The sequence below is a fragment of the Delphinapterus leucas genome, chromosome 15 (assembly GCF_059928025.1).
Source record: "Delphinapterus leucas isolate spDelLeu-1000000601 "Yukka" chromosome 15, BTC_Dleu_Yukka2, whole genome shotgun sequence".
NCBI classification, from domain to species: domain Eukaryota; kingdom Metazoa; phylum Chordata; class Mammalia; order Artiodactyla; family Monodontidae; genus Delphinapterus; species Delphinapterus leucas.
The window spans coordinates 34,022,718-34,093,073 of NC_143143.1; the positions used below are offsets into that span (position 1 = coordinate 34,022,718).

At 45.9% G+C, this 70,356-nt stretch overlaps 1 protein-coding gene and 1 pseudogene across 2 annotated transcripts in view; both read left to right on the forward strand.

The window, feature by feature from the left end:
• Nucleotides 1-26,636: 26,636 nt before the first annotated feature.
• LOC111184989 (ectonucleotide pyrophosphatase/phosphodiesterase family member 7-like) lies at nucleotides 26,637-59,068 on the forward strand (annotated as a pseudogene).
• Nucleotides 59,069-61,516: 2,448 nt separating this feature from the next.
• EEF2KMT (eukaryotic elongation factor 2 lysine methyltransferase) overlaps nucleotides 61,517-70,356 on the forward strand; it is a 15,270-nt gene continuing 6,430 nt past the window's right edge. The window contains exons 1-4 of one of the 2 annotated variants that reach the window (XM_022594813.2): nucleotides 61,517-61,690; nucleotides 63,544-63,606; nucleotides 65,503-65,583; nucleotides 66,413-66,514. In XM_022594813.2, coding sequence (XP_022450521.1) covers nucleotides 61,595-61,690; nucleotides 63,544-63,606; nucleotides 65,503-65,583; nucleotides 66,413-66,514 — 342 coding nt within the window. In that variant the 5' untranslated portion in view covers nucleotides 61,517-61,594. The remainder of the gene's footprint in view (nucleotides 61,691-63,543; nucleotides 63,607-65,502; nucleotides 65,584-66,412; nucleotides 66,515-70,356) is intronic. The other variant, XM_022594815.3, reaches the window with a different exon arrangement.

Below are 70,356 nucleotides of genomic sequence, written 5' to 3' on the forward strand. Positions count from 1 at the left end.
GCCTTGGTAAATTTAAGACAATTGAAATTGTATCAAATATCTTTTCTGACCACAACGCTATGAGACTAGATATCAATTACAGGAAAAGATCTGTAAAAAAATACAAACACATGGAGGCTAAACAATACACTACTTAATAACCAAGTGATCACCGAAGAAATCAAAGAGGAAATTAAAAAATACCTAGAAACAAATGACAATGGAGACACGACGACCCAAAACCTATGGGATACAGCAAAAGCAGTTCTAAGAGGGACGTTTATAGCAATACAAGCCCACCTTAAGAAACAGGAAACATCTCGAATAAACAACCTAACCTTGCACCTAAAGCAATTAGAGAAAGAAGAACAAAAAAACCCCCAAAGTTAGCAGAAGGAAAGAAATCATGAAAATCAGATCAGAAATAAATGAAAAAGAAATGAAGGAAACGATAGCAAAGATCAATAAAACTAAAAGCTGGTTCTTTGAGAAGATAAACAAAATAGATAAACCATTATCCAAACTCATCAAGAAAAAAAGGGAAAAGACTCAAATCAATAGAATTAAAAATGAAAAAGGAGAAGTAACAACTGACACTGCAGAAATACAAAAGATCATGAGACATTACTACAAGCAACTCTATGCCAATAAAATGGACAACCTGGAAGAAATGGACAAATTCTTAGAAATGCACAACCTGCCAAGACTGAATCAGGAAGAAATAGAAAACATGAACAGACCAATCACAAGCACTGAAATTGAAACTGTGATTAAACATCTTCCAACAAACAAAAGCCCAGGACCAGATGGCTTCACAGGCGAATTCTATCAAACATTTAGAGAAGACTAACACCTATCCTTCTCAAACTCTTCCAAAATATAGCAGAGGGAGGAACGCTCCCAAATTCATTCTACGAGGCCAGCATCACCCTGATACCAAAACCAGACAAGGATGTCACAAAGAAAGAAAACTACAGGCCAATATCACTGATGAACATAGATGCAAAAATCCTCAACAAAATACTAGTAAACAGAATCCAACAGCACATTAAAAGGATCATACACCATGATCAAGTGGGGTTTATTCCAGGAATGCAAGGATTCTGCAATATACGCAAATCAATCAACGTGATACACCATATTAACAAACTGAAGGAGAAAAACCATATTATCATCTTAATAAATGAAGAGAAAGCTTTCGACAAAATGCAACACCCATTTATGATAAAAGCCATGCAGAAAGTAGGCATAGAGGGAACTTTCCTCAACATAATAAAGGCCATATATGACAAACCCACAGCCAACATCATCCTCAATGGTGAAAAACTGAAAGCATTTCCACTAATATCAGGAACAAGACAAGGTTGCCCACTCTCACCACTCTTATTCAACATAGTTTTGGAAGTTGTAGCCACAGCAATCAGAGAAGAAAAAGAAATAAAAGGAATCCAGATCGGAAAAGAAGTAAAGCTGTCACTGTTTGCAGATGACATGATACTATACATAGAGAATCCTAAAGATGCTACCAGAAAACTACTAGAGCTAATCCATGAATTTGGTAAAGTAGCAGGATACAAAATTAATGCACAGAAATCTCTGGCAATCCTATACACTAATGATGAAAAATCTGAAAGTGAAATCAAGAAAACACTCCCATTTACCATTGCAACAAAAAGAATAAAATATCTAGGAATAAACCTACCTAAGGAGACAAAAGACCTGCATGCAGAAAATTATAAGACACTGATGAAAGAAATTAAAGACAATACAAATAGATGGAGAGATATACCATGTTCTTGGATTGAAAGAATCAACACTGTGAAAATGACTATACTACTCAAAGCAATTTACAGATTCAATGCAATCCCTATCAAACTACCACTGGCATTTTTCACAGAACTAGAACAAAAAATTTCACAGTTTGTATGGAAACACAGATGACCCTGAATAGCCAAAGCAATCTTGAGAACGAAAAATGCAGCTGGAGGAATCAGGCTCCCTGACTTCAGACTACACTACAAGCTACAGTAATCAAGATAGTACGGTACTGGCACAAAAACAGAAATATAGATCAATGGAAGAGGATAGAAAGCCCAGAGATAAACCCACGCACATATGGTCACCTTATCTTTGATAACGGAGGCAGGAATGTACAGTGGAGAAAGGACAGCCTCTTCAATAAGTGGTGCTGGGAAAACTAGACAGGTACATGTAAAAGAAAGAGATTAGAACACTCCCTAACACCATACACAAAAATAAGCTCAAAATGGATTGAAAACCTAAATGTAAGGCCAGAAACTATCAAACTCTTAGAGGAAAACATAGGCAGAACACTCTATGACATAAATCACAGCAAGATCCTTTTTGACCCACCTCCTAGAGAAATGGAAGTGGGGGCAAAAATGAACAAATGGTACCTAATGAAACTTCAAAGCTTTTGCACAGCAAAGGAAACCATAAACAAGACCAAAAGACAACCCTCAGAATGGGAGAAAATATTTGCAACTGAAGCAACTGACAAAGGATTAATCTCCAGAATATGCAAGTAGCTCATGCAGCTTAATATCAAAAAAACAAACAACCCAATCCAAAAATGGGCAGAAGACCTAAATAGACATTTCTCCAAAGAAGATATACAGGTTGTCAACAAACTCATAAAAGGATGCTCAATAGCACTAATCATTAGAGAAATGCAAATCAAAACTACAATGAGATATCATCTCACACCAGTCAGAATGGCCATCACCAAAACATCTACAAACAATAAATGCTGGAGAGGGTGTGGAGAAAAGGGAACACTCTTGCACTGCTGGTGGGAATGTGAATTGGTTCAGCCACTATGGAGAACAGTATGGAGGTTCCTTAAAAAAACACAAATAGGGCTTCCCTGATGGCGCAGTGGTTGAGAGTCCGCCTGCCGATGCAGGGGACATGGGTTCATGACCCAGTCCAGGAAGATCCCACATGCCGCAGTGTGGCTAGGCCCGTGAGCCATGGCTGCTGGGCCTGCACGTCCGGAGCCTGTGCTCCGCAATGGCTGTGACCACAACAGTGAGAGGCCCGCGTACGGCAAAAAAAAAAAAAATCTACAAATAAAACTACCATATGACCCAGCAATCCCACTACTGGGCATATACCCTGAGAAAATCATAATTCAAAAAGAGTCATGTACTAAAATGTTCATTGGCACTCTATTTACAATAGCCCGGAGATGGAAACAACCTAAGTGTACATCATCGGATGAACAGATAAAGAAGATGTGGCACACATATACAATGGAATATTACTCAGCCATAAAAAGAAACGAAATCGAGTTATTTGTAGTGAGGTGGATGGACCTAGAGTCTGTCATACAGAGCGAAATAAGTCAGAAAGAGAAAGACAAATACCATATGCTAACACATATATATGGAATCTAAGAAAAAAAAATGTCATGAAGAACCTAGGGGTAAGACGGGAATAAAGACACAAACCTACTAGAGAATGGACTTGAGGATATGGGGAAGGGAAAGGGTAAGCTGTAACAAAGTGAGAGAGTGGCATGGACATATATACACTACCAAACGTAAAATAGATAGCTAGTGGGAAGCAGCCGCATACCACAGGGAGATAAGCTCGGTGCTTTGTGACCACCTGGATGGGTGGGATAGGGAGGGCGGGAGGGAGGGAGACGCAAGAGGGAAGGGATATGGGAACATATGTATATGTATAACTGATTCACTTTGTTATAAAGCAGAAACTAACACACCATTGTAAAGCAATTATACTCCAATAAAGATGTAAAAAAAAAAAAAAGAATCCGCCTGCCAATGCAGGGGACAGGCGTTCAAGCCCTGGTCCAGGAAGATCTCACATGCCACGGAGCAACTAAGCCTGTGTGCCACAACTACTGAACCTGCACTCTACAGCCCACGAGCCACAACTACTAAGCCCGCATGCCACAACTACTGCAGCCCGTGTGCCTAGAGCCTGTGTTCCACAGCAAAGAGAAGCCACCATAATGAGAAGCCCGCACACCACAACAAAGAGTAGCCCCCACTCACCGCAACTAGAGAAAGCCCGTACACAGCAAGGAAGACCCAACGCAGCCAAAAATAAATAAATAAATTTATTTTTTAAAAAAAAGAATGCACAAGGTATGTATTCCAGCATAGCAATCCCACATCCGGAAATGCAACCCACCAAAATACAATCATGAATGTACAAATATTTATGGACAAGGACGTTCATTTCAGCACAGTCTGAGTTGTGGGAGGAAAGAAACTAAAGCTACTGATATAATAAGGTTTCTCCAGAAAGTCCCCCTCTTGGGGCAGGAGCCCTCCAAACAGAAGCTGCCTCGTAATGAGACAATCCCTGACATGTGTTGATGCATGTAGATCTTTTTTTTTTTAATATCTTTATTGGAGTATAATTGCTTTACAATGTTGAATTAGTTTCTGCTGTACAACAAAGTGAATCAGCTATATGTATACATATATCCCCATATCCACTCCCTCTTGAGCCTCCCTCCTGAGCCTCCCTCCACTCTCCGTATCCCACCCCTCTAGGTCATCACAAAGCATCGAGCTGATCTCCCTGTGCTATGCAGCAGCTTCCCACTAGCCATCCATTTTACTTTTGGTAGTGTATATATGTCAAGGCAACTCTCTCACTTTGTCCCAGCTTCCCCTTCCTACTGTGTGTCCTCAAGTCTGTTCTCTACGTCTGCATCTTTATTCCTGCCCTGCCACTAGGTTCATCAGAACCTTTTTTTAGATTCCATATATGTGCATTAGCAAAGAGCATTTGTTTTTATCTTTCTGACTTACTTCACTCGGTATGACACACTCTAGGTCCATCCACCTCATTACAAATAACTCGATTTCGTTCCTTTTTATGGCTGAGTAATATTCCATTGTGTATATATGCCACATCTTCTTTATCCATTCATCTGTCGATGGACATTTAGGTTGTTTCCATCTCCTGGCTATTGTAAATAGTGCAGCAATGAACATTGTGGTACATGACTCTTTTTGAATTATGGTTTTCTCAGGGTATATGCCCAGTAGTGGGATTGCTGGGTCGTATGGTAGCTCTATTTTTAGTTTTTTAAGGAACTGCCATACTGTTCCCCATAGTGGCTGTATCAATTTACACTCCCACCAACAGTCCAGGAGGGTTCCCTTTTCTCCACACCCTCTCCAGCATTTATTGTTTGTAGATTATTTGATGATGGCCATTCTGACCGGTGTGAGGTGATACCTCATTGTGTTTTGATTTGCATTTCTCTAATGATTAGTGATGTTGAGCAACTTTTCATGTGTTTGCTGCAATCTGTATGTCTACTTTGGAGAAATGTCTATTTAGGTCTTCTGCCCTTTTTTGGATTGGGTTGTTGTTGTTTTTTTTTTTCTTTGATATTGAGCTGCATGAGCTACTTTTATATTTTGGAGATTAATCCTTTGTCAGTTGCTTCATTTGCAAATATTTTCTCCCATTCTGAGCACTGTCTTTTCATTCTGCTTATGGTTTCTTTTGCTGTGCGAAACTTTTAAATTTCATTAGTTTTCGTTGTTTCATTTGTTTATTTTTGTTTTTATTTCCGTTTCTCTAGGAGATGGGTCAAAAAAGAACTTGCTGTTATTTATGTCATAGAGTGTTCTGCCTATGTTTTCCTCTAAGAGTTTGCTAGTGTCTCGCCTTACATTTAGGTCTTTAATCCATTTTGAATTTATTTTTGTGCATGGTGTTAGGAAGTATTCTAATTTCATTCTTTTACATGTAGCTGTCCAGTTTTCCCAGCACAGCTTATTGAAGAGGCTGTCTTTTCTCCATTGTATATTCCTGCCTCCTTTGTCAAAGATAAGGTGACCATGTGTGCATGGGTTTATCTCTGGGCTTTCTATCCTGTTCCATTGATCTATATTTCTGTTTTTGTGCCAGTACCATACTGTCTTGATTACTGTATCTTTGTAGTATAATCTGAAGTCAGGGAACCTGATTCCTCCAGCTGCATTTTTCGTTCTCAAGATTGCTTTGGCTATTCAGGGTCTTTTGTGTTTCCACACAAACTGTGAAATTTTTTGTTCTAGTTCTGTGAAAAAATGCCATTGGTGATTTGATAGGAATTGAATTGAATCTGTAGATTGCTTTGGGTAGTAGAGTCATTTTCACAAAGTTGATTCTTTCAATCCAAGAACATAGTATATCTTTCCATCTGTTTGTATCATCTTCGATTTCTTTCATCAGTGTCTTACAGCTTTCCGCATACAGGTCTTTTGTCTCCTTAGGTAGGTTTATTCCTACGTATTTTATTCTTTTTGTTGCAGTGGTAATTGGGAGTGTTTCCTTAATTTCTCTTTCAGATTTTTCATCATTAGTGTATAGGAATGCAAGAGATTTCTGTGCATTAATTTTGTATCCTGCTACTCTACCAAATTCATGGATTAGCTCTAGTAGTTTTCTGGTGGCATCTTTAGGATTTTCTATGTATAGTATCATGTCATATGCAAACAGTGACAATTTTACTTCTTCTTTTCCGATTTGGATTCCTTTTTTTTTCTTCTCTGATTGCTGTGGCTAAAACTTCCAAAACTATGTTGAATAATAGAGGTGAGAGTGGACACCCTTGTCTTGCTCCTGATCTTAGAGGAAATGCTTTCAGTTTTTCACCATTGGGAATGACGTTGGCTGTGGGTTTGTCATATATGGTTTTTAATATGTTGAGATAGGTTCCCTCTATGCCCACTTTCTGGAGAGTTTTTATCATAAATGTGTGTTGAATTTTGTCAAAAGCTTTTTCTGCATCTATTGAGATTATCATATGTTTTTTATCCTTCAATTTGTTAATATGGTGTATCACAGCGATTGATTTCATGCACATAGATCTTGAGAGATAACAAGATGATAGGACTTTCTTGCAGTGGGGAGACTGAATGTAGTGAAATAGAAGAGCACAATGCATTAGTTGGAAATTTATTTGGAAGAGTTGGGGGGGTGCTGTCCATCCATGGGTAGAGGTCCCTCCTCTGCTCTTTCTTTCTCGCTTAGCTCCATCTACAGAGGTTGAACAAAAGAGATGCTTGCCTTCCCAGCCTCCCTTGCAGCTAGGGGCAGCCATGTGACCCAGTCTTGACCAATGGGATGCAAAGGGATGTCTCCTGGGAAGATGTCTACTCCTTCATAGAAAGACTAATCTCATTTCTTCTTCTTCTCTCCTCCTCCCCCTCCTCCTCCTCTTTCCCCTCCTCCTCCTCCTTCCCTCCCTTCCTCCCTCCCTCTCTCTCTCTCCAGACCTTTGCATGGAGCTCTATAAAGATTTCCTGCTTGAGCCACAGCAGCCATCTTATAAACATGGGGAAAAAGCCAAGATAGTGGCAGAATCCCCATCCCAGAGCCCTGACATCATGAAGTTTCTGAACCATCCCCAGAAACACCAACCTCTAGGCTTCTTGTGGATCTTCCCAATCACATGCCAAGAGGTGGGTTCTTGGTTGCTTGCAGGTGAATGCGCCCTAACTGCTCTGTGGCCTGGCCTGTAGCACCCATTCAGCCTCAGAAAAGTCTTGGCCTTTTGCCTGGGCACTTGGAAATACCAGGACAATTCCTGTAGTAGGTTGAAGAGTATCCCCCCAAAATAATCACATTTACCCCCAACCTCAGAATATGACCTTATTTGGAAATAGGGTCTTTACAGATATAATTAAGGTAAGAATTGAGATGAGATTATTAGGGTGGGCCCTAAGTCCAATGACAGTGTCCTTATAAGAAAAGGACATAGAGATATGTAGGGAAGAAGGCCATATGAAGACAGAGGCAGGAATTGAGGTGATGCAACCACAAGCCACGGATTGCCAGGAGCCATCAGAATCTGGAAGAGGCAAGAAAGGATTCCCCCCAGAGCCTTCCAAGGGAGCATGACCATGCCAACACCTTAATTCCATACTTCTGAACTTCAGAACTGTGAGAGAATAGATTTCTGTTGTTTTAAGCCACCCATTTATGGTGATTTGTTGCAGCAGCCCCAGGAATCTACAACACTCAAGTCTATTCCATGGCCCTAACACTTGCTGGGACCCACTGGTGAAACTGCTGTGCTTCCCTGACCAGGCTGTGGGGATGACCACCTCACCCCAGCACCATGGCCAGCACACCTCCTCCCTTCCTTCCTGGCTCAGAGACCTGTTCCTTCCTCTACACTGGGCCTGGAATGGCAAGATGCAACAACGAAGTGAACTGTCATTTTACAAGTCTAGACAGTCTGCATCCTCAATGTAAGGTCCCCTTCAGAGGAGGAAAAAATACTTTCATTTAATTCACTTTGCAACTAGAAAATGTGTCTTTATCTAGATTAAACACAGATGAAATGCCCATCGATAGGAGACAGGATAAATAAGTTATGGTATGTTTATCAGTGAATATTAAATAATAGTTAAAAAGGAATAAGGTATACTGAGATATTTATAAATTCAGTGATACAACGTTTGGGATTTTCTTTAAAATAATATGGGAAGTGGGGAAACGGATGGAGGGGGCATCTAGATGAAACATGTTTGGTCAAGAGTTGATCATTGTTGAGTTGGGTAAAGGGGGATTCATCTTACTATTCTACTTTTGTTAATGTTTGAAAGTTTCTGTCACAAGGAGTTTTTTTTAATGAGGCAGTCTTTCTGCACTGTCTTGGAAAGATGTTCATGATATATTCTACATTAAAAGAAGCAGCAAATTGAAGAATAATATATACAGTACAATCCCACTTATTTGTATGTGTATGTGTGCTTTATATTACTAAGCATGGAGAATCATCTATACTTATTATTATGCATAATAATTACAAGATCTATAATGATTTAATTATGAAATCTATAAATTCTGTAATAATCTATACAACAAACCCAGTAACGGTGATAAAATTTGGCCTACTCTTATTCTCTCTCTAATCACCATTTATTTTCCACAATAGCACTTCTCGCCAATGTGATTACACATTCACAGGCCCGCAAATATTAATACTCCATAGATATTTGCCCGGTGATTGTGTGACTTCACTGCCTCATACCTCTGGTTCCCGAGAACTTGCTGAATTCACCAAATGAGCAAGTGAGAGATTGGACCCCAGGAGACTCTGGAAGTTTATTACCATTCCAGAGAGGTTTATTATTTACTTCTTTTAAAATAGAAATTCTGCTCTTGGCAGAATAGCCTGTGGGCTCAAGTGCAAAATTATAACATGAAGGCAGACCTTGGGAACCACCCAGGCAGCCACAAACAAGATCACAGACTTGAAATCGATCAACACAAAAACCCTGCAAGCCTTCCAACCAGGAAAAGTCAGTTTTGACAGAAGGATTTCGCTGGGACCCAAAGGTCTGCTCACAGGGGTTGGGGGTTGGCGGCAGTGGTTAGGCCAAGGGCAGTGGGGTGCGGGGGGCTCCACCAGAAAGAGTCTATCTTGCCTGGGGTTCGCTCTGCCAAGTTCAGCCCACATAGTTATCAAAAGGCTTGGACACAAGTAAGCTGGGCCCAAGGTAGGCACACTGGCTCAACACGGGGCGTGGTGCCTGATGTCAGGATTCTTGCCTTCTCTACCCATACTGTAAATTTAAAGAGGTGCACCATGAATGCCCTCTCGGCTCGGAGGGAGGCGGGTGTGGCAAGAGAAGATCAGAACTCACCCAACCCAACACACCCCACATACCACCCACCGCTTACCTAAAAACACCGTACAAAGTACAGGCTGAGAGTTTGGGCATTGGTGCCAACAGACCTGGGTTCCAGTCCTGGCTTGGCCAAGTGGCTTCAATTCACTAAGCCCCCATTTCTTCATCTATAAAGTGGGGCATGATGGTTCCTACTGGGCAAGGTTGATGTGAAGATTAAATGAGATGATATGCTTAAGGCAGTTTAAAGCAGACGATGTCCCGGCAGACCCCTTGAGATAAGGGTTTGGGTACAAGTAGTTGATCTGGGAGGTGATCCTAAGAAGCATGACTGGGGAGTAGGAATGTGAGACAGTGAGGAAGCCAATACAGGAGGTGTGATGAGCAGGTCTCTACTATGGGCAACTGGGGCTCAGTCACACTGGGAAACTCAGGGAAACGACCTGGAGCGAGTCTCAGAACCTTGTCTCCTGAAGTGGAAGGAAGATGGGTTCTGGAAGGAAGCTGCCTGTGGTTGGCTGAGGGTGTTTCCGGTGTGGTAACTTCCTGGTACATCTGGTCTACCCCCATACAGCTAAGCAAGCAGGTGGTCATGGGTGCAAGAAGAAGCTCTGTGTACAAAGGAGTGTCTGCAACAGCCACATGCTATAGTGGACAAGAGAGCAGACTTCAAAGCCAGGCTGCCGGGGGTGGAATCCTGACTCCACCACCTACAAGCTGTGGGGTCTTGAGGGAGTACCCAGCTGATAACCAGGGCTTTCGACAGAACATGAGGACATGAATGTGAGCAGCAAAGGTCACTCCACTGGGCCACAGTGTTCATTTAGAACGTCAACCCAGTGATCTGGGAGAAACACAAGTGCTTTGTAATATACAATACAAGTATAATCAAGACAACCACCCAAAGGTAGGTGGGATGGCCCAGCAGACATGCAGAAAGAACTCTGTGAATCTCACCTATAGCAGTAATTCTCCAGATTCTGTACATCAGAGTCACCAGGGAGGGTTGGGAAAATGCAGATTCCTGGGCTCCAGCACCAGAGATTCTAATATAGCAGGTCCCTCGTGGTGCCCAGGAATCTGCACCTTAGCACACTCTCCAGGTGATTTGATGCAGGTGGAAAAAGGACCCTGTTTTGAGAAACACAATGCTAATAGAACCCAAGGCATTAGTTTTCATATCTCCTGGCAACACCAGGTGGGTAAGAGATGCCTCCAGGGAGAGGTCACTAGTCAGCTTTTAAAACAAATGTGTACATATGACCTCACATGATACACATACATGCACACATCAACAACACCAACAAACAGGTCTTGGAACACCAGCTGTGTTGACTCAACAAAATTAATGACCCTGCTCCCGACATACTCCAGAAATTATCAAAGAATAATTCATAAGTTCCACCACCACCACAACTACCACCAACTCTCCCCCCCAATAAAAAAAAAAAAACCCTCTTGAGAATGAGCCAAGGTTAATGAGGCTGGTGATTATCTGCTGAGTAAGTGCTGGTCACGCAAGTTAAACTGCCCCAAGGTGGATTCAGTCTGTGGGTCCAATTTTTCCAGGAATGCAAAGAAAAATGTTTGCACGAGAAGAGAGGCCAGACGCCACAGGCCTGGGTGAGAAAGAGAGAGAGCAGTGTTCCATCAGGACGAACTCAAAAGTTGGTCCAGGGAGGGCAGCTGGTTCCCCAGATGCCTTTGCTTCCTCTCTATCAGACTCACTCTTTTCCCGCTCCATCTCCTGAGCCAAAGGCAGCAAGAAGAACCTCTCCCAAACCTTTCTGTCACCTTGAGCGACTCTCCCTACCCCCTGCATCTGAAAGTGAAGGTAGATCCCACCTTTTCTGCTTATCCCCCCATCTGTCTCCAGACAGTAGGCAGACAGGCTACATTCAATGCATGCCAGAGCTGAGGAATTTCTCCTCTGATGTGCACAGTGCCTTGAAAACTTTATTGCTCAAAGCGAGGTCCTCTGGCCAGCAGCATCGTCATCAGCACCTACTCAGGATCTCTTCAGAAATGCAGAACCTCAGCCCCCTCTCCCACCCCCGCAGACCCACTGAATTGGAATCTGCATTTTAGTAAGATCCTTATGCGATTTGTATGTACACATTAAAGTCTGAGGTCCCACTGTCCTCAGAATAGGGCCTGAAATTCTCTTCATATGGAGGGACGCTGCCTCAGAAAGTTTGGGGGTGGGGGGATAATAGACCTCTGCTGTCTCTGTGAGGCTCATTTCAGGTCTCCCTGGAGAAAGCACCCAGCTCTTCTCCAGTATATGTTTTTTTCCATATTAATGGGAAATTGGTCAATTTTATACTGTCCCAAAACAAACAGAATTGTGTTTGGCAACTTACATAGAAAATATCACTTACTTTTAAACTTCTCTCATGAGGTCTCAGATGGTTAGACCACAGTCCAAATCAGAGCTGCACACCTGTTTGGTTTTGCCTGCACAGTTTTTACATTTTTGTTAACTAGCTGCCAATATTTTTAAAAGAGGATTTCCACGTATTTTTAAAAATCTGATTTCTAACTCCTACTAAAAAATCATACCATACGGCACAGTCAACCGAAGCAGAGGGGTGGCTGTACCTCCTGGTGGGGCCTCTGTTTGCCCCCAGCCCCATCCAGCCCTGTGGGCAATGGAGTCGGCAACTCCCGATATCACATTTCTGGTGTTTACACGGCTTTCCTCCTCGTAGAAACTGGAGGAACAGGTATGTTCCCCACACACGTTCCACCCCTCTGTTGGTTTCCCGTGGCTGCTATAGAAAACAAGTTGGCTTAAGACAACAGAAATTAATTCTATCACAGTTCTGGATGCAGAAGTCCAAAATCAAGGTGCCAACAGGGCTGTGCTCCCTCTGAAGACTCTAGGAAAGACTCCTTCCTCCCTCTTCCAGCTGCTGGTGGCTCCTGGCGAGCCTTGACATCCTTGGCTTGTAGCTGCATCACTCCAGTCTCTGGCTTTATCGCACATTCCCTTCTCCCTGTATCTTTCTGTCTCTAGATCTACATCTCCCTCTTCTTTGTCTTGTGAAGACTCTAGTCATTGGATTAGAACTCCCTGCTCCCAATCCAGTATGATCTCACCTTAACTTGATTGCATCTGCAAAGACCCCATTTCCAAATAAGGCCACATTCAGGGGTGCCGGGTGTTAGGACTCGGACATATCTTTTCAGGGGACACAATTTAACCCACTGTGTACACCACTAACCACACTTCCCTCTGCCTCATTTCTTACCCTTCTCCCTGCCCATCCCAGGTGCCCACCATAACCTTGGGAAGCTCTGTCCCCTGACCCTTTGCAGGGATGCTTTTCAGCATTCCTCCTCCAGGCCCCCATCTCAGTCTCAGTCCAGCCATCACTTCCCCTGGGAAGCCTTCTCACCCCAAGTCCCCCATTAAGGGGTCCTTGTCTTTTCCCAAGCTATATGCCATGCCTTGAAGTTGCCTTTTAGAGTATCTCTCCTACCACTGTCCATAAACTCCCAGAGGGAGTTTGTCCACTATTTTAACTCTAGTATGTAGCACTATGTGTATATGTGGATATGTATGTAGGAACTCAGATATTTGTTAAATGAATGAATGAATGAGCAACAGAATGAATGGAAGGCAGAGAGCAGGGAAGAAGAGGGGGAGACAATAACATGTATCACAGCAAAGGTTTACGAGGATTGTATGCTGTGGCAAGAGACACTTTAAACAAAATGTCAGGAACTGCTCGGCACTTTTTATTTCTTTTCTTAATCAATACTGCCCCATCTCAGTGCTTGCTCCTGTCTCATTAACATTTATCAACAAGCTCGATGATACGTGGGCTTTTGCAATTGTTTCCCCACTCTGAATATTAGTTCATCACACAGGCAGCCCATTTAGCATCGGGTGAGGACAAAGGCTTCTTCTAATCTGTATCCCATGGGTGACGCCGGATTTATCAATGTCATTCCCAACCCAGGCCGGCTGGGGCCCTCCCTCCTCCTTTGGAGCTGCATCAATTCTAAGAATACCTCATAATCCAAACTGACCTTCCACCTTACTCTATCACGCCACCCTTTTTGTTGAGAGAGGAGGGTCCTTCCCCATCCTGCCTGGCAGTGATGTACAAGCAAGTAATTTCCGTCCCTTCCGTGGGGCAGCTATTGACAAGTACTGAGTGTGTTTCAAAGCCCAGAAGGAGCTGCATTTGCAGAGTGAGGGAAGGGGGCTCTGGGGCTGATCAAGACGTCACCAGGTATTTCCTTCCCTGCAGTTCCATTAGTAGAGCTGTGGGCATCTGTCACAGGCCAGTCCAAAGCGGTCTCGAAGTGACCCTCTCAGCTTGCTCCCTGGCAATGACCTCGTTACACTCAAGCTTTGGCTGAGAAGAACCTAGAGACCTCAGGGTTAGTGGCTTTTTATGTCTAGCCGACCTTGACTATTATATCACTTGTTATCAAGTGTACCCCACGGTCCCGTGAGCACGAAGAGACTGTTTTTCTGCACAGGTGGTTGGTAATTTGGTTCTCAGAAACTCACACCGCTTCTCTGGGCCTCCTTCCGCGGAACTGAGACAGAATTTGTGTTGTTTCAAAGAGCCTCTGACATCTGGTAGATTCCAAAAAAAATCACCACTTAAAATTCGTCTTCTCTCTGGATTTTATTTCATCCGAGACTTGTTTTCCTTTGCTGGCAGTCTGCGGAACCATTGGGAAGAAGCACCAAGGGTGTTGCTCTGTTCCTGTGGTCCCACCTGTTGCTCACCTGCATCTCTGATCATGGCACCTCATGATTCCAGCTCATGGCTCGTGGGTCTTAGGTTGGGAGGGGGAGGGCTAGGGGACTGCAGACACTGCCTCGGGAGGAAGAGAGAAAAGGAATCTAAACAACCGGGTCTTACCTTGGTTGTGGCTGGTTAGGAAAGCACGGCCCCAACAAAGCACAAATTGGACAAAGTTTTTCACACTTACCTCTCAGCCTCCTCCATCCTAGGCCAACACCAGGCTCTCTCAACCTCTGGGACGTGCTCATCTGTGAAAACCCCTCCTCCCCCACCAACATCTGCTCATCTGGAAGGAAGGAAGTTTCAGTAGGCAGAATCCTAAGATGGCCCCCAAGATTCCCACCCTCTGTTTTCCATGTCCTGTATAATCTCTCCTTGAGTGTGGTCAGAATCTGTGATTAGGTTACGTGGCAAAGGGGAAGGGATTTTCTGATGTAATTAAAGTCCCTAATCAGTCTACCAGGAGTTAAAAGACAGATCACCTTGGGTGGGCCTGACCTAATCAGGGGAGTCCTTTAAAGAAAGTGAAGTTTCAGAGAGATTCACCCCTTGGCCTCCAAGGAGAAACAGAGGGTGATGCTGTGAGCTGCCTGTGGAGAGGGGCAGCCTCTAGGAGTTGAGAGCCTCAGCCCCACAACCGCAGAAACTGAATTTGGCCAACAAACTGAATAAGCTTGGAGGAATACCCCAAGCCTCATATGAGACCCCAGCCCTGACTGACACCTTGATTACAGCCTGTGAGACACAGCTAAGCTCTGCCCAGACTCTTGACCCATGGAAACAATGAGATAATAAACGGGTGCTATTTTAAGCAGCTAAGTTTGTGGTAATTTGTTACCCAGTAATAGAAATTTAATATGGAAGTAAACTAACACTTTTGATCATCGATGGAAGTTACTTCCATTCCCTCTGACTTAATCATCTTTATTTCCACTCTGAAAAATGGATGCTCTTAACTCCATTTGTTATAGATGAGGCTGAAGCCCAGGAAAGCAATGGAATTTAGCAAAGGCTGCCTCACTATCTGGCACTTGAGATAGAACTCAGCCCCAAGTCTGTACAAATAAAATCCACAATCTTTAAAACACCAACTAAGTTTTGCCCCTCTCCCTAATCCTTACTCTTCAGAAACCTGTTCCTTTGATAAATCCCAACCAAATGTTCAAAGTTGCTGAACTCCTAATTTTGACAAAATTTAGTAACTAACCCCCCAAACCAATAATAATAATAAATAGTACTTTGAGCCCATATGTTTCAATCACTGGGATATCCCCATAGGGATAGATGATAATATTATTGTTGTTGTTGTTGTCTCCATTTTACTGATGAAGCATAAAAAGGTAAAGATCACACAACCAACAAGCAGTAGAAATTGCACTTGAACCCAAGCAAACTAACATCAGAGCCCTGCTTTTAACCATTACACCATACTGTCCTCCAAGAACAGTCTTAAGTCTGACATTCTGAAACAAAACAGTGCCCAATAAGAGCTTGGAAATGAACATATCTTCTGAAGGCTAACGGATTAGAATTCGCTTCAGAACTTGGGAGGAATCACAAATAAGTAACTGTATTTAAGTGAGTTCTTCTGTGTAACTGATGGGAGCAGCCAATGAGGCTGTTCACAAATATTTTGGCTCTCCTTCCAGGCACATGGAAGTTAGGCATGACCATGTGATCTATTTTGTCCAATGAAACATGAGCAGAGGTAACTCACGTCATTTCCAGGTAGAACACTTAAGAGACTGTAGGATTCCCCTGTGCTGGTTATCAAGGAGACACATGCAGATGGAACTTTCAAAAGCCTGGACTCCTGAGTGACTAACAATGGACACACTATCCCCAAAATGCCCAGATATACACTAGACACATAACATGACCAAGAATAAACCTTGCTGTATTGAGCCACTACGATTTGGGGATTGTTGTTACAACAGCATAACCCAAACCATCCTAATACACTGTCCTAACTAGGGCTTCTTACCCAAAGCAAAGGCATTTTTAAAGTTAATGACATTGTAAATAATAGAGCAAATACCAACACAATCTGCCACTTTGTTAGGCTAACAAGCCCAAACAAAGCCAACAGACATAAGTTAAAAGAAACAAATCATTATACTGAAAGCAGAACTGTCAAAAGAGGCACAACTAATTTAGCGATTGGCGATGAACATCAGGCAAGACACAGATGTTGTCATCATCATCACTTATTGTATGCCTAATTGCACATAATTTCTGACTAAGGAAAACACAAGGTGTTTAATCTCATCATCTATAGTTCAGAGAAGTAACTCTCCATTTTTTTAACCCCTTCACTCTGGACTTATTTATCCAGAAATGTGTCAGGCACTGGGCTGGGTGCTGGTGACAGAACAATGAACAAGGTAGGTGTGCCTTGGCCCTTGAGGAGCTTATTGCTATTGGGGGAGAAAAAGAAAAAATAATAAAGTCCATGATGAGAGTAGCAAGAGGCTGAAGTGGAGAATAACAAAGAGTCCTCTTCATAAAAGGGGTCAGGAAAGACCTCTCTATGGAGTGGACATTTAAGCTAACACTTAAAGGATGAGCAGAGGCTAGTTTGGGGAGGAGCAGAGGAAAATCATTCCAGGCTAGAATAACAGGTTCTGGGGTAGGAAAAAGATTGCTGAGTCCAAAGACCCAAAAGGAGGCCAGGGTGACTGAAGCAGAGTAGGCAAAGAAGAGGAAGCAGGAAGGAGGTGGAGAGGTGGGCAGGAGCCTGAAGGAGACCCAAGGTCTGGCTTTTTTTCTCTATGCAGTGGGAAGCCAAAGCAGGGACCTTAAGATCCCTTTAGCTTCCAGGCGGGAAATGGGTTGCTAAGGGTTGAGAGCAGAAGCAGGAAAACCAGTTAGGAGACCACTGCCGTAGCCCGGCTGAGATATGATGTCCTGTCCTGGCAGCAAAGATAGAGAAAACAGACAAGTTGAGATAAAGTTCAGAATCACAGGACTTGCTGATGGGAGAGGGGAAAAGAGGACAATGCCTGGTTTACTGCCTTGAACAGCTGGGTAGCCAGTGCGCTATTTAAGGAATGGGGAAGGCATGGCTGGGGCACAGAGAGGGAGGAGGACGAAAAGAAAGAGTTTGCCTTTGCTGGCTTTGGACGTGTTAAGCATGAGATGTTGACTTTGCTGACAAACGGAAAAAAGAAAGAAAAACACTGGATGTGTTAAGCTGGTATTCAAATGAGACAGAGATGGACCTTTGAGGGTCATCAGCCAAGGAGAGGCAGCTAAAGCTATGGAAATGGAAGGGCCAACCTAGGAGCAGGTCCAGAGAGAGCAGAGGACAGTGTCTGGACTAGGCTGTGAGAACAGCCAACGTTTAAGAGGTGATTGTGTTGGACAAGTAAAGACCTGATTGAATGCCATCCCACTCCCTCCCAACCCTGCATCATGCCAAGAGGGGGCTCAGCCTCTGGGGACTTCCAATGAGCTCCCACGTGTCTCTCCTTCTTCTGAGACCTTTTCCAAAATCCTCCTTCCATACTTACTGAAACAGGATTCTCAACATACGTGCCTTTTCCTCCCCCACACAGTCTAAGCAAAAACTTTTGATTACGAGAGGAATAAAGAAGCCTTCAGTGTCTGTCCTGCACTGCTAATTAAATCAGATTTCTTGTTATTCACACCTGGCAGTCTAATTTCTTCTTTCTCCTCTCCCAGCACAGTCGTAGCCTTAATTATTGACCTCTTCACTCTTCTAACACCACTGTTTCCCCTCATCTTTGTTCTCAGGAAGTTCTGCTCACACGATTATCTGCTGGTTCCTCACCTGGGGATAGAAATTATTTTCTGTGGACAAGACCTCCCCTTCTAATCTCAATCAGACAAGCCAGAGATCTCTGTACATCAAATATTAAATTCACACTCGACAGATCATGCTTCTGGTTTCTTTCCTGCCAGCCTGTGGATGAATAGGTTTACATCCTTCACAGAGATGTCCCACCAAATTTTCACGAAGTTGGAGTTTCCAAGTGTGATAGTCACTCCTGCTCTCTTTCTCCTGCTCAAAATGCAGCAGGAGAAAGTGTTACATCATCACATTTGCAGAGTATGCATCTTGTTCTCAGGGCCACATTTTAAGGGAGATAAACTAACAGGCATTTAGAAAATGGTTGCCACAATGGAGAATAAAATCAAAGCCACACAAATAAGCAATGGTCAAAAGAGGTAGAGATATTCAGTCTAGAGAGAATATGCCAGTGCAAGGGGTCAGGAAAAACGAGACCTGCAGTGTGTTTTTGCAAATAAAGTTTTATTGGAACTCAGCCATGTCCATTTGTTTACATATTGTCTATGGCTGCTTATCATGCTACAGTGGTAGAGCTGAGTAGTTGTGACAGAGACAGTCAGGGACACAAGGTCTATCTGGCTCATCAGAGAAAAGGTCTGCCAACCCCTGCTCTGGAAAGAAAAGGGAATGAGGGAGGGAGGAAGGGAGGGAAAGAGGAGAAGAGAGGAAATATGGCTGTATTCCAAATATCTATTGTAAGAAAGAGGAATTCGATTTGTTTAGCATGGCCCAAGATATCAAACAAGGAGCAACAGATTTGAAGTTACAAGACAAAGAGTTCAGCTGAAGATAGGATGAGCTCTCCAGCAGGCATGGAATCCACACCAGAAGGGCTGCCTGGAGCAGTGAAGATGATGTCGCTGGATGTCCACATGTGTCAAGTGGACTAAGGTCCCCCAGAGACATGCAGGTTTGCTAAAGATTTTGCCAAAGGAAGCATGCAAGTTGAAGAGGTTTTGAAAGGCACGGTGTGGTTGGAGAAAGGGCTGTGGCTAGAGAGCAGAGAGGAGAGATTATGGGGAGGAAGGACAGAGTGACGTGGCCATATAGTGAGGAACTTTACAAAAGATGGAAGTTTAACCATGTGATGTGTGACATTACCTCTTCTATGTTCTCCTGAAATCTTCAGTTAAAGCAATATTCTGTCAATGTTTCTGGGGTTGTTATTTGTGGAGATTTCTAGGAGGGGATGTGACGTGGCATTTGCCTTAAGGAAATAGCATATTAGCCCAAAGAGACCTGGGTCCATTCCAGCTGAATCCAACCCTTATAGGTATGTCAGAGATGCCGGGAGGCCATTCGAATCCTGCCAACCCTGAGGCCATAGCAGTCTTGGAAAACATTATCTGGCTTATTAACACGAGCACTTAGCTGAACACTCAACATGAACCTTGCCAAAGTGAAGCCACAGGAATACATTTCTTAAATTTTTCTTTCATTTCAGATCCTTCTTAAGAATTGCTAAGGCTCAACTACATGTGGAAGATTCCAGGAGGCAAAATAATTTCTGAGCTTTGGGATTTCCCTGAGGATGGTCCAAATCTGTGAAAATTTCATAGGAATTCTCCAAACCCATACAATGTACAACACTAAGAGTGAACTATAAAACTATGGACTTTGGGTGACTATGATGTGCCAGTGTTAGGTCCATCAATTGTAACAAATGTCCCACTCTGGTGGGGATGTTGATAATGGGGGAGGCTGTGCATGTGCAGGGCAGAGGATATATGGGAAATCTCTGTACCTTCTTTTGATTTTGCTGTGAACCTAAAACTGCTCTAAAAATATTGTCTTTAAAGGAAGTTTTCATAAAAGTTTCAAACAAGGACATTGAGGACATAAGTTGGCTCTGGGTTGGATCCTAGGAACTCATGGATCTTCAGCAGATGGGAATTGTGTACCCCACATGCTCACACCCTCGTGGGCTATTTCTATTACACTCAAAACTTAGTAGCGGGCTTCCCTGGTGGCGCAGTGGTTGAGAGTCCGCCTGCCGATGCAGGGGACACGGGTTCGTGCCCCGGTCTGGGAGGATCCCACATGCCACGGAGCAGCTGGGCCCGTGAGCCGTGGCCGCTGAGCCAGCGCGTCCGGAGCCTGTGTTCCGCAACGGGAGAGGCCACAACAGCGAGAGGCCCGCATACCAAAAAAAAAAAAAAAAAAAAAAATTTAGTAGCTTTGAACCACAATAATTTGTTATTTCTCATGATTCTGTGCGATGGCTGGGCATTTCCTCTGCTGGTCTCACGCGGGCTCACTTGTGTGTCTACATGCAGCTGGAGGCTCAGCTGGGCTGGAAGGTCAACATGGCCTCACACACATGCTTGGCAGATGGTGCTGCTGGTGGCTGGGAGCTTGGTTTTTCTTCATGTGCCCTCTCATCCTCCAGAACCCTTCTCCACATGGCCCCTTGAGCAGAAGATCCAGGGCTTACTTGGTGCTGGCTTCCAAGAGAGCAAAAATAAGAAGCTACAAGGGCTCTCAAGGCCTAGGACCAAACATCAGACACCCTCACTTCAGCCACATTCGATTGGTCCAAGCAAGTCGTAGGCCAGCCCAGGTTCAAGAGGAGGGAAATAAACTCCACCTCTTAATGAAGAGTTTGCAATCACACTGCAAAAGGGCATTTGTGGGATGCTGGTCTCATCTTTGGAAAATACCTAACAAACATACACATAAACACACACACAATCCTTTATATGCAACCATCCCTCCAGGTGCATCCACTGCCAGCCAGAACCTAAACTTGACAGTACTCAATGGAAGAAAGAAATTAGAGTGTCCTACATGCCAGTTCTCCTCTTGCTTGACATCAGCCCCATCATAAGCAGACCCTATCAGAGTTTACATCCCTTGAGAAGCATTGTAATTGATCTTTGGATCAATCAATAAGTATTTGAATCCACAGCAACAGCCTGCCTATAGGAAATGTTCAGCTCATGCTAGGATTTTACCTTTCTGCTAAATCATGCTGAAAGAACCACAGTGAAACTTTATATTCAAAAAAATGTTCAAAGCCCCAATCAGTAACAGGTTTAACAGGATGCATCTCCTAATCCTTTCCTTTCATCACAGACATCTCTTTTTTTTTTTTTTTAGCCTACGGGCCCCTCCCTTCTGTTGAGACTTGCACCTTTTCCTACCCTAGTCACATGGCTCTGGTGGGGGCTGCCATGTTCTTACGCGACTCCGCCCCCCTGTCCACAGTTGATTGGTTCAGGGATGGGCATCTAACCCAAACAGGCCAATCAGAGTTCTTCCCTCAGGTTTGTTTTTCCTAGCTGGAACTGGGAAAATATAGACATGCTCTGTGATGACAGGAACTTTGGAGTGAGACAAAGAGGAGCATTTGTGGCCACACTCCTCACCTTATGGAGAAAGCCAGTCCCCAGGGAGAGAAAATTGAGGTGATATGCAGACAAAGGCAGACACAGAGATGGAGAGAGAGATCTGGTAATGTGTGAGTCCCTGGTTCCTACAGCCCAGATGCATCCCTGTCTTTCTGCAGAATGACTTCAGGGACATGGGAAATCATGCCTCATAAGGCCTCTTGCAGATGCCATGCCCATAGCCCATTGGTACTCACCATTCTAGTACTGCATGCCCCCCAGACTAAAACTTGCCATGTTGGCCTTCTTCCCTTCCTTGAATCACTTCCCCACTCCCTTATGGGTGCTCCCTGGAGTAACCTCTCAAATAAACCACTTGCACTCACATCCTTGTTTCAGGGTCTGCTTTTTTAATATATATAAATCTATTTGTTTTATTTATTTATTTTTGGCTGTGTTGGATCATCATTGCTGCACGCGGGCTTTCTCTAGCTGTGGTGAGCAGGGACTACTCTTCGTTGCAGTGCGCGGGCTTCTCATTGCGGTGGCTTCTCTTGTTGCAGAACACGGGCTCTAGGCATGCAGGCTTCAGTAGTCGTGGCTCGTGGGCTCTAAAGTACAGGCTCAGTAGTTGTGGCGCAAGGGCTTAGTTGCTCCATGGCATGTGGGATCTTCCCAGACCAGGCATCGAACCTGTGTCCCCTGCATTGGCAGGTGGATTCTTAACCACTGTGCCACCAGGGAAGTCCCTCAGGTCTTCTTTGAGGGCAAACCAGACTAAAGCATAGTCCCTTTTCTTACCTACACTAGTAAGATGTGGGTTTCTGTCACTTGCAACCAAGAGTTCTGACTATTACCTTCTGTTGGGATGATTCCTATAATGTGTTTGGAAATTTCTCCATCTCCACTCTAGTAACTATGTCATAAACATGTAGAGTTCTTAACAAAGTTTAATGGGATTCTTGATCAACCGTAAGTTTCACAAAATGCACTGCACTTCTGTAACAATTCCCAGTGACTGATATAACTGCCATGCAAAAGAAAGTAAGAGTCAGAGACGGATCTACTGGGCTGGCAAAGAAGAATCTAGTCCAGAATGGCATGGGTGGGAGGGAGATGCTTCTGGAACTGTGGGACCGTCAAGCCTGCATGACCCACTGCTGAGTACTAGGACAGCTTGAAAACATAGTGGCCAGGAAGAGACTTACTCTCTCCTCCATATTTCATCTTCCACCCCATCCAAAGTGCTCAATAAATATTTGCTAAAACAGATGATGGATTTATACCTTCCAAACCAGAGCTCACCAAAGAGAAACCAAGATACACTGCAATGCTGTGACCATAAGCATTATAGTGACTACAATTAGAATTCTCTCTAGCCAGCCACCTCCACTAAGCTCTGTTGATTACACAAAATGTTGCACTTTGGGGAAGTTTCAGTGGCCATGGTGGATTGCTGCATGACTGCTGGCTGTTTTTTATGTGTTTTATGTGTTTTTATATTTTTCCAGAATATTGAGATATATATGTGTTGTCCCTAAAAGGGCCTAAGTGATTAATATACAGTTCCCAAAGAGCCAAACTACTTAGTACCAGTATTCACATCCCCTTGGAGAATCTACATACCAGGGACTCAGAGTTCTCTCCTGACCAAAGAACGCCTGGCCTCGGACAGTCCTGATCCTGGTAACAACAGCTCCCTTCCAAGCCTGGCTTCCCCAGAGTAGCATATGTTGTTCTTTGCCACCAAGGGTATCCAGGGATGCAAACTAAAGATAATGATGTTTTATTGGCCCTCAATCATCTGTCTTTTCCACGTGTCGGAAGGAGTGACAAGTCCAATTTGTCCAAGCACAAAATAGCATATTGGCATCATTAGATCAGATAAAGAAACTATCGGTAGCAATTTATTATTGTACTGAAAGTAACCAACATTTGTTGAGCACTTACCAGTACTAAGGACCCATGTAAGTGCTTACCTGCTGCATTAGCCAGGATAGACTAGGTTATGCCACAATAACAAATTAACCCCAAAATCTCAGTGGCTTGGCAACAGAGGCTGACTTCTCATATTCCATGTCCACCACGAGTTAGCTGGGTACTATGCTCTATTTGGTCACTCAGAGACCCAGGATGATGGAGACTCTACCATCTCAATGCAAGGCTTCCACACTTACTGTGACAGGGGATGAGAGGGTGAGATGGTTATGCACCAGCCCTTGAAAGCTTCAGGCTGGAAGTCATAGATGTGGCTTCCACTCAAAACACATGGCCCACGATTACAAGGGGACTGGGAAGTGAGGGGGTGCATGTGGATATCCCATGAGCAGTAAGCATTCCTGTCAACATGCATCATCTCATTGGAGCCTCACAACCTCAGGAAATATATCATTACTTCTTTTTACAGAGAAAGAAACAGAGGCACAGAGAGGTTATGAGATTTGCCCCAAGTGTAAAATGTAAGCCCAGAGCAGAGATGTGAGCCCAGGCCTGCAAGCTGCAAAATACCCTCAACTGCTTCGCTGCATACTCATCACAAAATTCTACAAAATTCCCTTTTATAGCAAAACACCGTGCTAATTAATAAGAGAGGCCAAGTTATGCAAATACAAAATGGAGCACCCCTGACACACCACCTCCTCACCCCAAAAATTCAACCTAAGCAAATACTTGGAACAGAATTATCAGGCAATTTCAGGAAGAGGGAAATGGGTCATCTCCTCTGGGTCTGAGATCCAGCCCACAGTCCACCCACATCAAGATAAAAACCTTCTGAAAACTTCACCTGAAAACCTAGGCAGACTGTCACCTCCTGTCACTAGAAAACCCACTGATGATATCTTTATACAATTCACAGATCTCTCCAAAGCTGCAAAGGTAAATGTCATCCATGTACCTGTAGAAAGCAGCCACAGGCAGATCTGTTAGGAGACTGCTGTCATATCTGGATGAGCGGCTGAGTGAAGATGCTTCCAACAGGCTAATTCTTCCCAGCCTGCAAAACTCAATTCTAGCACCACCTCCTCCAGGGAGCCCTCCTCCTCCTGGCTTCTCCGTTAGGACCCTCTCCCTGTTCTCCTGTGTCACCTCCCATTCACACCTCTGGCAGGACCCCCCTTATTTGTCTGCCTGTCCCCTGGACTCTGGGCCACCCACAGGCAACCTTGACATCTATACTTCTGTGCCTCTGGCACCTGACACATAGTATGTGCTCAATAAATGTGGGGTGGATGGGTGTATGCTTAAGCCTGTTCCCTTGGGGAATTTAAACCCCTGTGTGCAGCAAATGTGTAGCCAAGTATTAAAATTATAGTCCCAGCCTCACTTCTGCTGTGTGGCCTTGGAGAGGTTCTATAGCCTCTCTGCGCTGTTTATTCAGCTACAAAGTAAAAACCATCTCATAAATATGTTGAAAAACGTAAGTGGAAAGCAGAGGGTATTGAAACAAAAGCTCATACACAAATGTTCACAGCCAGATTATTCACAATAGCCAAAAGGTGGAAACAACCCAAATGTCCATCAGCCGGTGAATGGATATATAAAAATATTATTCAGCCATGAAATGGAATGAAGTGCTGACACATGCTACAACATGAATGAACCTTGAAAACATGGTGCTCATTATAAGAAGCCAGACACAAAAGGCCAAATATTATGTGATTCCATTTATATGAAATGTCCAGAATAGGTAGATCCAAACAGACAGAAAGGAGATAAGTGGTTGCTAGGGGCTGGGGGAGGGAGGAATGAGGAGTGACTGTTAATGGGTATGAAGTTTCCTTTTGGGTGATGAAAATAGTCTGAAACTAGATAGTGGTAATGGTTGCACAGCACTGTGAATGTACTAAATGTCACTAAATTTGTCCACTTGCAAATGATTAAAATGTTTTTTTTTTTAATCTCAAAGAGAGATCTGAACTCCCATGTTTATTGCAGCATTATTCACAACAGCTAAGGTATGGAAACAACCTAAGGGCCTGTCAATGGATGAACAGATAAAGAAAATGTGATACTCTCTCTTTCTCTCTCTCTCTCACACACACATACACACACACACACACACACACACACCACTGAAATATGATTCAGCCTTAAAAAAGAAGGAAATCTTGTCACTTGCAACAACATAAATGAACATGGAGGGCATTATGCTAAATGAAATAAATCAGAGAAAGACAAATACTGCATGATATCAGTTATATGTGGAACCTGAAAAAAGAAATGGCAAGTTGAACTCATACAAACAAGAGTAGAATGGTCTTTTGCCTCCCCATATAAACTTTAGAATCAGTTTGTTAATAGCCGTGAAATAATGTTGGAATTTTGATTGGGACTGCATTGAATCTATAGATTAAGTTGGGAAGAACTGACATTCTGATGATACTAAGCCTACCCATCCATGAACATGAAACATCTCTCCATTTACTTAGTTCTTTGATTTCATTCAACAGAGTTTTCTAGTTTTCCTCATATAGATCTCATACATATTTTGTTAGATTTACGTTAAGTATTTCTCTACTTACATATATACACATACATATGATATATACATAATTAAATACATTGTTGTTATTACTAGTGTGAACAAACTATTACCTGTTAGATCAACTAAAAAGAAGGAAAACAAAAGTTTTAATTTTACATTTACCTTTACTTATTCCTTCTTTGATGTTCTTCCTTTCTTTATACAGAACCAAGTTTCTGACCTATAAAAAATGGTAAATTTTATTGTTATTGGACCACAATGACTTTTTGTAATTCTTATAGGGAATTTTCAACTAATAATCTTTCTAGGGTTTCAAAAAAATTAAATGGGATAGAATAGATGATGTATATACAGTTCCCAGCCCTCTGGGCACTCAATCCACAGTGGCTGTTTCCATAGTCATAATGAACAGTAATTTCTTCTCCCTATAAAAACAGGCTATATTGAGTAAAGGAAAGCTCCAATCTAATTTGTTCTCCAAATGTTCACAATAGTGGAATTCGTGTAAGAGTCCAAAATATTTCACACTGTTTGTCTTTTTTTATCGTGGTAAAATACACATAATATTTAGCATTTTTTACCTTTTTAAAGTGCACAGTGCAGTGGCATTAAGTGCATTCACAGTGCTGTGCAGCCGCCACCACCATCCACCTCCAGAACTTTTCCGTCACGTCGAACGTGCCAACTCGTTACGCTCCAGGTGTTCTAATCCACAGCAGAGCTGGAGCAGAATTATCAATGTGGACTTTGATCAACTGCAGATAAAAAAAAAAGAGAGAAAGTGGGAGCAGGCCGTGAACTCAGCGATGTGAGCGTGTGAGGCACTGGGGACATGACGGGGCCCAGGGCCTTCACATTGCTGCTGCCCGTCCTGTTGGGCTGGGCCGGCTGCCACCCCATCCCAGGAGGAAGAGCTTCCACAAGCTGCTGCTGATCTCCTTTCATGGGTTCCGCTAGGACTACGACCAGGACATGGACACCCCCAACATGGACCACCTGGCCAGGAGGGCGTGAAGGCCAAGTACCTCACACCGCCCTTCATGACAATGACCTCCCCGTCTCACTTCACCACCACCTCAGGTAAGCTCCGCCCTGCAGCCAGGCCATGATGTGGGCGGAAACCCCGCATCCGTAGTTCCCTGAAACAGAGCTGATTCTCAGTCATCTCTGGGGAGACCGAGGCAGCCAATGCCACTTGGGGTCACCCCCTGGAAGAAGCACTAGCTTAGAATATTAAGGGATGCACAGGGCTGTTTCTAGAACCCATGGCCTGCAGGCAGAATGGGGACCACGGCTGCAGCCTCCTAAGGGATCTCCCCAAAGCCTGGGCCCACCCTACCCTCCACCTACCCTCCACCCTGCCTTTCACATCGTGGCCGGTGATCTTTTTAAAAAGTAAATCATTAAAAGAATTTTATAAAAATAATAAAACATTAAAGTTTAAAGTAATCAGTTAGATCAGGTTACTCCCCTGCTTAATACTGGTGCATTGGAGGGACACGTATGATCTTTGAAGAGAATTCAAATTTTGTCTTTCAGTGATCCAGAAGGTCCCCATAGCCTGGCCCCCGACCTGCTCTCTCCTGACCTCTCTCATCTCTCTTCCTCTCACAAGCTTCCCTCCAGATCACAAAGGTCCCCTGCCTGGGCCTCCAACCAGCTCCCACCGGCCTCAGGGCCTTTGCCTAAGCTGGTCCCTCCAGCTCACCTGAAGCATGTTATCCAACGGGGGAGACAGACATTAGACAAGTAAACACACCAACAGATGTCATTACAAGTCAGAGAGGCACCAAGAAGAAAGAGAAGAGCTTCTCCAGGAGAAGACAGCAAGGGCAAATTGACTTGAACTCAGAGAGGCAGGGAAGGGTTCTCTGAGGAAGGGGCAGTTGAGCTGCGAGTGAAAGAGACCTCAGGAGTCCAGAGGAAGGAAAAGCATTCCAGGCAGAGGGAACAGCATGTACAAGGTCTTTGTGACAGAAAGGAACGTGATTGTTCCAGAATCTCAGTTGCCACTAAGCAAATAAAGAGATTCCGATCTAAAAGAGAGGCAGAAAGACATTTACACATTACTATACATAAGACAGATAACTAATAAGAACCTGCTGTATAGCACAGGGAACTCTACTCAATACTCTGTAATGGCCTATATGGGAAAAGAATCTTAAAAAAAAAAAAAAAAAGGGCTTCCCTGGTGGCGCAGTGGTTGAGAGTCCGCCTGCCAATGCAGGGGACACGGGTTCGTGCCCCAGTCCGGGAAGATCCCACGTGCCGCGGAGCGACTGGGTCCGTGAGCCATGGCCGCTGAGCCTGCGCATCTGGAGCCTGTGCTCCGCAAAGGGAGAGGCCACAACAGGGAGAGGCCCGCGTACCGCAAAAAAAAAGAGTGGATATATGTATATGTATAATTGATTCACTTTGCTGTACAGCTGAAACTAACACAACATTGCAAATCAACTACACTCCAATAAAAATTTGAGAATAGGGACTTCCCTGGTGGTGCAGTGATTAAGAATCCGCCTGCCAATGCAGGGGACACGGGTTCGAGCCCTGGTCCGGGAAGATCCAGCATACCTCAGAGCAGCTAAGTCCGTATGCCACAACTACTGAGCCCGTGCTCTAGAGCCCTCGAGCCACAACCGCTGAGCCTGCGCACGTGGACCCCATGCTCTGCAACAAGAGAAGCCACCTCAATGAGAAGACCACGCACTGCAAGGAAGGGTAGCCGCGGCTCGTTGCAACTAGAGAAAGCCTGTGCACAGCAAAAAAGACCCAACGCAGCCAAAAAATTAATTAATTAATTTTTAAAAAAATAAAAATACTTGGCCCTACCACATAACAATTAAATAAAAATCTTTGAGGATGGGGGAAGAAAAGGAAAAAAAATAAGAAAAGGAGGGTCAGGATGCAAAGGATTCCACTATAATAAGACTAACATTAGCTTCCATTTCTCAAATGTGAGCCTGATGCAGGGCTCTGTGCCAGGTGCTTTGCCTCCATTATCACCAGTACGATACTGCAAAGCAAGCACTGTCCCCGTCCACAGGTGAGAAAACGATGACTCAGCAAGGCTGAGTAACTGACCAGTCACTCGGTCAGAAAGTGGGAAAGGAGAAGCCAGTCTAGGAACAAGGGTGCCCCTGGCCACACAAAACTGGTTCTGCCCAGTTCTGAGCTGGGAATCTGCAGACCCCTCTCGCAGGGCAAGGAGGGGTGCTGGTGGCATGAACCTCACCCCCACCCAGAGAGCCACTCACTGGGGTCCGAGGGCAGCTCTAGGAACCTCTGACATGATGGGCAAACCGCCGGTGCCTTTTTGCTGGAAGAGGTTTTCATCACTTCCACCTGACTCTCAAAGGTGCGTTTGAATCAGAAACTCAAAAAATAAAGCTGAGCAACCACTCAGAGAGAGATTGCTGAGAGAGATTTTCCTACATGTAAACTCTTTGAGAGGCAAGTCATTCGGGAACTATTAGCACCAGGAAGCAGGAACTAAAGAGCCCTTTTCTGGAGAAAGCGAACGCCACTTCCCAGGGGCATTAACTTCATAACACTTAAAAGATCTCCCATGGGCAGACTCTGGGTCCCTGAATGCTGAAAATACAATGGGCACAAAATATTGTAAGGTAAGGAACACTCACCTTTTATTTATTCCCAGAAGGCTTCTGATGAGAAGATACAAACAGTGAGAGCAAATTTTTTAAATTACAAAATCCCCCCAACACCTCTCCTACATTCACTGCCAGCAGGGAATGGAAACAGGTACAGCTTCAGTGGAGCGTAATTTGACAACATCCCATACAATTACAAATGCACAAAACTTTCTTATTTGGCAATTCCACTTGTAGGACTCTATCCTACCATTACATACTTGCTTGGCGGAAAATGATGTACATACAAAGATATTCATTACATTAGTGTTTGTAAGAGCAAAAGAAAATAGAAACAACGTGACTATCCATCCAGATGGGAGTGGTTAAGTAAAATACTGGACATGCATAGAATGGCATACTCTGTCACCTTTAAAAGAAAAACTGAGGAAGCTTTTTGTGTCCAGTAGGAAGTTATCTCCAAGATGGATTAAGTGACAAAAGCAAGATGCAAAGAATATGTGTAGCATGCACATGTGTGTGTGTATAACATGTGTGTATATATGTGCATACAATTGCTTATAGATGCACAGAGGACCTCTAAAAAGAAGAAATTGGTAACACTGATTCCTCCAGGAAGAGGACGAGGTAGAAGGGAGACTTTGGATTGTACATCCTGTTTACCTTTTAGATCTTGGACCATGTGGATGTATTGCCTATAAATAACAAAATTTATATACATAAGGTACTCTTTTTAATTCACCCCTTATAGAAAAAACATATTCCTCTGTCCCCCTTATTTATAACCGACCTGCCATTTATTGAGTTGGTGGAGAGTCACTGCTTTAAAACGGGTTTTGCAGCCTCAGCACTACAGACATTTGGGACCAGATGGTTCTCTGTGGTGGGGGCCATCCTGTGCACTGTGGGATGTTGGACAGCATCCCTGGTCTCTATCCTCTAGGTGCCAGGAGTGCCCCCTCCTCCCACGGTGACAACCAAGAATGTCCCCAGACATTGCCCAAAGCTGCCTGGGAGACAAATTGGCCCCCAGCTGAAAACCCGTCTTTTGTTAATATATATATAAATTTATTTTATTTATTTATTTATTGGCTGCATTGGGTCTTCGTTGCTGTGCTCAGGCTTTCTCTAGTTGAGGCAAGCAGGGGTTACTCTTCATTGCAATGAGCGTGCTTCTCATTGCAGTGGCTTCTCTTGTTGCGGAGCACAGGCTCTAGGAGCGTGGGCTTCAGTAGTTGTAGCACGAGGGCTCAGTAGTTGTGGCTCGTGGGCTCTTGAGCACAGACTCAGTAGTTGTGGTGCACAAGCTTAGTTGCTCTGCAGCATGTGGGATCTTCCCAGACCAGGGCTTGAACCTGTGTCTCCTGCATTGGCAGGCAGATTCTTAACCACTGCACCATCAGGGAAGTCCTGAAAACCCCTGTCTTGAGTGGTTGAACCACTACCTGGCTTACAAAAATGCTCAGCAAGTACCACGATCATCATATCCTTCGATTCTCGTAACAGTGATAAAAAGTCAGAACAACTGAGATATCCAAGGTCCATGAATGTACAAATCTCTCCTGAGGTCCCACAGCAGCTGAGGGGCAGAAGCAGGATTTGAACTCAGCCCTGGATGGTTCCAGACACTGGTCCTCAATCCTTGCCTCTAGCATGCCTACAGCCCTCTGGTGTCCTTCCTTCTAATTAAGTAGTCCAAAGGTATTCCAAATACCTTTAAATGTTGCACATCCTCAGAGCTCCCAGGCAGCGGGTAGACACCCTGAATATGTTGTATTAATGACACAGATGCCACCCTAGAACCAGCAAAAGCACCGGCACTTGTCTTCATGAGCTGGGCTCAAGCCGACCTCTGTCCGACTCCAGTGTGGAAAAGCATCATCCGTAACAGAAAAAATAATGGATAAAAATTGGTGCTGCCAGCACCCAAAGACCTCTTCAGATTCCAGGGGTAGGCCTGACACAAAGTATGATAAAAGGGGCTCTCTGGGCCCAACGACTAATTAAATGGAGTTCTTACGAACACCTTGGGGCAAGTTAACTCAGAGGAGAGGTGAGGAAATGATGCTGCTTCCCTGATTCTCAGCTCAGCTGCACAAGTAGGCAGCTCCCATAAGGGCTCAGGTCTGAGAAGCCACGTAACCACCCCTCCAAGCTTCCTAGACAGAGTCCAAGGGGCCAGGGACCAGGTGGTCCCAGGCAGGGAGCACGGCAGGGAGAGGCCATGCCCTGGGCATAAGGCTTAGCTGACTTGGCTCGTTGGGTCAGAACTCTGGGCCCCCTGGGTCCACATCTGGGCAGCAGGGCCTCTCCATGCCTGGGGGCTGTCAGGTGTGGTGAATAGCTGAGCCCTCACCCCAGAGCTAGAATCACATGGACCCTCATCGGCTTTCCTGATGCTGGTGAAAAAGTCTTCCCGGAGAATTTGTAGAGGGCTTACAATGTATTCATCCTTTCAGTTGACGAATACTGTTTGAGCATCTCTTGTTGGGCCAAGCAGTGTAGACGGTGGCCAGCTACACACTTACATGTCTCCAGGGTCTGGCCATCTTTCTAGGGCTTGACGCACAGCTCGGGCTCCCACCCTTTCTGCTCCCAAATCCCACAGATCTTTTGGGGGGGTTGTTTCCTTCTCTCTGGAGTTCCACCAGAGTAAAGGGCAAACAGCCCCTTTCTTGGGGATCCTTCCACCTCTTTCCTTCCTCTCTCAGGGAATCAGACAGGAGAGATTTGCTCTTACTCCCCTGGGTCCCCCCCAAACCTTTCTCTACACCCGAACTCCTCCATGGCTCCCACAATGGGCTGAGCGTGTGACACCCCAAAGCCAGAAGGAGTCTCTGCTTTCTCCACTTTCTCCCATGGCATCCTTTCCTCGGAGCATGAAAAACAAAAATCCTGACTGTTTGAATGAAGGAAAGAATACAGGAGAGAGGATTTTAAAAATAAAGCTGACTATTAATTCAAAATATCCTACCTCATCATCTCTTCACGTGAGAAAATCTTTGCATCTTTATAAAGGGTGTGTTTTTCCTCCAAGTATTTGGCCCCCAGCACCACCTGCAAGACAGTGGAAGTGGGGCCTCTGTCTAGGGTGGAGGCTCCCAAGACCTGACACTAGGGGCGATGTTCTCCCTCCAGCTCCCAGGGCTGGGCACTGGGCAGGTCTGCATGTTGCTCAAACTGCTCTTCCCTTTCATAAGAAGGGCAATTACTTCCTCCAAGGTAGTTTTCTCCTTCCCACCTGGCTCCATCCCCCACCCTTCATCATCCCCCACCTCCATGTACACACACACGCACACACACACACACACACACACACAGAGAGAGAGAGAGAGAAACACACACACACAGGGGTCTTGGCCACAGCACCTGGTAGTTCCTTAAAATGGAATGCCGTATTCATTTTCTATGGCTGCATAAAAATTAACCACAAACTTTGCAACTTAGAACAACACCCATTTATTATCTCTCTGTCGTCAGGAGTCTGAGCATAGCTGAATTTAGTCCTCTGCTCAGGGTCTTACAAGGCTGCAATCAAGGTGCCGGCTGAGGTGGTGTCTCATCTGAGGCTCGGGGTCCTCTCCCAAGCTTACGCAATTGTTGGAAGACTTCATTTCCTTGCAGCTGTAGAACCCATGGCAGCTTGGGTCCAGACCCTCTGCTAAGAGCACACCTGAGGAGGTCAGGTCCACCTGGGATAATCTCCCTTTGGATTAACTCAAAGTGAACTGATTAGGGCCCTTAGTTACATCTGCAAAATCCCTTCAACTTTTCCATGTCCACTGGTTAGAAGCCAGCCACAGGTCCACCCATGTGCAAGGCGAGGGAATTATACAAGGTGTATATATCCGAGGCAGGAATCTTGGGGCCACCTTAATTCTGCCTACCATGAATAGGTCTTGGATGGGGCCCAGACAACCAGGGGGTGAGCATCAGTCTTTGTGTAAAGGCAACAGGTAACAGGATGATGCCCCAGCATGGAGCTCCAGAAAGCCCCAGAATTATGGTGTAACCCTGGAGGCCTAGGGGCTGATGCAAGAGGGGCACTGACTGACCATGGAGGCTGGACACCCCACATCACAGTCTCCACATCCATAGGAGACCCTCTCTATTGCTTAGACAAAGGCGATGATAATGATGATGATTTTGAAGAAGGAGGAGGAAGAGGAAGATTATTAATTTGAAAGTACTTATACTAATCTCCTAGGGCTGCCATAACAAAGCACCACAAACTATGTGGCTTAAAACAACAGAAATTTATTGTCTCACAGTCTAGAGGCCAGAAGTTTGAAACCAAGGTGTTGACAGAGCAATACTCCCTCTGAAAGCTGTAGGGAATCCTTTGTCTCTTCCTAGCTTCTTGTGGTTCGCTGGTGATCTTTGGCATTCCTTGGCTTGTAGATGCATCCCTCCAACCCTCCATCCAAACCATGGAGTTCTTCCTGTGTCTCTGTCTTCACATGACCATATTATTATAAGAACACCAGTCACTCAGATTAGGGGCCCACCCTACTCTAGTAGGACCTCACCTCTACAATGACCCTGTTTCCAAATAAGGTCACATTCTGAGGCTCTGGGGTTTAGGACTCCAACATATCTTTTTTGAGGAGCACAGTTCAAACCATAACACATAATTAATTGATAGTTACAGGCATGGCTACATCCAGATCCTCAAATTATATCATCAGAACGATCAAGCTCTCTCTTTACTTCTCCCCCTCCTCCTCTCTATTTCTCTTTCCTAAGAGTGACCACAAAATTCCCAAGTTTGGCTCTCATTGGACCAATTTGCTTCTCAGAACCAATCTCTGTGGGGGGATGGAATGATGCTGACCACCCAAGCTGGGACCACATGCCCACCCCCAGGTCAGGGTGGGGAATGGCAAGTCCCACACAAACCACATCACCCATTGTGGGGGGATGGTAGTGGGTCCCAAGTGGAAAGTCAGGGACTGTTATCAGAGGGAGGAACAATGGAAGAAGGACTGGCAGAAAGCTCAGTGATCTACCACCCAGCCTGAGCCCAACAGCGTGGGGATGGGGTGAGTTGCAGTCGATGACCCAGAGTACTACTGAGTCCCAAGAAACCCCAACTCCATCCATGGGGCTGCCCACAGGGCACAGGCTCCCAGTGGATTCAGTGACCACACCTCCCAGCACTGTCCCTCTGTGTCACTGAACTCTGTCATAATTTCCCTCAGACCTTGCCAAAATGAAAAGCCATTCTCTGGGGGTGAGCAACTCATTCTGCTAGTTTAAGTCACGCAATTCCCTCTCCCTCTCCAGAAGCCTGTACTTACTGCTCCATCAGTGGTAATGACAATGAACATTTTTGCAATCACAGTTTTTATTGCAAAGTAATTGAAGACCAGCAAGAATAAGTTATGCTGCTGAAACTATGGAAATCCCGCCAAGCAAATAGTGGGTGGATAGGAAGTCTTATGGCAGCAGCTTGTATTTCCTCCCCCAAGGAACTGACTGAAAATAAGAAGCCATCACCACCATGTTTCAAACAAAAGCCATGATATTATAATCTGACAATTTTAGATCTAGTCAAATGGATATGGCCCAGGGGTGAAAAGGAGACGTTCCACAACGAGACAATGGTCTAGAATACTACAAGTGAGGTCCTCACAGTTCCACATTTCCTCTTTTCTTGAAAGGACACTCTCTGGCGTGCTCAGGGCTCATGGTGGCCAGAAATAAAGTCTCTCCCAGTTCCAGAACCCCCAGGGCAACCCCAAAATTGGAGCAACCACTTATAGCTGTGTAGACCATGTGCTGCACAATTCTGAAAGGGTTGTTTTCATGAATACTATGTGGATGGTGTTCCCTGAAAGTGTGCAGGGCACAACTTGCACAAATGAGCAGTCACTTATATTCTATCTCAAAATCAGCTTATAAGAAGTAAAAATTCCTCAGAGATGTTGTAATCAGTCATGAGTCCACCTCTCCTTCATGGGACAGAGCAAAAAAAGTGTGGCGAAATGCGCTTGGATGATCTTTAAGACTAGATCAGGGTTTCTCAACTACTGTTGAGAAACTGAGAAACTATCTGAGAAACTATCAGTCCCGCTACTGATATTTGGGGCCAGATCCTTCTTTGCCTTGGGGGGGCTGTCCTGTGTGTTGTAGAGTGTTTAGCAGCATCCCTGGCCTCTACTCACTAGATTCCAGCAGCATTCCTCTCCTAGTTGTGCCTATCAAAAATGTCTCCAGACACTGCCCCATGTTCCTTGGGAGGTAAAAATCACCCCCTAATTGAGAACCTCTGGACTAGATATGCAAATCACATGTAAATCAGAGAGCCAAAGGTCACATACATGATACTCTAGCCAGTGAACAAAAAATCTGAAAGAAGTAAGAGAGGTAGGGAAAGAGAAAGGAAATTAAATTCCTGCTGCCGGTAACAACACAAGCCCAGCAGATGTTGTTGGAAACCCAGTTAGAAGGTGCCATAAACCTTAATCAGCTCCCATCCTGCTTCCCCAGAAACAACTTTCTGCTGAAAAAAGTCCTGAAAGCCAGCAAAACCACAAACATGAACAAACAGAGCAACGAAAACCACAGACTGAGATAGAAAAGATGTCCCTCCAACACCAGCCATTTCCACGAAGGGATAAAAATGGATTCATGGAAAAAAACTGAAAATAAGGAAGGCTGGGAAACTAGGATATTCCCTAACTTTTCACTAGGGAAATTTCCACCTTGCAGAAAAAAGCAGAGAAAATCGCACAATGAAGCCCCGTATACCTAGCACTGAGCTGCAAAAATGTGTCCACATTTTGCCAGTCTTGTTCCACTGTCCTTACCCAAGGCCCTGTCTTTCCTCCTTCCTTTCCTTCCTTCCTTCCTTCTTTCCTTCCTTGAATCTTTTATAGCAAATTTCAGACATCATGTCATATTATGCATAACACATCAGCATGCAGTTCTAACCTAAGAGTTTGGTGTGTTTTTACAAAACCTCCATGTCGTATTTAACAGATATGACATGAATAAACTAGGATACTTGGAGAAAAGATCTGATTGACACCTTAGAGTTTCTCCTACCAGTGCTTCTCAAATTTGAACATGTATATGAATCACCTGGGGATCTGGTTAAAATGCAGACTCCGGTTCAGTGGGTCTGGGGTGGGGCCTGAGAGTCTGCATTTCCAACAAGCTCCCAGGTGATACCAGTGCTGCAGGTCCATGCGTCACACAGAGGAAGGGTTGGACCAAAACACCAGAGCAGTGGAGCAAAAAATCATGACTGCTCAGGATTCCAAGGCCTTGAATGAGAGGAGAAACTGGAACCACCGGAGACTGAGGGCTCAGGTGTATTCGTTTCTTGTGGCTGCTGTAACAAAGTACCATAAACTGGGTGGCTTAAAGCAACAGAAAGTCTGGAGGCCAGTAGTCCAAAATCAAGGTGTCAGTGGGCTGTGTTCCCTCTGGAGGCTCCAGGGAAGAAGACTTCCTTGCCTCTTCCAATTCTGATGGCTGCCAGCATTCCTGGGCTTGTGGCCACATCACTCCAATCTCTGCTTCTGTGGTCACATTGCCTTCTCTGTCTGTGCCTTCTCCTCTTCTGCCTCTTGTAAGGACACTTATCTTTGCACTTAGAGCCCACACAGATAATCTAGGATAATCTCCTCATCTCAAAATCCTTAACTGAATTACAACTGCAAAGACCCTGTTTCCAAATAAGGCAACACTCACAGGTTCTGAGAATAAGAATATGGACATATCCTTGGGGAGGGGTGGGGGGCACCATTCAGCCCACTACACCAGTAAGAGGGGGAAATGAAGTGAGAAAAAAAGGCAGAAGAGAGGGGAGATCCCGTTTCTGTGACAGTGGCCGGTAAGGCAGGCCAAGGGTAGAACTGCGTATTAACAGACTTCCCAGATGGAACGCAAGTGCAGCCGTCTGCTTCCGTCTGCTTCCAAGGCTTCTTGAAGAGAGAACGTTTCTGTTTCTGACAGCGGATTAAAGGAAGAGGTGAGGAGTGAGCAAGCCATTCTCTGTTGGCCTAGTTCCTGAGGAATCGTGCCTCTGCCTTAGGGCCATTCTCAAGTCTTGTTCAAGGATAGAATGATTTATTGATGGCCATAATTAAAAAGCAATGCCAAAAAAGAAGCAGTCAGCACTTTACATCTGCACTTACACATGAGCAAGAGCGGTTTGGTAAAATGGGCACTAGGGTCTTATTTCCCCGTCCAGAAAAGGGCTCCCATCGTGGGGTGTCCTGTTGGGGTCAAGCCTCATGTCTGCAGCAGGAGTTGATAAGGTTTTAAGTTTCAACTGGTGCACTGAGCCACCTGTTCTCATCCCCAGCACTTTTATTACAGGTCTAGTGAATCATCAGTGGGTGGGACTCTGAATGTGTAGACTTGGGTATGTGTGGTTTTGAGCTCCAGTGGGGGCTGTTTTTCCACCAGTGTCTTGGCTGTAGGTCTGAATGAGCTTGTCTGCTTGAGATTGGAGCACTAGGTTGATATAAGGTGGTTGGTTGACTTGATTTAGCAGCTATTCTTCCTCATTGATTTCATACTAGCTGGCTAATAAGACCTTTCTTCTTTGGTTTGGGGAATGTGAACTTAATGAAGCACTGGACCCCACAAATCGGGAGGAAAATGAAGACATGTTTACAGCTTAATATGGTAGCTTGGTTCAAAGGAACTACTGAATGAAACAAGTAGGTCCTTAAAATATTGTTAAACAACTGAATGCATGATAAAGTGTGTCTATGCCCAAATGGTCTATTGGCAAATAGTTACAGTTCCACCTGAAAATTAGTATGTAGGAATTGAGCAAATGTTTGCGGGGGGGAAGGGAGATGCTCTTATTGAGTATATTAGGTTATGCATTTTATTTTAATTCCACTAAAGGTTTAATTTATAGGTTTATTTAATGATTTAACTATTATGTATAGGTTTATTTTCATCCCACTACAGTATTTTTTTCCCAAGTTGACTTTGGACTAAATCAAGGTCTGCTTCCTATTTCTTCAGTTTGTACCTGGCCGCCTACATATGGGGCAGAGGATGGGATGGAATTTGTTCAATTAAATCCAACAAACATTTGTTGAATGCCTACTAAGGGCAAAGGTCTCTGCTTTGTGCCAGGGAAACACCAAAATAAATAAGGCACAGCCCTACTCTCAGCCACGTCAGGGAGCAACAGTTGTAAGAAACAGAAGGCAAGGCTCTATCAGGCAAACTCATGAGCATGGGAACCAAATTAGAGGGAATCAGGGAATAGAAAATGCAATTATAGAAACCAAACTTCCTCCTCTGGCTCTCAGAAGCCCTGTGGTCTTTCTTATCAGCCCCATGGGCTTTCTTGTCTCTGCTTCCCTCGCTCGTGACCACCTTTCTCTTTTCGCTACTGGTTCCTCATGGGAGACAGCAGAGCCCACCACCAGCTGGTTAGTTACTGTGTCTCTTGGTTCAAGTATTGAGAAAGACAGAATTGGGTTTCCGGCCAACCAACTGAACAAAGGGAAGAGACTTGGTACAAATACGGTGCCTAAACCTGCCTTTCAGCAGGGCCTATGAGTAGGGGAATTCCAAGAGAAAATACCTGTGAGTACTGCAGGCACCAACACACTCTATTTTTTAACTCTCTCCCGCCCCCTAGAGTGTAAATACCATGAGACAGTTTACAACAGTACTTGGCTCAAAATATTTGAGAAAGGGAGGGAGAAAGGAAGGGGTTGGATCAAACTCTAGACTTCCTGGTTTCCTAAATTCACTGTGCAAGTATTTGGAAATAAATAAACATCAGTCCCTGAGAACCAGGAGAAGGAGTTGAATCTAGCTTGGTTCTTTCCCAGACCTGAAATGTTCGGCTGGGTGAAATACCTGTACCTTGCCATAACTGATAAAGTGTGGGAGTATGCACTGTACCCTGATTAAAGCATAATTAGCAAGCAGCAGGAATCCCATTCACTAGGAGAGCTCATCCTACTTCCTGTTTCACTTGCACAATTACCCACGTCACCAGACACTGAAATGACAGTAATGACTCTCAGAATGATACAGCCAGAAAGGCCCTTGGAAACCATTAACCACACTCATTCTACATACGGGGAAACTGAGGCCCAGAGAGAGAGCAAGGGCTTACAAGAGCCAAGGCCAGGTGTCCTGCCTCCAAGCCCAGCCCCACTTGTGCAGCATCACGTGACCCAAGTGAAACCAGCCCCTTTGCAGTCTCTGGAACTCCAGGCACAGCCAACACTATCACCTTCACGTAGTTTTTCCAGCCAGGTCCCCCCATGGTCTCCAGAATAGAAAATGCAATTCAAATAAAACCATGATAGCTGCTCCCTGCAGCTGCCTGTTTCTTAGCTTCCCCTCTCCTCTGTCTTGTTTTGCCCACGTTCCATAACTGGCCCTTGACCAGGATAAAGAGGCCTGAGAAGCAGGAAGGAGGAACCAACATGGCAGTGGAAACTCTGCTGGGTCTCATGAATGGTCCCCAGCCACCGGCTGGATTTAGAACATGCCTTTAAGTGTCAGGGTGGAAATAACCCAAACACCATGGAGACAATTCCCTTTGTACAATTACTGGGACGAGCCATGCCACAGAATGGAAGGGTCATGCTCGCTGAGCTCATTTTAGGTTAGTTGTTTGAAACTTGTGTAATATCGCTTTGAGGGGAAAATGGATTCTATGATTGGTTTCCAGGCTAGCCTACTTAACTGATGCTAAAATTGACCTCTGGGTCCCAGGGCATGGAAGCCAGAATCCATAGGTTGAGAGAAGAGGAAGTTTCTTTGCCCGTGGCTTCCTCCAATCCCTCCTGCCACGTCCTCCCAGTGGCTCTGGACCTCCATATTTCCCCATATACCAGAGTGATCCAGGTTCTGATGGCTGCCTGCCCTCCCCCTGGTCCCTTAAGGAGGGGGACAGTGGGCTACTGTCAACCCAGATTTTGGAGCAAGGGGCAGTCTGCTGGAACTAATCCACATGCAAGTGTGAATGACAAACAGCCCCTGAACCAGTGGTTCTGACATGTCAGCGGGCACTAAAACCACCTGGAGAGGTTGTTAAAATGCAGACTCCTGGACCCCACCCCATGACTGTAAATTCAGCAAGGGCTACAGTGGGGACCCGGGAATCTGTGTTTTTAACAAGCTACTCAATTGATTCTAATGTTGATGGTAGAAAATACCATGGAGAAACACTAGAACAGGTGAAATGGCAGGTGTTCATAATTCCAGAGGGATTTTTCTCTTAACTGGGTGGAGAGTCACATAGACCGGGATTCAGGATACTACAGATTTAAAAAAAAAAGGGCAAAGGAGCACTCCCTGGGTGAATTACCTCTGTGCTTCCATGTTGTCTGCTGCGATGGCATGGCTCAGCCATCAGGAAGCTGTAACAACAGGAGGGTTTCTTGTAGATTTCAAGAGCCTCCATTATTCGTTTGTGAGGCTCCAAAGATTCTTGCCCATTTGGCTTCTACCTACCCCTAACAGAGTACTCTCACTCATGGTATTCACAGGGTGCAACGCTCAACATCATCAGGCATTCGGGAAATGCAACTAAAAACCACAATGAGATACTGATACCTGCTAAGTTGCCCATAATCAAAAAAAGGAAAATAGCAAGTGCTGGCAAGGATGTGGGGAAACTGGAACCCTTGAACATTGGTAGTGGGAACGTAAAATGATGCAGCCACTGTGGAAAATAGTTTGGTAGTTCCTCAAAAAGTTAAACATAGAGTTACCATATTACCCAGCAATTCTACTCCTAGGTTTAGACCTAAGAGAATTGAAAGCAGGGACTGAAGCAGTTACTTGCACGTGAATGTTCATAGCAGCATTATCCATAGCAGCCAAGAAATGGAAACAACCCAAATGTCTATCAATTGATGGATGGATAAACAAATTCTGGTCTATCCAGACAATGGAATATTATGCAGCCATAAAAAGGAATGAAGTATAGATTCATGCTATGATGGGGATGAAGCTGGGAAACATGATTCTCAGTGAAAGAAGCCAGACACAAAAGGCCACATATTGTATGAGTCCATTTCTATGAAATGTCCAGAATAAGTAAATCCATAGAGACAGAAAGCAAATTAGAGGCCACCAGCGGCCGTGGGAACGGAAGGCTGTGGAGTGACTGCTAGCAGGTAGAGTCTCTTTTGGGGGTGATGAAAATGTACTAGAACTAGAAAGAGGTTGCACAACATTGTGAATGTACTAAATGTCACAGAATTGTTCACTTTAAAATGTTAATGGGGCTCCCCTGGTGGCACAGTGGTTAAGAATCCACCTGCCAATGCAGGGGACAAGGATTCGAGCCCTGGTCTGGGAAGATCCCACGTGCTGCGAAGCAACTAAGTTTGTGCACCACAACTACTGAGTCTGCGCTCAAGAGCCCACGAGCCACAACTACTGAGACCACATGCCACAACTACTGAAGCCCGCACACCTAGAGTCCATGCTCTGCAACAAGAGAAGCCACCGCAATGAGAAGCCAGCGCAGCGCAACGAAGAGTAGCTCCCACTTGACGCAACCAGAGAAAAGCCCACACGCAGCAAAAAAGACCCAACGCAGCCCAAAAAATAAATAAATAAATAAATAAAAATTTTTAAAAATAAAATGTTAATGGTTGGGACTTCCCTGGAGGCCCAGTGGTTAAGACTCCTTACTTCCACTGTAGAGGGTGCAGGTTCAATCTCTGGTTGGGAATAAGATCCCACATGCCGCGCCGTGCAGCCCAAAAAAAAAAGGTAATGGTTAATTTTATGTTAATTTTACCTGGGGTGGGGAGGAGCAGAGGCTGTAATCAAATTTCCCAGGTTCCACACCGAACTCTGCCTTATGACCTTGAGTAAACTCTGTGCCTCTGCTTCCTGCAAAGAGGGAAAGCTCTAAGGGGGCTATAATAGTTCCCACCTTACAGGGCTATTGGGAGCTTTAGATGAGTTAATGTTCCCGAAGTAACTCGGAAAAAGGCGTTGGCGTATGGCATGATGGTAAATGTGTGCCATGATTCCATCACACAGACCCTACCCCCCATTACACATGCAAACCAAGGCTTGTTCAAGTTCACACAGCAAGTTCAGAAGCCAAGTCAGGGTTGGCACCCAGCTCTCATGGACTCTAAGTCCATGCTCTTCCCCTGTCAACAGTCTGACTTGATCCCTGACCAAATCTTGACACCTCGAGGTCCCAATCCCTGGCAGCAGCACAACTTCTTTCTGGTGACCCCACTCGTGGTTGGTTGTCAGGCCTGCCAGCAAGGCAGAAACAATAAAACCACAACTGTGTTTGCTTTTTCCCCATTGAAAGCTTTGGCCACCCTAGGGGGACTTTACCCACCAGCAGTCTGGCAGCGACTCTGACCCAGTGGAGAGCTTTTCCCTTCTCTGTGCCCACAACCATCAAGTTCTAGTCACAGAATGTCCCTCTTACCATGGACATTGGAGACATCATCACTATCTTATTACAGTCAGTAGGGTCACCCAGAGGCTCCATCTCCCAAGAGGCAAGGGAGTGGACACTCAGCTCTCTCCTTGGATCTTTCAGCTCCCTCTTTAGACTGGCCTCCACGTGCAGTCCCCTTTTCACTGGTGCAATGTAAGATCACAGGGGTTTTTTCCATATCTGATTCAATTGCTATGTTCTCAAGAACAATCTAGCTTACATTCCCCCAGCATCTGTCTTCTTTCCCTAAGCAGAAAGAAATAAGTCTGCACCCATCTACATCTAGAAATCCTACCTGGGACTTCCTTGGTGGTCCAGTGGTTAAGACTCTACACTTCCAATGTGAGGCGGGTTTGATCCCTTGTCAGGGAATGAGGATCCCACATGCCACGTGGCAAAAAAAAAAGAAAGAACGAAAGAAAGAAAGAAATCCTTCCTGATTCCCTTGGTTGCTTCAAACAGTGCAGCCCGTGGGAATCCTAGGAGAAACCCTGGGATGTTTGCCGAGAATCGGGCCCACTGGGTGTTCCATATAGAATCATATCGTCACAAGCAAATGAGGAAACTCATCCCACAGGAAGTGTCCAAATCCCAGGTTCTCAGCTTCTGGACACAGAATAACCCAAGGAACTTGGCCTCTCCACCCCCTGCCTTCCCTGCTCCCTCATCAGCTTCCACCAACTTCTCCCAGGGCTGTGAGGTCTGTTCCAGGGAGCAGATCCAATCTGACAGGTGTGAGATGTGATGACCCTTCCTTTGTGGCTGCCAATGTTTGCATCCCAGAGAAACAAGTCTGAAGCCCAGAGGGACAGCCCCAGGATTAAGTAGGCCAACCGGAAGGATGCTGGGGGAGGTGGTCTTAAGAACACATGGACACCCCTGGCAGCATCCGTTCATAGAACTTAACAGTACCTTCTCTCCTTTATTCCCAAGGTTGCTGGATCAAAGATCACAGAGTCATTCACAACATGATGTTTAACACAGAGACACTCTGGAAGTATTCCATCAAGACCACACAGAACAAGACTGAGTGGTGGGACAATGGCATTCTCCCCCTCTGGATCACAGCCCAGAGACAGGTACCACCAGAAACCCTGGGCTGACTTCCTGGGACATCGTCTCTCATTCCTAGGCATGTGGGTGGCGGGTTAGACGTTGTGTGGCCTTGGGCAAATGACTTAACCTCTCTAAGCATCTGTTTCCCTAAATGTGGTATAGGGATCATGATGATGCTCTTATTTAATAGAGTTCATGTAAGGATTAAATAAGATGTGCACTTAAGGCATATCTCAGTAAGTTTTAGCTGTTATGGATGGATGAGGCTCCATGAGGGCAGAGTTGGCTTAATCATGATTGTTCCTCCAGGGCTCATCATAGGGTCTGGACCCAGCAGCTCTTTAATAAATCTCTCTTCATACACTTGCCTCTGACTTAGGCATAAAATCCCTTAGGAACAAAGTTGACCACTCAAGGCATGAAAAGCTCTGATGAGAACATTTGCTTGAAAGTATCCCAGCAGCCACTCATTATTGCTTTGAAAAGGCAGAAATGAGATTTGTGCGTTGAACTCCCAGCCCCAAACCTGTTGCCAGCTTTTGCATTTTCTCAATGAGCTTCCAGAGTCATCACTTCAGAACAGATCCTCCTCCTCTTCCCCCAAGACACCAGCCTTGGCTCCAAAGCTTCCTCGGGTCCTGACACTTCATCTCTGTGCTCCCAGCCCATGCCGTGCACATTACATTGCAAGGGGGTATAATTGCAGCAGCTCAGAACAGTCTGTGGACTTATACTCCCAGAGCAGGGTCCAACCAGCTCCACCCTTCTCCAGCTATGTGACCTTCAGCAATGACCTCCACTCTGTGCTTGATTTGCCCCACCCATAGAATGAGGATGGCCAGAATCCCTGCTTCATAGGCTTGTTGGAAGGATTAACTGTGATAACGCATGTAAGTTGTTTGGCACTAACTGCTTGAAATGATCATTCTTATGAATGGAAGCTGAACCATTTTAGCAGGACTTCAGCTACAGGTCACTACAGCTCTAGGCCAGAACTATCCAATGGAACATTCTGTGATAATGGACATGTTCTATTTTGCATGGTCCAATGTGGAAGCCACAAGCCACAGGTGGTAATTGAGCCCTTGAAATGTGACTGGTAAGACTGAGAAACTGAATGTTTAATTGTATTTCATTTTAATTAATTTCAATTTAAATCTAAATACTACACAGGCGAGGCGCTACCATATTGGACAACACAGCTCTAGAAGAATCACAGGGGGCTGTCAATGACCCTACTCTACCTCAGGTTCATTAAGTGTTGGGCTCTAGAGTCCTTCCTCTTTGGTCACATTTTTTTTTTTTTTTTTTTTTTTTTGCAGTACGCACGCTTCTCACTGTTGTGGCCTCTCCCGTTGCGGAGCACAGGCTCTGGACACGCAGGCTCAGTGGCCATGGCTCACGGGCCCAGCCGCTCTGCGGCATGTGGGGTCCTCCCAGACTAGGGCACGAACCCGTGTCCCCTGCATCGGCAGGCGGACTCTCAACCACTGCGCCACCAGGGAAGCCCCAACATTTTTAAACTTTGAGGCACAGACCATGCAAATAAACTGTCCATACAAGAAAAATAACAACCATAACACTCACCAGGCCCTGATTTAAGTGCTTTACGTATATTAATTTATCACAACCCTGAGGTGCTAAGGTTATGCCCCTTTAACAAATGAGTAAACTGAGGCACCAGGTGATACCATAACTTCTCACAGTCACAAAGTTAGTGAGAGGCAGAGCCAGGATTTGAACTCACTCTGGGTTCAGCAACTCTTAACTCTTAACCATGACATAATATTTCTTCAGTGGCCAAAGCATTTAGTCATGGATTTCGAAGTGAATCTTGTATCTGCCTAGCTGTTAAGAAGGTCTGGATAGTCTTCCTTAATTTACTATTCAAAACCCAGGGCCTCTCTTGCTAAGGCATTCGTTCACTGGCATGAGGCTTCTGGTGGCATTCTCCCTTCCTGGTGTTTTCTTATACATGGTTCTTGTCTCCTTGTCATTTATTTGCAGGGCTTTGTTTCCTCCTGCTCAATTCATAATCAGAGTGCTTTTCTTCTTTGCTGAATTCATAAGCGGTTGTGCAAAAAGAGGGTCTGGTGCAGGGCCAGGCGACTGACAACACACCACTTGTTTGGCAAGCGAATGTCAAGTTGGTGCATCGCGTTCTGCCATTAGCAGCTCCTGCCCAGGACAGGGCCATCAGCCAGCTCCCTGAGGAGGTGGTGCAAAAGCTCCTGTAATCAGAGCAAACCTATGGCCCCAGGTCAACCCCTCCCACCCCAGAAACAAGGGGACAAATGCCAAATGCCATTCGGGGACACATCTGCATTGTCGGGCAGGGCTGCAGGAGAGTGGCCTGCCCTTTACCCATCATTGGAAAATTCCTTCCTTCTCCTGAGTCTCTTCCAGGCAGGCTTTGTGGAGACTGATGCGTTAACCTTTAATAGGACTAAAATGTTTTCCGTCAGTGACATTAATACTGCCAGAGTCCATCATGATTCATGAGAATCGGTGTCCCTTGGCAGATGATGCCTAGGAGATGGGATTCCCAACCACTTTTGTCTCCACCATCCATGGTCCACTAGTGTATCCACTCCATCAGGACTTCCCCAATGGTCAGGCTATGAACAGAGAGGCTCCAATGAGAGCAGGCTGGGATTTTAAATGAGCTCCTAGGATAACTGAACCTGATCAATGGCTGAGATGTTTCACCAAGTTCAGTAAGCCCTACTTCTCAGAGAAAGGCAGACAGCCATGACTGTGAGACCCAGGAAAACCATAAAAACCTAGGAGCATGTTCCTCCTCTCTATGGAAGAGCCACAGATCATATTAAGATGTGAAATGGCAGAGGGATGATATGGGTGAGATTCTCATGTCTTCCAAGACCGGACCATGGTAGGCTACCACCAGGAGGGGATTTGGAGAGAGGGTGGGGAGGGCAGCTACGGTTCTCGGTGTCAGCCAGGTCTCCAGACAATAGCTTCCAAACTTGGAAGAGTTGTGAGAAAGAGGGTGCCGTCAGCTTCTGCTTAGAAAAGTATTAATAGAAACATAATGCATCCCAGTATTGGCTCAATCCGTGTCTATCACACATCATAAAGATTCTGAGAATAATAATCCGACCTCCGAAAATGTGTGGGAGGGGGAGAAAACACAGAATCTTGGCCATCTAGCTTCCTTCTGTTCAGTGACGCCTCCAGAATACAGAAAAGCAATGAAAACACTCAGAACCAACCTCAACTTCTGAATTTCAAAAACATGGAGTCCATCTCTTTCCTCTCAGCCATTCCCTAGAACAAGTAACTAACTCCTTTCCCTAAACCACTAAATATACTCTCCACCAAAGCACAACTGTGATGAACACTTCACAGGCCTTCCTAAAACCCGTGCGCTTTTTGACATTAATTCAGTCCCCTAAAAAAGGAAACAAGACAGAAAAAAACAAACTAAAACTCTTTCCTTAATGATTGGTTCTGAAGAGTTTTGGTAGATTCTGTACAAAACCCAACAGTCAGGCTTTGCCATAAGAAGTACCAACTCTTGTTTTAAAGAAGCAACTTAAGAGTAATAGCCACACTGATGCAACACTACACTAAGGAAGGATAATGCACCCAGTAAAACTAGCGATTTTCCAACTGCTATTGCTACTGGAAACACTGATTATGCTAATTAAAGGGTAGAATAGTAAATACCCACTCTTTTGCATCCAATTAAGTGCTGAGATTGTTTCTCAGAAGTAGAAACAATCTGTAGAAAATAGCACTTTTGCTTATCATAGGTCCCAAATAAACAGAGTCAATCGTGTGTGTGTCTGTGTCTGTGTGTACACATGCTCACACACACATTTCTCTCTGAAGCGCATTTCACAAAGCAGCATAAATCCTCAAATTCCTATGGGACCAAGTGAGAAAAATCACAGTTTCCTAAGACTACAGCTTGGGATATCTTTAAAGAAAGAGTATGTTTTGAGAGACTTCCCTGGTGGCGCAGTGGTTAAGAATCCACCTGCCAATGCAGGGCACACTGGTTCAATCCCTGGTCCAGGAGGATCCCACATGCCGCAGAACAACTGGGTCCGTGCGCCACAACTACTGAGCCTGTGCTCTAGAGCCCGCAAGCCACAACTACTGAGCGCACATGCCACAACTACTGAAGCCCACGTGCCTAGAGCCCATGCCCCGCAACAAGAGAAGCCACCACAATGAGAAGCCCGCACACCCCAGCGAAGAGTAGCCCCCGCTCGCTGCAACTAGAGAAAGCCCACATGCAGCAGTGGAGACCCAACGCAGCCAAATAAATAAATTTAAAAAAAAAAAAGAGGGGCTTCCCTGGTGGCGCAAGTGGTTGAGAGTCCACCTGCCATTGCAGGGTACACGGGTTCGTGCCCCAGTCACGGAAGATCCCACATGCCGCGGAGTGGCTGGGCCCGTGAGCCATGGCCGCTGAGCCTGCGCGTCCAGAGCCTGTGCTCCACAACGGGAGAGGCCACAACAGTGAGAGGCCTGCGTACCGCAAAAAAAAAAAAAGAAAGAAAGAAACAATATGTGTTGAGAACACAGCACAAGAAAACAATTTCAAGTTGGGAACATCTGAGATTTAACATGCTGGATATGCAGGGCTGTCTAAGACCCTCACAATGTCAATGTCAGCTTATTCTAAATAATAAAATAGTCAAACTATGTTCTACAAAACGTTGGAAGCTTCATCCTTCCAGTCAATTCCATACTTGACAGCAAAGTCAGTTTACATGGATGTTAAAGTACCGTCGCTAAAAACTGAGAATTATGTCTAATGCCAATCAGAAGTGCAATAAATATTAGGGGATTTGCAAGTTAAAGCAACCATAGAAATTCTAATATCAGAAAGGAAAATGTGTTACCTGTAGAGGTTACAAATAAGATGCTAGAACCCAAAAGCGAAAGCATTTCTGTAACTATTTCCATAAGTTAATCAAGAGTGAGAATAGGATGGGTTTTCCACCCCTAAAAGGAGACATGATTCATGCATTCATTCAACACACATTTAATCAGCAGTCAGCACTTACTCTGAGCCAGGCCTGTTCTAGGTCCCAGGAAAAGTACGTTCAACAAGATCAGCACAGCCCCTGATTTCCCAGAGCTCACATTCTAGAGGAGGGAGCTAGATAGTAAAAAAGTAAGCAAATTAAGGTAATTTCAGGTTGGGGAAAGTGCTTTAGAGAAAATAAAACTGGATCTCAAAATAGGAAATGAATGCTGGAGGGCAGAGGGGACAATATTTCACCTACAGCTATGGATAGCAGAGCTTCTGGAACCTCGCAAAGTACTTAGTATTAAGACTTCTGTCTTAAGTCAAGCTTCCTAAAAGCAGAGCCTGAGGCAGGGATGTGGTGCTCATAAGGTATTGAGGGAGAGTTCTCAGGAGATGGGAGTGAGGAAAACTGACAGGGCAGGAGGAGGATCTAAGTGAGACGTGGCCTCAGCTGGAGACCAGCTTCAGCCTGATCTCACGGGGAGCACTGGAACATGAATCGCACCCCCAAGTCATCCCACCCTGAAGCCAGGGAGCTGGCTTTATGTCCTGAAGTCAATCACTGGCCATGAGCTGCTGGGGATAGAGGAGCAGTATAGGATACCTGCCCAGGTGAGGCAGGACTTGGCCACTTGGCAAGGGAATTTTCCAGAACATGGGGGAACTGAGAAACATTAGTAGCCACCCTCACAGAAATGTGTGTGGGTGCAGGCCCAGTAAGGGGATCTTGGTGGGGTACCAACAGCATCCCCTACAACTTCCAAATTTGTTTCCTGCTTCTCTCTCTCAAATGGTACATGGGAAGTTTTGGCATTATGCTTAGTTATACTTTTCTGCCCATTTGTAGACCAGATAGCCACAACCCAGGTGCCACTATCCCACAATTCTTCCCTGTAATTTGTTCTCCATACCAAATTGATACCGTTACACCAGCACCCTCTCTTGGTTCTTTTAAAGCCAATGAACTTTACAGTGTTTTTCATAACATCCAAATCTTGGGTGATACAAGAAGTGTCCCAGAACAGCCCTCAAGTTAATAGCCAAGATGAAGGAAAATACTTGCTCCCCAAATAAGCAGGTCAGTCTTTCATGGAACCAGAAATCTATCAAGCTCATACTATGTGCCCAGTCCTGGTTGAGGAGCTGCTTTACAACAGAAACTATTTAGTGAGATGGGTCCATCTTATTGTTAACTCATTGGTGAGTGTACATAAAATTATTTTCCTAACAATTTTACCAAGCTTTGTCAAAATCTAGCTTTCTGCTGGGGAGCAAATCATTTAATATTTTCATGACTTTGAAATCACTTGTGTTGTTAACACAGCCTCATTTTTGGTCTGAAGACTCAGTTTGGCTCAGAGTAAATCCTTCACCTTGTAACCAAGTCAAAGCTCTGCTCCCCCGCATGCTCCCTACCCTCACCGTAAACCCTCTGGTGGCCCCAGCAGCCTGGGGTAGAAGGAGTATGGTCTACTCCTCTCAGGCCCCTCACACCTCTTTCCCTGGTTTACCCACTGGTGACAAGGAGAGGGAAGAGATGGCAGCTCCTCCCATGATGGCTTGGTGGTAGGCCAGGGCCCTTTTCCTGTTGGCTGTAATCTACTGCCCTGTGTAGTTGCCCATGGCCTGACATAGAAGGTGAAGGTCACTGGGCCCCACTGACAAGGGCTTCAGGGTCAAGCAGCAACCCCAGGCCCTGCCCAGGCCTTATAAGACTCAGCTGCATTTCATGGCTGACCCACCCCATTCCTCTGACGTAAGGAATCCCATGCCCCATGCTGCAGCCATTTCTGCCATGACTGGAGGCTCCAATCTCATCTTCCTTCTGCAGATTCCAACCTTGGGGTCTACAGGCACATTTCAGATCCACCTTCAGGACCCCTCAGGAGACAGAAACTGGAGGAGATAATCATTGCCCCCTCTTCATCTGACCATGCGGTCTGGCCCATTGCTCTTTGTTCCTCTCCAGGAAACTAAAAGCTGAGCTCATTGAACACTAACATGCTCCACGTGCATTTAGTCCTCACAACCACCATACAAGGTGGCATTAACATCCCCGCTTTACAGATGAGGAAACAGAGGTGGAGAGCATCTGAGTGACATGCATCCAAGTGGGAGAGAAAAGATAAACCCAGGCAATCCAGCATCGAGCACACCTTTAACTGCCCTATTGTCTGCCTCTGGGTTGGGCGTCAAGCCCAGTGGCTGAGCAGACATCTGCACAGGAAACAAGATGACAGTCTCCCCTTCACACAAACACCCCCAAATTTTATAAACATTATACATGGGAACCAGTTAGGCAGATTCTCCCCTCTCCAACAGCCCCAGAGGAAATCCACAGATCTTATCTCATTGGCTCTGACTGGGACCTGGGCCCAAGGCTGAACCAATTGCTATGGCCAGGGGATGCAGCGTCCTCTGACTGGCCAGGCCAGAGCCACATCCCACCTCTGGAGCCTGATGTGGACCCAACACATCTTGCATGGAGCAAGAGTAGGGAGGAGAGCTACCAGGGGATGTCAGATGCTCCAAACCAGCAGACAGGGGAGGGGGTGCTGGGCAGGCAATCATAATAGCTGTCCACTGCACACACCGGGGAAGGCTTGTGGTGGCTTCTTAGGTCTAGAGGCAAAGAAAAGAGTGCCTACTACGGCCAAAACACAGTGCCCAATACTTTATCTTAAAGTTACCTGGATTAACCCTCACAAAAATCCCATCAATTTTTTGGCATTTTACAGGTAGGAACACTGAAGCACTAAGAGATTAAACTCACTCACCATCACCAACTTAGAAAGTGCCATTTTTCTTCCATTCTAAGGAACTGTTTTTTTCATTTTGCAGTCCCAAATTGGAACGCATATGCCAGTCACTGGAGTGTCGTGGTTTCATAGGCAGCATTTTTCTTCGTAGGAGCACATAACATAACGGCAGTTCTCACAGTTAACGGTGTTTTAGATTCCACGAGATCCTGGCGATGCCAGGAACGAAGCCCAATCCTGTCCGACTCTGAAGCCACATGTTTTCCATACCTTTGGACTGGGGCAGGGATGCTGACACGTTGGACTTTGCACATTATGAGAAAGATAGGAGAAATGGCCCTGATAGACTTTTCTTCTTGCACTTGCAGGGGAGGAAAACAGCGTCATTCCACTATCCCGGGGGAGGCGCCAAGTACAAAGGGGAGGCCGTCCAGCGGTCCCTGGTGGAGCCGTACACCGACCCAGACAGCAACGAGACGGAGTGGAGGGAGAACACTGATACCGTCATGAACTGGTTCAGTAAGGAAGACTTTGGCTTCGTGACTCTGTACTACGGAAAGCCGGATAATGTGGGACACCGCTTTGGGCGCGAGACAGAGAACAGGAGGGTGATGACTCAGCAAATCGACAGAACCATCGGGTACGTGTTGGAAGCCATTGAGAGGCACAGCTTGACTGAGTACCTCAACGTCATCATCACATCTGACCACAGCATGACCACTGTGAAAAAGAAGCCCAAAGTCACTGAGATCCTCCTGACCAACTACATCAGCTTCAGGGACTTGGTCAAGTTTGATATTGTGGACTATGGCAGCTTTGGGATGCTCCTGCCCAAACCAGGGCAAGAGGAAGCCGTTTACCAAGCGCTGAAAAATGCACACCTTCACCTCAATGTCTACAAGAGGGAGGAATTTCCAGAACGCTTCCATTTTGCCAAACACGAGTGGGTCTTGCCAATCGTGATGTATGCTGACTCTGGTTATAACATCAATGGGGTGAGTAGATTCTAAAATGAATAAATTCCATCTTGAATTTGGAAGGCAGTCACTAGGGAAGGACCGTTCTGAAAAAAATTAAAACATAAGTGCATGCATGATGAGTTGCAACCCACTGTTTTCCAAGTGTTCCCCACCCCCCACCCCATATCCCAGACAACCCATCCTGTCCCACGTTACCATTATGCAATGATAATGACACACATCCCTGACCAAGGTTAAGTGTCCAGGGCTATGTTAAAAATTTAACATGAGTTATTTCATTTTTGTCTTCCCAACAACCCTAAAGATAGGTATTCTTATCTCCCCATTTTAACGAGGAAGAAACTAAAGCTAGAGAGAAGTGATTCGGAATTAGAATTGTAAGGCTGATGTCTGAACCCAAGCCTATGTGTTTGATCATTATGCACAAATCACCAGGAGATTGACCCAAAAAAACACCTTCTGGTTTCCATTTGCATATATCCAGAAATACGCAATCCTGTTCACTTAAAAATTTATACACAGATGCCCACAGCAGCATTATTCATAATAAACAAAAGGTGGAAACAACCCAAATGCCCATCAACTAATGAATGTGTAAACAAATTAGGGTCTATCCATACAGTGGAATATTATGTAATGATTAAAAGGAAACAAAGTACAATACATGTTATAATTTGAATGAACCTTGAGAACATTATGCTCAGTGAAAGAAGTCAGATGCAAAAGACCACATATTGTATGATTCCATTTAAATGAAATGTCCAGAATACACAAATCTATAGACACAGGGCATAGACTGGTGTTTGTCTAGGGCCGGGGGAAGTTGGAGGGAATGGGGAGTAATGGCTGAAGGGTACAGGCTTTCTTTTTGGGGGGATGTAAGTGTTCTAAAATTGGTTGTGATGATAGTTTCACAACTCTGTGAATACACCAGACATCACTGAATTGTATACTTTAAATGGGTATATTGCATTGTTTATGAATTATATCTCAACAAAGCCATTATGAAAAAAATAAGGAAGCCTAAAGAAGAAAGTACCAAAGTCAATGCTAATTGTGAGACATAAGTAAGGTCTTTTTTTTTTTAACTACTAACCAATAATTCCTGGCAGAACAAAGTTTAGGTGTTCAAAACATCACGTGACAGAAGACCATCCCAGGTACAGCTTGAAGAATCCTTGTCTAAGGCTATGAACAGGAGTCAAACATTATGTTTACAATCTGTATACTCAGCTTGCTACAAGTCCAGAGTATAACATGTATGGGAAAACTCATAAGCTTATTGTTTATTGTTAGTGGAAACATTCACAGTAAAATGCAACACTTTATTGGTATTTTGTAATCCTTCAAGTGGCCTGGAGCTAATAAGGCCTTGCCAAGAACAGATTCCATAGTCACTGGCCTCTTTTTAAACCTGGTTCATGATGTAACAGGTTGAGAGGGATGTTAATCAAACAGTCATATTCCCAGAGTGACCAACTAGATAGTCTGAGGGACAGGATGCTGTGATCAGTTTAATCTTCCAGAAAACTGACCATTAGACAGAAAATCCTTTGGGCCTCAGTGCTCTCGTTGAATCCACTTCTCAGATTCCCACCCACCTGCCTGCCTTGATGGGCGTGACTCTTCTCACTTCAGGACTGAGGAGCTTGCAAAGCACATGAGGCCATCACTGGGGGGCACTTAACAGTTCTTAACAGGCTGCTCCATGGCCTCAAAGGCCGTTGGACCAGGTTCTTTAGACAGGTGAGGGAGCCTAAGCTGAACAGACAAGAGCTTTCTATACTGAACAAGCCAACTAGGAGACCAACTTTTCAATATACAGAGCATCACATGTCTTACATGCCAGAATATACGTTGGTCCTAAGAAAATATAAACAGTGCTGTGCTGTGACTGATGTTACCTAGTCATTTGAAAAGGAGGACAGACAAAAACCTACCCAGCATTCATTAAACAATTACCTACAGTCCTTACTCCCTCCTCTCTAATCCTCTCCCAGACTCCAAAATGATATAGATAGATAGATGCACTTCTGTGCCTTAAGAAACATACCTGGCTCTAGAACCAGTCTGGGTTCAGATACCTGCTCCAACACTGGCTACTACATGACTCAGGGCAGTTTCCTCAGCTGTAAAATGGGGATGATAATGATAGTGCCCTCACTTTAGAAAGCATTCAGAACAATTCACAGTACATACTAAGCCCTCTATGTTTAAGCCTATTATAACTGTCAGTATTACTATCTTAATGCTGTTTCTAATGGGTATTTTTTCTTTATTCTCTTCCTTAAAGATCTTCCATTCCTTCCTCTCTCTGCCACTGCAGACAGCAGTGTCCTTCCTTATCATTTAAGTTTTCAAAGACTTCCTGGATCCAACAAGCATGACATTAACTAAAGGGCAGTTTTCTTTCAGGGGACTGGAATCTAAAATGGCTCTTTTGTTATTATTTTTTAGCAAATTATATTTCAACAAAGGAGATCATGGCTTTGATAATGTCTACATGGACATGAAGATCATATTCAGAGCTTTTGGGCCAGATCTCAAGAAGAATCACCTGGCTGAGCCTTTTGACAGCATCCACATCTACCCCCCTCATGTGGAAGCTCCTGGGGGTTACCCCTGTGCCCCACAATGGCTCCCTGGCAGTCACCCAGGAAATGCTTATAGACGCTTATGACCAGCAGCCAGGTGTGATAAAAAAGCCACCACTAAGAGATTGGTAGTGTGTCCTGAGACAGAAAAGATTCAAAAGGGGGTTTCCTGAATGTGGGAAAAGTCAAGCAGAATAATCCTGTTTCCTGGCAGCTTCAGTGCTCCCAGCACAAGATTATCAACAGCAGCTCTGAACAGGTAGCAGAAGAAGTAGGAAATCCCTCGCTGTGTTGGTGACATTTTATATAGTGCCTGTGGGGCAAGAAGGAAGGCTCTCCATAGAGGAAGTCAGGCGATAATCCTTCTGAGCCTCAGCAAGCATGCATAGTCTGCGCCCAGATACCCCTTGTAGATTCTGAATAGCAGCCTTCCTTCAGCAACTCTGTGCATGCGGGTGCCTGCAGGAAAGAAAGCTGCTCACAGGGGAAGAACGAAGCCTTAGCACTCTACTCATGGCTAAAAAGAGGGGCAGGGGTTCCTGTAAATGAGGTTGCGAATTCTGAAGACTTCAAAATCCTAAATCTGGGTGATATAAAGGAAGAAAGGAAGCATCTCTGGGAATTCATTTGTTTACAAACACTGGCCAGCTTTTCTTTTGCGGGGAGAGACTTAGAACACTGCCGGATGATTTATCAGATGCTTAGAGCAACCACACTTAATTGAAATGGAGTACAAAGAACAGCTTCCTGCACCCTTTTCCTTTCTTCCAAGCCACTGCCCACAATCTTCTTGTGAATTTACTGGAAGCAGGCTGTTTTGGAGAAAACTAAGTGAATGGATGGCAATTCTCTAAGTTATTGAGAAATTTTTTTTTAAGTTTTAGAGTTTTGCTACAACTCTTTGGCCCCTACCGCCTGTCCCATAGTCCTGGGAGCCTGAGGTAAGGTGTGTTTGACCACCAGTTACTGATAAGCAGGACATCCCACCAACTGATTTTCAGCAAATTGGCTTTTGGCAAAGTGGTCACTAGGCAAATGGGTCATTTGGCGAATAGGTTGTTTAGTAAATCGTCTTTCAACGACTTGCCCTAAGAGATTTCTCTACAGTGAGCACTTCCTTGGGTTAAATGTACATTTTGTTTCCATAATTAATATTCACTAGCACCTCAATGGGAAACTTCCCAAGGACCCAGGAACAGCCTCTTAATCAGATCATTTAAAACCATCTGATTTTTTATTAACAGGAGTGGACATGCAGAGGGCATCTGCTCTCCAAAATACAGCTATCGGTCTCGGGATTGTCGCAGGAGTTCTTGTGGTTCTGTTTGTTGCTGGTGTGACATTCACGGCCTTTGGTTGGAAAAAAAGTGAGTAGTCTCTGCGGGTTTTCTGTGGTTGATCAGTGCACATAGTAATAATCCATTTCAACCACTTCCTGAGTGCCTAGGGGTCCAGCACTTTGACAACCCAGTAACCAGGGATATCCTCGTGGGCTTGCATCCTGGACAGTCGTACAGGGCCCAGGACTCAGAACAGCCCCCAGCTTGGTCTGATCTCAAAAATCTTGATTTTTTTTAACAAGGGCCCCATTTTCATTTTGCACTGGGCCCCAAAAATTATGTTCCAGTCGCATGCGCTTCCCAGGGCTGCTGTAACAAAATACCACACACTGGGTGGCTTATAACAACAGAAATTTGTTGTTTCACAGAACTGGAGGCTAGAAGTCTGAGATCAAGGTATCCACATGATCCCTCTGAAATCTGTAGCAGAGAATCCTTCCTTGCTTCTCCTAGCTTCTGCTGGTTGCCAGCGATCCTCAGCATTCCTTGGCTTGTAGACACAATCTCTGCCTCCACCGTCACACGGCCAACTTCTCCCTGTGTCTGTGTCTTCACATGGTGTTCTCTCCTCTTATAAGGACACCAGTCATGGGATTTACGGCCCCCTGTATTCCAGTATGACCTCCTCCCATCTTAATAATACCTGCAGAGACCTTATTTCCAAATAAGGTCACACTCCTATGTACCCGGGGTCAGGACTTCCAACATATCCTTTTGGGGGAACACAATTCAACCCATAACACTGGTCCTGCCACCAACCAAAGCATTCTGTGGACCTGTTGCACCTTTCTACATTTCCAAAGTTATATAAAGAGACTGAGCCTCCCGCAACCCTTATTACACCCAATCCTGACCGTTCCTCTACGTTCAAAGAGCCCCTGACTCAACAGCAAGGGGGCCTCCTGAACACTGTAAACAGCCTAAGGAAAGTCAGAACTTTACTTAACCTTAACTCCATTACAAAGCCCACATTTAACGTAATTTATATTTGAACTATAAAATTTTCCTATAAGTTGAAACATGACCTATAAAGGTCTCTACACCCTGAAGCAACATTTTAGAAAGAAATCAGTTGGTCCTTTTCTAGAGAAACCATTAGCCATAGGAGGGATAAAGGAAAAACCTCAAGGTACTGATTGAATGGCCAGTCCCACAGCATAATTTCTAAAAGGCAACCATTCCATACAGTTAAAATGCATTAGCTTTTTATCATCATCATTAAAAAAAGCCTCAAATCCAGAGGCTGAATCTTTACTATAACATGTGCACGTACACATCTCCTCTGCCACTGACAGGACTGATTGGATATACCCTAATGCTTCTTGAAACATCAACACCACCTGGAATTTTCCCTTTTTATGTTAAACAGCAGTCCTAATCTTCACTTACACCTGAACACACCACACCTGTGAGGTCCATGGGACATTACAAATCCCTTCAGTGCCTTGATCCTTCCAAGTTCAGATCTGAGATGTATTACCTTATGATCTTTGTCCCCACACCAAGAGCCCGCACACAAAGATAAAGGTATCTTCTGTGTGCAGGTCAGTGGTGTGGCCCACTCAGGGTTCTTCCCCAATCTGCTAGCCATCTATGGCATCAGGAAGGCTGGACCAGCCTAGATTTATTAATATCTTAGTATAACATCATGCAGTATCACTTACTCTGGTGTTAACTGTGCATGCCCTTTTGCTCCTCAGAGGAAAGGTAATTAATAGCTATTATGTGTGTTAATAGAAAGTGTGGTATTTATGAGTTTAACTGACCCATTCCTCTTGGTGTTCACTGTCTACTGCAGGCAGAAAGCTGATCAAAACAGCACAGGTGAACCAGTACGCCTGACCAAGCTCTGACATCGTTCCTTCAGGACAAGATGCAACCATATCATATGTCAGGTGTTTCTACCCCAGGACGCTGTGACTCAAAGGATTTATGCAACATCTCAGACCCAGAAACCTTTAATTCCGTGTAAAAACACAGCAATAACCAGAGTCCACCCTCTTTATAAATCAAGTGTTGACGGAATAAGACAACAATTTTTGTGTCAGATGCTGTGCTCACGTGGTTCTGGTGGAAGAAGAACAGATATAAGAGAATAAATGCATTCAATTAGAATTAATTCTCCTCTCTCGTTCTCATAGCTGAGCAGGGCTCAAGTGTTTCTCATCTGAAAGGGGTAATAAGATTTCATCTGTCCCCCTCATCTACCTTGTGCAAGCACATTTAACAAATTAGCTCCCAAGACACTTCCAAATGGAGTTTTATGAGAGATTTGTGAAGGTAAATGTATTAGACTTTGAACACAGTTCAAACTCCAGAGGCAGCACCAGTGCCTTTCACTGTTCTGCTTTTCACTCAAGACATAATAAGGTCAAATGAAAGTAATTTTTTTCTTTTCTTCCCATCCCCACCTATGTACCACTCTTACTCTTCTTCCGGATTCCTTTCCCTGCAAAGTCAAAGCTACTACTCTAAGCCCTCATAGTTCCATGTGCTCACCGGCATGGTACATATTGCCATTGTACTTCTTTGTTTGTTTGTGTGATAATTAGTTCAACACCTACTTCCCGCACGAGACCCTGAACCCCTGGAGAGGAGGAACCACTCGGGTTCTTCTCACTGTTGCATCCTCAATGCCTGATAGTGCCAGGCACATGGTTGGCGCTTAATAAGTATTTGGTGAACGAAAGACTCTATGGGTTAGAAACAGACCCTAACTGGGGTCTGGGGCTGGGGGATCAGGGGCTCCTACCTTGTGTTGGAAGACGTCATTGAGAGGTCAATGAAATCGAGGGTAATCATTGTTAAATCCATCACACCTGCAGCCTGCCTTTATCGCTCAAGCTCGCTTTAGTTTTTGCTATAAAAGACTGGCAAGTCCTCTAAGCCTAAACAATAAGACGTAGCCTAAACAATAAGATATAGCCTAAACAATAAGATGTTTGCCCGAGTTGTTTTCCAGGAACTTAGAATCAGCTGTCGCTAGTTCAAGCTGGTTAAGACTGGTTAGGACCACCGACCCTCCAACTGGGCATGCGCGAGTGTCCGTTCGTTGACCTTCTGACGTCAGAGGGCCAAAAACCCCACCCTCAGAACCTGCTAACCATTTTCTGGACAAGCGTCCCATGAAGATGCCTGTAGCTCATTTGCACCTGCGTGAAACGACCATTACCTCACATTTTTCCTATTTACAATCGCCTTACCCCACGCCCTCCACGTCCTAGACTACCCTGCTTCTTTAGCCCATAAATACGCCAGCCCCTCACCCACAGGGAAGCAGGTTTGAGATTTGTTTTCTCGTCTCCTCATGCGGCTACCTTGTGAATAAACCCTTTCTCTGCTGCAAACGTCGGCGCCTCAGCGTCTGGCTTGCTGCGCCTCTGGCAAACGAACCTGTTGGGTAACAAGGTGACCGCCGGTCCCGGTCAACCAGGGTCTCCTCACCCCACCACGCCCTCAGAAGTACATTCTGCCCCCTGTTCCCACAACAGAAGCTGTTTCAAGAATGCAGCCTAGGGAATTCCCTGGCAGTCCAGTGGTTAGGGCTTGGCTCTTTCACTGCTGGGCCCTGGGTTCAATCCCTGGTGGGGGAACTAAGATCCTGCATGCCGCACAGCTCGGCCAAAAAGAAAGAAGAAAAAAAACAGGCTTGAGAGAGCAATGTTCTGTGGAGATACTGGACTGTGTACTGACTGGACTCCGTTAAGGCTTCGCTATAAACTGTTAAGATTCTGGCAGGAGGGTGTGGAGAGGCAGGACGTCATTGAGAGGTCAATGAAATCGAGGGTAATCATTGTTAAATCCATCACACCTGTAGCCTGCCTTCACCGCTCAAGCTCGCTTTAGTTTTTGCTATAAAAGACTGGCAGGTCCTCTAAGCCTAAACAATAAGACGTAGCCTAAACAATAAGATGTAGCCTAAACAATAAGATGTTTGCCCAAGTTGTTTTCCAGGAACTTGGAATCAGTTGTCTCTAGTTCAAGCTGGTTAAGACTGGTTAGGACCACCGACCCACCGATCTATTCTCCTTGAGGTGCCCACGACATGCCTCGTAAGTTCCCTCACTTATTAAAACTGCCACCTACCAACCTGGAGGGGCCTGCTGCTTTCTTCGGTCTCTCCTTGCCCCCGTGTACGCGGCAGTTTGCCAACCAACACCTTTGCCTCGGTGCCTTTTACCAAGGCGAGAAAAGTCTGCGAAAGTCTGAGCCCACCGGCCCACAGACCTGAAGAGACGCCCGCACCCGAGGCTGAGCTTGAGGGCGCAGTCCCAGAGGGGTTGGGGGAGGGCTAGGATTAAGCCCAAGGGACGACGCGTCTGCCCAGAGGGCTCCTGCCAAAAAAGACCCTCGAGAAGGCGCTGGAAGAGCGAGAATGGTTACCCGGCCCTTGGCCTGACTGGGAGCTCTCGCCGCCCCGCCCAGCGGAACCTGGCGCCAAACCCTGACTCCGCCCCCACCGAAACACTGGCCCCGCCCCTTCCGACCCTGGTCCCGCCTCCCAGGCCCCAAATCTGCCCCAGAGCCCGCCTTCAGGGCCCGCCTCCAATTTTCCCAAGTCCCGCCTCCCAGGACCCCTGCAACGCCTCGACCCACCCCCACCCCACCTCCGCACGCACCTCCGGCTGGCACCGCCTGCTGAACCCCGGCTCCCTACCTAAGCCCCGCCTCCCAGGATCCAAGCGGCGCCTGGCCCCGCCCCAAGCCCCACCCCGGCTCCACGCGTTGCCACGGGCCGCCTCCCGGCGCAGCCCCGCTCCCCCCTTCTCTCGGGCAACGCCGTGGCCAGTCCCCGCCCCGCCATGGCGCCTGAGGAGATCGCTGAGGCTGCGGTCCTGCTGCAAAGTTTCGAGCGCCGCTTCTTGGCGGCGCGCGCCCTGAGCTCTTTCCCCTGGCAGGTGGGCGGTGGGGAGCGCGGAAGGCGGATGGGGGGCGCCGGGGTCGCGGTGGAGCGGGGCTCCGGCCTCACCCCTGCTCGCCCCGCCACGCGGCGGCCTCTGCTCCCTCGCGGGCCCCGGCATCACGTCCGGTTCCCCGGGCATCGCTGGGGCCAGCGCGGGCTGGCGGCGGGGAGCAGGAGGTCCACCCCAGCACCCTTGGGCCCACCCTGCGCTCAGCCCCCAGCTCCGTCCTCCCCTGGGCCCTTCCCGCCCTCCGCTGTCTCTGCAGACCGAGTCCCACGAATTGAAGGAATGCGGGGTTTCCTCCCAACTCCTTTTTTCGCTGGGTTTTTAGGGTCATGGACAGTTTGTGACTTTTTTTAGCCAGTTATTATCCTGGCCATTGGGTAACAGCTGCTGCTGCTCATTTAAACAGCCCACGTCCTCAGGGCAGCGGGAGACCACGCTGCGTTGAACTCAGCGACCAGGTCACAGACCCCTCGGGCCTGGGTGTTCTCATCTGTGTCAGCAGCATTGGACAAAGCCCTCTCAGAGGCAGCTGATGGAAGAGACAGGGAGGTACAAAACAATCCAGGAAAGAGACGAAAGAGCTCACTTCCCTGCCCTGGGGACCTGCCATTCACACAGAGGCGCATGGCCGAGGCAGCAGCTTCTTTCTGCCAAGTCCAGGGCTCTAATGACGCTGCGTCCTTTATAATCCATAATTCAAGTGCGGTGAACCCACTGGGATGACTCAGTTTGAACATATATTCCTCCCCAGGTCTGCCCCATCTTAAGAGTGGAGGTTAGTCATTTGTGTTTCATTGACATAAACCATTTAGCATTCTGGGAGATCATTTCCCGTCAGAAAGGAATGTGTACATTTTTTAACCCCAAATTTAAACCTTCATGACAGCATCCATTGGGCCCAATTCATATCGACTATAATTGTTCATGAGTGAGTGCTTACTCTGCACCAGTCCCATGCTAAGTGCTCACTTAGGCTCACCCACAGCACCCATGTGGTGAGAACTATTCTTACCATTGTTTTGACTAGAAAAGAAGTTGACAGCAGCATTGGAGCACTCAGACCTGGGAGACAGACAACCTGCTTTGAATTCTGGCCCTGCCCCACCCCACACAAGCTGTGTGACCTTGGGCAAGTGACTTCGTCTCTCTGTGCCTTCATATTCTTATTAGTAAAATGGGGGTATAATGATACTTAACCTCATAGGGCTGTTGTCAGGATTACATGAATATGTGTTAGCTAGTACTTTTTATTCTGTCAACGAATGTTTACAGAATGCCTTCCACAAGCCAGGCACCAGTATCAGCAGAATACAGACAAAGCCCTGATTAGATGGGAGAGCCAGAGAATAAACAAGTAAATGAATAAGCAAGAAAACACGGGGAGATGATGGTGGCTGGAAAGTCAATAAAACAGGGAAATGCATCAATTTAGGAGAGTTGGGAAGGCCTTCCAAGGAGGTGACAGGAGCCGGGACCTGAACAGTGAAGCAGCCATCCTGCCGTGGAAAGGTTTCAGGTTGCCCACCAGGTGTTAATGCTGTGGCTCCCCCTGTAATTCCAATTCAGCCACAGAGCTGGTCTGTGACCCAGGCAAGGCTAAGCTGCCAGGGCTAATGCAAACCAAGAGTCTGTCTTCTGATGTTCTTTCTCTGACTCATCCAGGTGTAACCCGGAACTTCTCAAGGTCAGGCTTTCAGCTGCCTGTGCCTTCCACATCATTTGGCCCCAGGTCCCTGGGGAGAGATCACTTAGCACTTTGCCAACATGTCCCATTGCATGTTTAATGTTCCTGTGATAATGCCCTTGAGATTTCTTTCTCTTCCCCCTCTCTCTTTGAATAGAGCCTAGAAGAGAAATTAAGGGACTCATCAGGTCCTGAGCTGCTGCTGGATATTTTGCAGAAGGTAAGAATCACAGAATCACTGGAACGCATCAGTGGCCTGATTTGCCCATGAAGACGTAACAGGTGCACATGTATCCTTTAAAAAGAAAGACGCTGCATCTGGGTGTGAGCACCTCAGACAGCTCCGGCTCTTTTGTTTTCTTAGATAAAGACATCAGAATATACAACAAGCTGCATGAGAAGAGGGAACCTGGGGGATGTTTTTTTAAACCGTCCACAGAGAAAATGGAGATGACAGCTGTAGGAACATCTTCTAGCATTTGCTAGCTGCTCGGAGACTTTTTTTTTTTAACGTTTAAGGGGAAAAGAAGCAGGCAAGTCTTGCCCACCCGTGTGTCTTTTCTAGTTGTGGATGGGCCCCTGCTTTTTGTAGGTGGGGTTTGGACTCTAAGGTGCATCTGGGTGCGGGTAGAGGAGGGACCACCACTCTGCCCGGCCTGTCCCACTCTGCCTGCCCCTGGCCATGTGGGTCAGGTGTACATCACAGTGCATCCGGGCTCTCTACCCTCTTACGGGCCATGAATCCTTCTGAAAACCCAAAGGTGTTGACACTACCCCAAGGAAAAAATGCTCCAGAAGAGTACATTTTGTGTACAAATACATGGGAATCATACACACCCCTCCAACCACTGGTCCTGTCCAAAGAGCCCAGGGTCAGAATTCCTGTCTGGAGGGTGAACCAAGAGTATCCATCTGACCACCGTGTCGAGAAGATGCAGCCAAGCTAGGGAAGATTCCCAGGAGATCCAGCAGTTCAGGACTGTGAGCTCAGACCTCTCTGAGGCCATTGTCATGCAGTCTGCTCTGATTTTTCACCCCAAGGGTAAAACCTAACACCCGCCAAGCCCCTGAAGAGTTGTGTGGGCATTTTGTTGCCCTTGAGTAAAATCACGTCCCTCCGGCCAGCAGGTCCCATGTGACACAGGCCCTACTCTCACTGTTCCCGTCCCCTGCCCTCCCTCCCAAAATGCCAGGTGGGGGCCTGCACAAGCTACCCAGCTGCCTGGAACTCATTCCCCTGCTCTCTGCTTCTCTCAGCTTCAGCCGAAGTATTGCCCTCAGAGCCCCCGTCCCTCTCCACTACATCCCAGGCAGAGTCCCCACCTTCCTCTGTCCTGGTCAGCGCAGCACCCCACCCGGGGGTGTGATCTCCAGGAGGGCAGGTGCTGAATCTGCCTTGTCATACCATTTGGAGTTCTCACCCCTTCCTTGGAGCCAGACAGTCCCACATTTGTCCTCACTACAAACTCTAGTTCCTGCTGGCTGCTCTGGGAAGGGGCATGTCTTAGTCCTGCTATAACAGAACCCCACAGACTGGGTGGCTTGTGAACAACAGGAATTTATTTCTCACAGTTCTGGAGGCTGTGAAGTCCAAGATCAAGGTGCCAGGAGATTCAGTGTGTTGTGTGGCCCCACTTCCTGGTCCAAAGATGCTGTCTTCTTGGCTATGTCCTCAGATGACAGAAGGGGCAAGGGAGCTCTCTGGGGTCTCTTTTATAAGGACACTAATCCCATTTATGGGGGCTTTGCCCTCATAACCTAATCATGCCCCAAAGGCCCCACCTCCTGATATCATCTCAGTGGGTGTTAGAGTCAACATGTGAATGTAGAGTGGACACAAATATTCAGTCTACAGCAGGGTGTTAGCCTGAGTCCGTATGCCCTATATTCCTGCCCAGAAAGGGCATTAGAAACACTGCCATGGTCTGTGCCACTGTAGTGGAGAAATATTTTTAGGAAAGGGCTTATATCTTAAACTCTTTCAGACGCATAAGGGTCACCCAGGGCCAGAATTCCAGGAATCGGATAACTGGGGTTTGCCCTGTATTCACTTGAAGCTCATGGGAGACTTAAGGCGGAGTCTCTCCAGCAACCCACACTGTGTTCCTCGTCACAGACCGTGAAGCATCCTCTGTGCATGAAGCATCCACCGTCAGTGAAGTATGCCTGGAGTTTTCTCTCAGAGCTCATCAGAAAGGTCAGTGATGGGCACTGTCCATCTGGTAACCAGGCAGCATCTAGGACTTGGCTGGCTCTCCAAACGTGGGCTTTGCCTGTTGGAGCCCAGATCCATCCCATACTCTTTGCCTGCTCTACAGATCCCCGTATAGCAGGGGGCTCCCTGGGCAACTGCTCCCAGCTGAGTTCCACCAATGAGAAGCCATGGAGGGGGAGAGGAAAGGAGGGGCCAGGGTACTTCCTCTGTGCTTTGAGGGGTCTCCAGCAGTGGCTGCATCTCCTCTGTGGTCCTGGTCCCCCATGGAACCTTCCCACTCCTACCAGGAACCCCTGAGTGTGGGAAATGCCACCTTCTCCTTCTGTCCTGCCAGCTCTCACATATCCCATTTCTCCTGCCCTACACTACACCTCACCCTCACCCTCTCTACACCTCTCTTTGAGGTCCCCCAGGTCCCCCCACCAAGTGATCTGTATTAAGTCAATCACATCCCAAGTCTCCCCTCCAAATTTGGTGAAAATCCTCCAGCCATTTTTACAAGTCATAGTAAAAGCAAACAGGTGGGGGCTTCCCTGGTGGTGCAGTGGTTGAGAGTTTGCCTGCCGGTGCAGGGAACATGGGTTCGTGCCCCGGTCCGGGAAGATCCCACATGCCGCGGAGCAGCTGGGCCCTTGGGCCATGGCTGCTGGGCCTGTGCGTCCAGAGCCTGTGCTCCACAACGGGAGAGGCCACAGCAGTGAGAGGCCCGCGTACCACAAAAAAAAAAAAAAGCAAGCAGGTGGAACCTTGGTTTGATTCACGAGGGTCAACTTAATCCTCTTGCTGAAGCTCTCGCCCTGCCCGCCCCCAGCACGAGGCTATCCACACGGAGCCTTTGGACGAGCTGTACGAGGCGTTGGCGGAGGTCCTGACGGCCGAGGAGCCCACCCAGTGCCACCGGAGCTACCTGCTGGTAGGAGACGTGCGCCCTCCTCCACACACACAGTTGATTCAGGCTCCAGTCAGCCTCATGTGGCTTCAATCCTGACTCCAGCTCTGTAGTCTTAGACGAGGTCAGTTAACCTTCCTGAGCCTCAGTTTCCCCACCTGTAAACCAAGCACTTCAACAAATAACACCTGTCTTACGGGGTAACTGGCGTTAAATTAGGTAACACACATGAATTGCACAGCAGCGATCTGGCGCTCAGACCTCAATAAATATTTGATGGATGGTTGTTACAGGACAGCAGTCTCTCCCCACTGTCCACTGCCACCATCACCAGGCTGACCCGGTGCTTGGCCTTCTCACTGGTCACCTGGCTTCTTACCCCACAGAAGTCCATTCTACACACAACAGTTTTTGTTTTCTTTAACCTTTTATTGTAAAACAAAGATACAGAAAACCATGCAAAAGAATTAGATTATCGAATTGTTGCAAGGTGGCCACCATGGTAACTGCCAATCTAGCCAAGGACTTGGGCAGCCAGCCCACAAAGCCCTCATTTGACCCATCCCAGCCCTCCCTCTCTTTCAGAGTAATCACTGAGGTCGTACCACTGCCATGTGCACCTCTGGACATAGTCTTGCCCATTAACTAGGCCTGGCTCAAAATTTCCCTTCATCCACAGGTCCCCCCAGTTCTTCCTGGCAGTTTGGCCTGGACAGCTTTCCACAAGCTGGCTTTTTGTCGCACACACATGGTGCTGTTCAGCTTGTTCCTCTGTCCTCTGTTCCCCAAAAATTGGCGGCTGGATTCACAGGCCCACTCGGACTCTTGTCTGTTTGACCCCTTTGGCAAGAAAACAGCCTGGGTCCTAGAAGTCACGTCATCTCTTTTTTATCCTCTTCATGGTAGCACTTGTGGGTGCTTAAAGCTTAGACTCATTAATTCATTGAAGGATGCAAAAAGGTGATTTTTCTTATTTATTTATTTATTTGTTTATTTATGGCTGTGTTGGGTCTTCGTTGCTGCTCACGGGCTTTTCTCTAGTTGCAGTGAGCAGGGGCTACTCTTCGTTGCGGTGCGCGGTCTTCTCATTGCGGTGGCTTCTCTTGTTGCGGAGCACAGGCTCTAGGCACACGGGCTTCAGTAGTTGTGGCACGTGGACTCAGTAGTTGTGGCACACAGTCTCAGTTGCTCCATGGCATGTGGGATCTTCCCGGACCAGGGCTCGAACCCGTGTCCCCTGCATTGGCAGGCAGATTCCTAACCACTGCACAACCAGGGAAGTCCCAGTGATTTTTCTATCATTTTGTTTTCATTCATTAGCTGGAGAAATTTTATAAGGAAATGCCTCCTTTCATCCGTATTTGGTTACCTACTGGTACAGCTAGTAGAGGAAAGGCAGAATACAGACTTCTTTCCTTTTCAAGATAGTGAATTGGTTTCCTGTCATTCCCAGTAGGGGTTCAAACCATTGCAAATCGCATCGTTACTGAAGCTCAAAGTGTGCTATTTTGAGTCACTTCAAATAGACTTCTTTTTTTTTTAAGTAATTTTATTTTATTTATTTTTGGCTGCATTGGGTCTTCACTGCTATGCATGGGCTTTCTGTAGTTGTGGCGAGCGGGGGCTTCTCTTCATTGCAGTGCGCAGGCTTCTCATTGCAGTGGCTTCTCTTGTTGTGGAGCACGAGCTCTAGGTGCACAGGCTTCAGTAGTTGTGGCATGCGGGCTCAGTAGCTGTGGCCTGCGGGCTCTAGAGCGCAGGCTCAGTAGTTGTGGCGCACGCACTTAGTTGCTCCACGGCATGTGGGATCTTCCCGGACCACGGCTCAAACCCGTATCCCCTGCACTGGCAGGCAGATTCTTAACCATTGCGCCACCAGGGAAGTCCCCTCAAATAGGCTTCTGAGTCCTTTGACATCACCTCATAGTTTTCTTACTTTAGTTTATGTCAAGCTTTTCCAGACTCATCTTGTATGTTTCCTGCCCCAGACCTGGAATCAGCCATGTCTTCAAGAAGCCCTAGTTTCTTTTAGTGGGAAATGATATTTAGAGACCACAGTCTGGGCATTAGGGATGATCATTGCTGCTGTCTAGGCCTTTCCGTGGACAGAGCTAGGATATGGGTGGAGATACATATCCATACTTTTTAAGAGAAAATACCTCATGAGTCCATATTGATGTTTCTGATACAGGATCAGAAGGGTTTTCACTCAGCCTCTTCTGCATTGGATCCCTATCTCCTTTCTTCTGCTCTGGAAATTTTGGTTCTCAAGAGCATGGGGATGATGTTAGGATATCCCCCAACTGCCTTTGGCTTATCCCATATTATTCGTGCGTGCAGCGATCTCAGAACAACAGCACTAATCCCTCACACCAACCGTGGTTACTGAAAACAGCATAAATTTTTATATGTGCCACCCTCATTCTCCCTACATAGACATCATAGAGCCGTTACATAGTATTACCACAAACTAAGCAGCTCAAAGCAACATAAATGTGCTGTCTTCCAGTTCTGTAGGTCAGAAGTCTGCTGGGCTCAGCTGCTTACTCTTCTTTGAGTCTCACAGAGCTAAAATCAGGGTATCTGTAGGACTGGGCCCCCAGGGGAGGACCATTCCAGGCCCTTCAGGTCATTGGCACAATTGCGTTTTCTGCAGCTGCAGGAATGTGATTCCATTTCCTTCCTGGCTCTTGGCCCAGGATTGTTCTTAGCTTCTAGGAGCCGCCCTGTCCCCCTGACTCATGGCCCCTTGATTCCAAAGCCAGCAACCACCTCAAATCCCTCCTGCCTCTTTTTCTTCTGCATCTCCCAAACATCAGCCCTGATGATTAAATCGGGCCCACTTGGATAATCCAGGATCATTTCCCCATGTCACGTTCTGTAACCTTAAATGAATCTTCAGAGTCCCTTTGCCAAGAAGCACAGCACAATCACAGGGTCCAGGGATACGGGTGGAAACATTACCGACCTCAGGCACATACCGTAGTCTCTTACTTTTCAGTATTGGTCCATATATTGATGTCTCTGTAGCCATTTTGGTTGTCTCAAGTTCATTTTCTAGGAGGTTCTTTAAGAAGGGCTCGTCAGATGGACCTTCCCGGACTTCTTGCATGTTGATAACAGATTGAGCCATTTTTACTTGAATCTTGACTCACACCTTCTCTCCTTGAGTCTCTTAAATATATTCCTCCACTTTCTTTGGCATAAAGCATCATTGTGCAAAAGCCTGATGATAATTTAATTTTCTTTCCCTTTTATGTCACATGCCCTTTTCTCTTAGATAGCCAAAGCATTTTTTTCTTTAAAGTCCAGTAATTCTATTAGACTACGTCTCGAGGTTGTGATCGTTCTGAGTCAGTGACCTCAGGTGCAGTGTATACTCTTTCAATATTCATTTCAAATCTGTTTGTTTTCTCAGGAATGCTTTCTTGAATTATAATTTTTAGTATTTGTTCTTTGCTTTTGTTTCATTAAAAGTACCTAAAAATTTGTGGCTTAAACAACAGAAATTTATCATCTCACAGTTCTGGAAGCTATAAGTGCAAAATCAAGGTGTCGACAGAGTTGTTTCTTTCTGAGGCTGCGAGGAAATGATGTGCCCCAGGCCTCTCCTCAGCCTGCAGATGGCCATCTTCTCCCCGCGTGTGTGTCCTAATGTTCTATTCGTATAAGGACACAGTCAGATAGGATTAGGGTCCCCTTATGTCCGTATTTTAACTTGATTCCCTCTATAAAGACCCCATCCTCAGGAATTCCCTGGTGGTCCAATGGTTAGGACTCCGTGCTTTCACTGCCAAAGGCAGGGGTTCAATCCCTGGTCGGGGGAACTAAGATCCCGCAAGCTGCACGGTGCAGCCAATAAAAGA